At 40.4% G+C, this 72,089-nt stretch overlaps 1 protein-coding gene and 1 pseudogene across 1 annotated transcript; one reads left to right on the top strand and one right to left on the bottom strand.

Moving 5' to 3' along the window:
* The first annotated feature begins 32,244 nt into the window (after positions 1-32,244).
* LOC110699880 (probable histone H2B 4) lies at positions 32,245-34,154 on the top strand. The gene has a single exon (XM_021877390.1). It carries the CDS (start codon positions 32,695-32,697, stop codon positions 33,367-33,369), a length of 675 nt encoding a protein of 224 aa, XP_021733082.1. The 5' UTR covers positions 32,245-32,694; the 3' UTR covers positions 33,370-34,154.
* A 13,197-nt stretch (positions 34,155-47,351) lies between these two features.
* LOC110699685 lies at positions 47,352-49,767 on the bottom strand (annotated as a pseudogene).
* Between the last annotated feature and the right edge of the window lie 22,322 nt (positions 49,768-72,089).

Genomic DNA, 72,089 nt, shown 5'->3' with positions numbered 1-72,089 from the left:
ATGATTAAAGCCAATCAACCAAGTTGTCAAGTTAAATTGGGGAAACTTCTATAAAAATGAGTTTTTAAAATTGTTTACTGCTATTTAGTTGAAAATTTCTGAATAACAGACTTTGTGGTTATGTCTTCTGTAAACCCTCACGAGACCATACTTGTCCTCTAGGGGGAACTTAGGGGTTTAAAGGGCTTGTTGCACGTACTAAGGGTAACCGTGATTCCTACGACTGTGAGTTAGGTTTATTGATATTACAGATTAGTTTTATTTTGTTTGTTCGAAGGCGACCATAGACTAAGTGTGGGGGAATTTGATAAGTGTATAATATAGCATGTTTTTAGTTCCTAATATTAGTCTAATAATTGTCTTTTATTTATTATTTTAGAAATTTAACTAACTTTTATTATTTTAGTCGTATATTTATATTTTATTAATTTTATTTATAAATATGACTTAATACGTTTATTTTATTAATTAGGAATTGGAGACCTAATTTTGGCTTGCATAATCTTGCTAGTTGCTACACATGAGATGATGAAATAAGGAGAAATAAAAGAAAGAAAAAAAAGGGGGCTTAAGATAAGAAACATCAGTAAAAGAATTGTTATCCTATTTCATTTTCAGCATCATGTATGTCGTGAAAACCAAAGCCCCAAAAACAGCCATAATCCAACATTCTATCTTCAACAACCTCTGTGAATTTCAAGCAAGATACAAGAAGATGAAGTTATATCCTATTCTCCAATTTTATCCCTTCAAATCCGGAAAACCTATGTCGTTTTCAATTATAAAAATCCCCAATCACCCCTCCCAAAAACACACAAGTTTTACCACAAAAATTATACAGGAAGTTCGTGAGGCTTAGTAGAGCACGAATTGGTCCAGGGTTGATCGATTGGGTGGTATTAGAAGGAGAAGGAACGAATTTGACAACGAGTTCGAGCAGCGACTGTTTGATTCTTTGCTCAGTTCATAAGTTCTCCCTAATGTACTCTTAATCTTTTAATTTTGTGATTAATTTGTTTGCTTCTACTTGGTGAATTGAATATTTTTTGATCTTTAATTTCCCGATTTATGTTTCATCGTTTAAACGCTGAGTATACTCGTATTGTAATATTCAAGTTTGATATTTAATTGATCCACATGATTCTTTCCTTGTTTTTATATGAACGTTTAATTCATTTATACTTGTAATAGTACATGATTGCTAGTATAAAGTAATTAGACTATGCTAAATTATTACTTGATGCGGCGTTAATTGATAATCTAGAGTGAATGACTCGATATTACTAGTTTGAGCGGCTTAATTGTAGTTTTATTGAGTTTGTGGGTTGGTCTAACAAATCAAGTTTATTGGGGTAGAAAGTGTATTAGCAAGATTCTAATTTCTAGTGAGCTATATATGTTAAATTGACCGCGGCGGTAATTTGACTACCTAAGTATTAAGTTGAAAATTGAAGGAGACTATATGAATGGAAGTTGGGTAATAAGTTATGTCGTTTTAATCTATGATCGAATTGGTATCACATTGGTGGTTTACTTGTCGTCTAATGTAAATAATAGATTACTATTTTTTTTATCTTGTTTGGCTTATTTACTTGTTCGATTTAACCCCCCAATCTCATGTACATAGTGTGTACAATACTCTATTATGTATATGGTTTATTTTTTTCGAGTTAGACTTTAAGTTTTAATAGTTGATTAATTTCCTCGTAGGATCGACCCTTGCTTACCCTTTTACTAGTTGTTAATATTTTTGAAGGTTAAGTTGGAAAAATAAATATTTAATTTTACACGGTAAACGACACGTATCAACAATAAAACATGACCAAATATCACACATAAATCGTGTATAATATCATGTTATCATGAATCAAGTTCAAGAAATCCCCTAATTGATTTTCAAGAACCCCAATTTCCAACAACAATTACAGCATTAAATTAGCAATTCAACTCATAATCAACACCAATTAAACTATTAATCGAATCGCCTTTCATTATATAGCATCAAACGAAGTAAATAGGTTGTTCTTCAATTACCTTCTTTTTCACTTCAACCTTTTAATAAAATTACACATTTAATATAATTATTGAAAGGTTTGGAGAAGTTTGGGAGAATTTGGAGAATTGATTGCGGGTGAATTTGGAGTTTTGTTGAGGAGCATAGTTTATTAAAATGAAGGGGAGGAAAAAAAAATCGAAGCCAAGGGTTTTTTTCTTTTGTTTTAAGGGTGTGATTTTACAATATTGAAAAAATGGGGGTTAGTTCTAAAATGTGTGTTTTGTGGAGTGATTATTTACAAAATTTTCAAAAAATAATAATACCAGTTATGATGATCTAATAGAAAACAGAATCCCCTAAGGCCTAAGAAGCAACATCTTTAATCCCATTTCTAAAAGTCGCCTACTCGACCACCTTCTCCGCTTTATCCTCCTCCTCTGCCGCGACTTTCTCCCGTTTTCTTGGCTTTCTTCTTCACGGACGACTTATCAGAACCTCGAGCAAGATCCATCTTTTAGTGTTTTTTTTTTTTTTTTTAGTTCTGTTATTGTTCTTTTCTCCGTTTTAGTTAATATTCATTTAACTATTTCACTAAAAAACTACAACCACTTCATCTAGTTTTGTATTGAAAGTGTAGTAACTTGTTTGAGTGTCTATCTCGAGCGAGTTCTAAACGAACCATTTTAGTTACTTGAGCGTATTATTGTTCCTTATGTATACTAAAAATTAGGTATTGAAATCAAATGATAAAATCACTTTTTCCGGTTGAATTACCAGCAAAATTATTTAATCATCTTTTTGGCAAATTAACCAAGATTATTCAATAAACTTAAATTGTATTGTAATTTTTAACGCGACTGATGAAATGCTAAATGAAGCAATATTAATGGATGAAAATAAACAGAATTCTCAAGATAGTTGAACAAATTGAACTTTATGAAATCACTAAAAGATGATTAAAATTGAAAACTACGAAATATGTTAAGATTGCATTGTCTTATCAGTCTTATTACTGGCACAAACCACAGATGGTACTAAACAAAAACACGCCTAAACTTGTAGCAAAGATCATCAATTATACTAATTCAAATGTAACATTCAATATTCATACTATAACTAACTCAACTTACTTATTAACAGACTAACTATCTCAACTGACTTACTAACAGACTAACTAACTCAACCGACTTACTAACAGACTAACTAACTCAACCGACTTACTAATAGACTAACTAACTCAACTGAATTATTAACAGACTAACATTCAATCTTGATTCTGATCAGATGATTTCTAGCAAGAAAAACAGAAACCCATCAAGAGGAAAGATCTTGTTCAGGCTTCTCGACCTCTTCCGGATTGTCGTCTTCTCGACCGCCTTCTCCTTTCTCCTCCGCCGCCACATTCTTGGCCTTCTCCTTCTCCTCCAGCGCCACTTTCTTGGCCTTCTTCATCACTGATTGTTCAGAAACTTCACCGAGTTCTATCTCTTTCCTCTTGTTCTTGGCCTTGTTCATCAGTGATTGTTTAGAACCTCCACCGAGTTCTATCCCCTTCCGCCTCTTCTTCGCCTCGGGTTCACGACTTTCCTTCTTCTTCTTCTTCTTCTTCTTCTTCTTCTTCTTCTTCTTCTTTCTTCTTCTTTTCTTCTTCTTCTTCTTCTTCTTCTTCTTCTTCTTCTTCTTCTTCTTCTTCTTCTTCTTCTTCTTCTTCTTCTTCTTCTTCTTTCTTCTTCTTCTTCTTCTTCTTCTTTCTTCTTCTTCTTTCTTCTTCTTCTTCTTCTTCTTCTTCTTCTTCTTCTTCTTTCTTCTTCTTCTTCTTCTTCTTCTTCTTCTTCTTCTTCTTCTTTCTTCTTCTTCTTCTTCTTCTTCTTCTTCTTCTTCTTCTTCTTCTTCTTCTTCTTCTTCTTTTCTTCTTCTTCTTCTTCTTCTTCTTCTTCTTCTTCTTCTTCTTCTTCTTCTTCTTCTTCTTCTTCTTCTTCTTCTTCTTCTTCTTCTTCTTTCTTCTTCTTCTTCTTCTTCTTCTTCTTTTTTTTTTTTTTTTTTTTCTTCTTCTTTCTTCTTCTTCTTTTTTTTTTCTTCTTCTTCTTCTTCTTCTTCTTCTTCTTCTTCTTCTTCTTCTTCTTCTCCTTCTCCAAAGAGTGTACTTTGCAGGAAATCGAACAGTACAATGCAGGTTTGATGCAAAATCCACAAGATGCACAATCAACACTTTGTTTCCTCCAACACTCTTTACCCTTACCAGATTTATACGAAGATGATGTTATTTGATTTCTTGGTTTAATGTAATACACATAATCATAAAAACCCTCTATATCAGAGTCATCAAAAACTTGTTCCCCTAAATCTTTAATATCTTCCTTTACGTAAATTCAATCGCCAAAAGGATCCATGAATGCTTCAATTACTTTATGGCCATTATGACCTTCTTTCACCTCTGCTATCGACATCGAACCGCCGCCACAATCGGTGCAGAAATAAGCTTTAACGTGTTCGCCTAATGACTTTGTTGCGTCGAATTTGGCATTGATGAAAGGTTTTAACGAAGCTAGATTATCCATTCTAACTTTCATTTTTCTCAACTTTTTTGAGTATTTACCCATTTTTGTGTTTTTGATTTTCTAAGGAAAATGATGGAGGTTTTAGTTTTTGGTTATGTAAATGAATTGGCAATTTGATTTCTTGGAGTTAAAGTTGTATATATAGAGCATTTCTAGAAAAATCATCTGTTAAAATGGGTTAGATAATTTCCCTGAAATATCTCTGTTTTATGTAGTATCTACTCCCTCCTTATAAAAATATATGCTACTCCGTGTTTATATTTTAATTATCAATCAATAATTTGTTTCTTAATTTTTAATTTTTGTATTGACAATGAGATTAATTTAACAAATTTTAATTAAATAACATTATAATCTACTCTGTACTCCGGATATATAACTTGTAAGTTTGATAATAATGGTAAAAAAAAAAGGAAAAACAACATTACTATACTGTTAAGTTGTGGATAAATTATTTCATAATTTAATCTTCTAAACGAGGCGGGGTACCGTACAATTAAAGTTGTACAAAGGTTAAATTACCTTAAAATAATTAAGTACTTATAGATATGCTGATGGTGAATCCGTGGCGTAAACTTTTGTTGCATTATCACTTTCGGATCAATATTCAAAAGAATTAAAAGTTATTTTGATATAGATATACAGTTACTTATTTTTGGTATAAAAAGTAGCTTATAGAAATAATTTTTTCTCCTTAAGTAGTAGTTACTTGATGTTATCGGCCGCACCCACATTAGTATGATTATTATCCGTTTTAAGCCTACCCTGCATGGATTTGTTTTTGGACACTTTTTCAAAAAACTTCATACTAATTGAGTGTGCTTCTACTAATAAGAAAGTCATCCCTCTCGTAAAAATAAAAAAAGAAAGTCATCGCTCTCGTAAAAATAAAAAAAGAAAGTCATCCCTTCCTTATTCCTTCCATATGGGACTTGGGATGAATATTTCCAACGCTTACTTATTAAGATTAATCAAGAAATTTTGATAATTTTGGGCAAAATTACCAAGATCGCTAAAAAAGCTTAGAAATATAATGTAACCCCAACACAACTCGTTCAAAGAAATTCTCAAACAAGCAATAAAATATGGACGAAATTAAACATATTACTCAAGAAAGTTAAAAGAAATTGAACTCTATTGAATCACTTAAAGTGATGAAATCTACGAAATACATTATAATTGCATTGTTTTATTACCTACATAAAATCTCTGATTCACATACATTTGAAATTAATAGAAAAAACATACATTTATTGAAGTACTAAATCAGTCCTAATTAAAGATGATCAAATGTACTAATTCAACTGTAACATTCAATCGTCATACTAACTCAACTGACTTGCTAACAGGCTAACTAAACTCAACTGCCATTGCTAACTAACTCAAGATACTAAAACAGATTATTTCTACCAAGAAAAACAGAACCATACCCCCTCAAGCAGAAAGAACATGTTCAGGCTCCTCGAGCTCTTCCTGATTGTCGTCTTCTCGACCGCCTTCTCCTTCTCCTCCGGCGCCACTTTCTAGGCCTTCTCCACCAATTTTCTTGGGCTTCTTCATCACTGACTGTTCAGAAACTCCACCGAGTTCTATCTCCTTCCTCTTGGTCTTCACCTCAGGCCCGGTACTTTTCTCCTTCTTCTCCAACCAGTGTACTTTGCAGGAAATCGAACAGTACAATGCTGGTTCCCTGATGTAATGACCACAAGATGAACAAGCACCACTTTTCATCCTCGAATACTTACCCTTACCAGAAGATAAAGATGATGTTATTTGATTTCTTGGTTTTTTATAATACACATAATCATCACCTCTCTTGGCATAAAACTCTATATTAGTGTCGTCAAAACTTGTTTCTCTCGAATTTCCGTTTGTCTGTAACATTAATTGCCTAAAGGATCCTTGAATGCTCGAACTACTTTATGTTTTTTATGACGAACATCCTCCGCCTATGCTTTCGACATTGAATCGCCACCGTAGTCAGTGCATAAATAAGCTTTAATTTGTTTGCCTAATGACTTTGATATGTCGAATTCGACATTGATGAAAGATTTTAACGATGCTAGATTATCCATTCTAACTTTCATTTTTCTAAACTTTTTTGAGTATTATTGTGTCTTGGTTTTCTAAGGAAAAATGATGGAGGATTTAGTTTTTGGACATGCAAATGAAGCGGCAATTTAATTAGTTTCTTGGAGTTAAAGTTGTATATATAGATGATCTCTAGCAAAACGATCTGTTAAAATGTGTAAGAGAATTTCCCCTGTAATTTTTCTGTTTTAGTTTGCTGTAATAGTATTTACTATTTAGTATCTACTTTCTCCTTATGAAAAATATGCTATTAATATTTTTAATCGTCAATCAATAATTTTGTTTCTCAAGTTTCCTTTTTAAAAAAGAACCCCTTACATCAATTCAAAGGTCTTACATGTCAAAGCATTCATTTATGCAATCTCATTAGTAAGTAATTTAATTGATTTTAGTACTCAAGTGAACCAAATGTAAAATTTTAGTAAGAACTTTAAGAGAGGAGAAAGAAATTCAAATTTTAAAGTTTTTTTGGGTTGAAAATGAGAGATAAAAAGGTTATGTTAAGTAAACATAACTAGGTTGCGTTTAACAATGTCGATTCAGAAAAGCCCGGATGAGTTGTATAGTGAGATATTGTTATATACACCTGGGTGTACTGTACACCTAGAAGTGTCAAAACCAAACCGAACCGAACTGAACCGAAAAAAAGTCATTCATTTCGAACTGTAACCGGTCTAATTTGATCCGAGAAACTCACACCCAAACCCGATCTGTAAGCGAACTGAACTCAACCCAAATCCAAATTTGACCCGATTTGAACTTAACTCAGCACTGATTTGACCTGACTTGAACTCAACGCGAAACCGATTTAACCTGAATTAAACTCAAACCAAATCGGTTTGACCCGACCTGAACTCAATCCGAACCGAAATTGACCCGAAAAACACTTGATTCAATCCGATCCGTTTTTTATCTGAATTGATATTAACCTGACCCGATTTAACCCAACCTGATTTTGACTTGACATGATTTCAAACTAACCATAATTTTAAACCTAACTTATTATTTACCTTATTTTTTACTTAAACATATATGAATGACACGATATGGAAAAATGACACATTAATAACTTGATATCGACCCAATAACAAGATAAAAAAAAAAAAAAAAAAAAAAAAAAAAAAAAAAAAAACACAATAATTACTCTAATTTTAAAAATGCACTTATTTGAATATTAAATTTGGTCAACCTATCCAAAATTTAGCCAAACACGAAAAGTATCTAAATTAGAATTGACCGAAAACTGAATCAACTTAGTTTATCATCAAACCAAACTTAACGAAACCGAAATTAATCGAATCGAAACCAACCTGATTGAAAGTCATCCGACCCGAGATTAACCCGGTCAAACCTGTTTTGAACCTGATTCGATTATATCCGAACAGAATATGAACCGATCTGAAGTTGACCCGACCCAAACCCGATCTGGACTCGACAGATCTTGACCCGAATTAGACCCGACCCGAAAGTGATCCGATCCAACCCGAAGCGGGTTAAAAGGGTAATTTTGAACCGAATATATTCGACCCGAATAGACCCGACCCGAACTCCATTTGGTTATCCGAATTGACACCTCTACCATGACTATTTTGTTCTTATTTTGACGATTAGTTAGGTGTATGTAACAAGTTCTAGTTGTATTGGGAGACATTTCGTTCCTCCTTACAAAAAAATTCATTTCCCTTCTTTTCATGTTCTTTATACTACGGAGTAGATCTTAAAAAAAACTACTATCAAACTATATTTCAATCGTTGATCACCTAGCATGCACCATTTGTTCATACATATTATGTCTAGTATTGTTTTGAATCTCTCGAGCGAATTTTAATCGAAAAGTACATTTTTGACAATTAAGTACTCTATTCTCCTCCATACACCACTTTAGTGTAGTTACCTGAACTTATTGACAATTCAACAGTTTTTTGAACAAATTGTTCCTTAGCATGTAAACTAAAAACTGGGTATTGAAATCAAATGATCAAACGACTTTCTCCAATTGAATTACCAAACAATATTATTAACCTTTTGGGCAAAATTACCAAGATTGCTCAAGGAAATTAAATTGTAGTGTAAATTCTAACTCTGACTCAATACTTGATCAAGCAATATTTATGGATTAATTTACATAGAGTTCTTGAGAAAGTTGAACAAATTGAAATGTATGAAATCACTAAAAGCTGACGAAATCTACAAAATATCTTATTATTGCATTGTTTTTATTACTACATAAGAGTCTCTGATTCATAAACATTTGAAACTAGAAAAAACTACCAAATCAATCCTAAAGTGCTGAACTCAACTGACTAACAGACTAACTAATTCAACTGTAACAAAAATCATATTCAACTGTAACATTCAATCTTGATACTAACTCAACTGACTTGCTAACAGACTAACTAAATCAACTGACTTACTAACAGACTCAACTTAACTGTAAATCCTGATCAGTAGATGATATCTACCCCTCAATAAGAAGGATCTTGTGCAGGCTCCTCGAGCTCTTCATGAACGTTGTCTTTTTGACCGCCTTCTTTACTCAATTGTAATTCCACAGACCTAGGTCAAGGTTGACGTCTTTTTTATGGCCTTCTCCTTCTCCTCCATCCCCACGTTCTTGGCCTTCTCCTTCTCCTCCGGCGCCACGTTCTTGGCCTTCTCCTTCTCCTCCGGCGCCACTTTCTTGGCCTTCTGCAGCATTCTTCTTGGCCTTTTTCATCACTGATTGTTCAGAACCTCCACCAAGTTCGATCTCCTTCCTCTTGTTCTTCACCTCGGGCCCGGTATTTTCCTCCTTCTCCTTCTCTATCTTCTCCAAATAGTGTACTTTGCAGGAAATCGAACAGTACAATGCAGATTCAATGATTCTATATCCACAAAATAAACAAGAACCACGGTTTTTCCTAGAATAAATCTTCCTCACATCACTTTTGTATTTTGGTTTAATGTCATACACCTTTTCCTGAAATTTGGGATGCTTATAACCCGCTATACCAGAGTAGTCAAAAACTTGTTTCCCTAATTCTTGAATAGCCTTCTCTTTGTAACAATAACCGCGTGTATTTGAACCCTTGAATGCTCGAATTACTTTATGCCCTGCTGTGATTTTATGTTTAGTCTCTGCATCAACTTCCTTCATCGTACCGCCGCCACATTTAGTGCAGAAATAAGCTTTAGCGTCTTTGCCTAATGACCTTGATGTGTCGAATTCGGCATTGATGAAAGATTTTAACGAAGCTAGATCATCCATTCTAACTTCCATTTTTAGTTCTTCACTTTTTTGAGTATCCATTTTTGTGTCTTGATTTTCTAAGGAAAATGGTGGAGGTTTTCGTTTTTGGTTGTGCAAATGAAGCCGCATTTTGATTTCGTGGAGTTATAGTTGTATATATAGAGAGCATTTCTAGAAAAAAGATCTGTTATTATGCGTAAGATAATTTCCCCTGAAATTTCTGATTTCTCTGTTTTATATGCTACTCCGTGTTAATATTTTAATCAGCAATGAATAATTTTGTTTCTAAATTTTCATTTCTAATTTTTATATAGACAATTAAAGTAATTCAACACTTTTTAATAAAATAATACTACATATAATCTATTCCAAGACATATAGCTAAGTTGGATAATCGTAGTAAAAAGAAGGTAAAACAACTAATTGTTAGGAATCGGAGGAGAGACAAGGAGGAAAGAAGAGCCCACACATAAATCCAAGTGAGATTTCATTTCAAAACCATATGGCAATAGAAGGAGTAGCTCATTTAGGTTATAAATTAGTGGTTGTTTATTTATTTTTTCCATGTGAGACAACAAATCACACTTGCAACCTAACAATCTCCCCCTGAAGTGTGAGTTCGGAATACTCCCCCTTGAGCAGAAACCATGCACCCAAACCCTCATAGCACTCCCAGTAACAGATCCTACACAACAGCGTCTAAGAAATGTGACACGACAATTTTCTAGGGTATCTTCGCGGTGCTTAATTCTAGGGATCTGTGCTTCACCCCTCATATATTCTCTATATATACAAGGCTGATTTCTCAGTTTCGAGACACCAAACAATTCTCTCTTTCCCTCTTATACACCAAAACATTCTCTCTTTTGCTCTTATGCTCTAGCCTAAATACTTGTCTTCCTCATTCTCTCATCATACATCCCTTAAGCACTCCCTGGAGTCCATACAACACCCGAAGTTCCATACTTAAACCAAGGCATAAAAAGTAGAATTGACTGAGGATTTTGACCAAATCAACTCTACATTTAGTTAATTTAATTTCAATTTGATTTTATATTTTTATTGAAGTTACTAACAATTTATTCATGATGTAGCAATTTAAAAAAACACGGAACATGAGTAATTTATTCATTTAATTACTCTTATTTTTATTCTTATTGCTAGTTTCATGATTTGGGTTATTATTAAGATTTGACTTGACTAACGTTATTATGGTTGAATTGCTTCCAAAATTAATGTTTATTCTATTATTATTATTGATCACCCTATTGCATGTTTAAAGGGAATATGTAATTGAATATAACGGCTAATAAGATAATTTAGACGATCGGTTTTGGTTCCTTTTTAATCTTGTTGTTTAACCAAGTGATCACGATATTTTAGATTTATGTGTTGTATTAACATTCAACCAATTTAGCCTAATAATAGTTTAGAGCAAATTGAATCTTTGTTTGCATGTCTTTCAGATCACAGGAGTCACTTTTCACAATAAGAATCGAGTATAGGCCAATACGGGCGAATGTGACTCCATGACTCACTTCGTACCATCATCCCCGATCCTCTTTTCGTGGTTCCGAACCATGTGGAGTTAGTAATCTCATGGATTATGAATAGGGTGTAACCTTCACGGGTCAATCGTTGTTGCCTATCGTTGTCCCTTTTCGTGGTTGTCTTTTAATGATCCGTGAATGGTTTATAAGTTCCTTATAAACTTGTTGGCGGCTTCCTACTTTGTTTGTCCCTAATCGTTATCCCTAATCGTATATGTCAATTCCTACTTCCTATGAGTGCTAAGCATATTGACAACATGCTTAACGTAAGCGCTCTTCAAATGACGCCTACAATTTGGTGACTCCACTAGGGAGGATTCGTGGTTACTTATCGATTTGAGTGGTCGGTATTTAATTGAGACGAGTGGATGAGACTTGAAAGATTCTTGAATAGTATTAATGTGATTAATTTGGCTTTTTTTGTAAATGCATTATCGTTTTAACGTCGTATTTAGGTTCGCCTCGTAGGAAAAATTGAATAACAGCAGAGTTTGCCGTGGCGCGGCAGAGTTTGCCGTGACGCGGCAATTTCTGCCGTGAAGCGGCAGTCCTGAAATTTTTTTTGTGGTTTTGCTTTTTTCTCGTTGTTAGCTTTCTTTGATTTTTCTGAAAAACCGTATGTGTTCTACATACATTTTAGCCCCGGGGGATTTAAGCTCTATCAACCCGAAAAATGTTCACGACAATAAGGGTTCTTCCGAGTTATTAAATTCACCTAAACCATGGAGTCAAGTTCGATTTAATCACGAACTTGCGGAGCCTCCCGTTGGCATACACCCTCAAGGGAGGCTGGCTTGCTAACGCGTCCAAACTCTTAACCATAATACCCTTTTGACACCAAAAAAACTTGACCATAGTGGAACGTAGAACTTGACCTTAGGTTGCGAACTTAATTGCATCATTATGACTACGTGCCCCATGTGTACATATTTGATCATTTTAATCCTAACCTTAATGATCGTTCTTCGTCTATGGTGTTGGTTTACAACTAATGAATGCCAACGGACCGTAATCACTTAGTAATTAGCGCAAACTCTAAAATTGACGAAAAACTAGAAAAACCCCGCACAAACAAACCTGGAACTAACAACCGCGCCACGACAGTCAGTGTCGTGTCACGGCAACATGTACCGCACCATGGTACAATTTGTCGTGACACGACAATAGTACTGTGCCACGGTACTAAGGGTTTGAGTCCAGTCTGTCCTGATTTGGTCTTCCGTGCTATGTTAGTCCACGCGTCAGTCGTTTTGATACTGTTTTCATGTCTAGCCATGCAATCATACAACGAGTCATATAACATCACTTAATCACTCACGAGTTAAGTATAGTCCACAAACTTTTTTATTCTTGACTCGAGTCGTGCACCATGTCGTTTATGATCGTACACTAGGTTCATGCATGTGTCTTCTTTTTCCGTCTAAATAAAGAATGAGTGGAGTTTTCTTAAAAAAAAAAAAAATTCTCCTCTCTCTATTTATTTCCTATTTGGAATGTTGAGTCAAGCCATTAAGTGAATTTGTTTTATTTCACAGTGCTTGGTCAAGGAGCAGGAGTCGATTGGCACGGCTCGAGACATCTATCCAAGGAAATCTCCATCCTCTTTATCAGGTCCATCACCGTCAAATCTAGTCCACTTTCACTTCACTCCAATGGCCGGTAAGGAAGATATCGAGCAACTAAACAAGTCAATCGAGACACTCATCACCATAATAAAAGGCCTTGACACTAAGGTCACTACCCTAGAACAAAACAATGCCACTTTTGTTACAATTGACAAGCTCTACATGGCACAACCTTCCACTGCTTTTGCTGTGAAGAACAAGCGTCGCAATAACAACAACACTTGGAAAAACAAGAAGAACGTCATTCCTTCTTCTTCGTCTTCTAAGCCTAACAACACCACCAACAATATATGCCAGTGCGATCTCAATGAAGTACCAGCTTTAAACACTTCTCTCTCAAGGAAAAAGAGAATTTACACTCCTTTGTGAATGACATATGATGCTGCCTATGATTTCCTTTGCAGTCAAGGTCTGGTTACACCCATTGGACCATTTCCATAACCAAAATTTGAACAAAGGAGCCCCAAATGGTATGTTGAGGCTCACTGCAAGTTTCACCAAGAAAAAGACAACACAACCAAACAATGTTGGTATTTGAAGGCCATTATTCAAAATCTAGTAGATGCAAACAAACTTCCTGTTCCTCTAGGCAGCAAGAAGTGATAGACAACGATGAAGACAAGGCGCGAGATGAAGCCTTAGCACAAGATTTCATGATGTTTTTTGTTCTTTTTATCATTCATTTCCCTTTCCCCATTCATGTCTAGCATAGATTTTCCGTTTTGAATTTCTATATGTTTCATGTGTTTCGTTCACCTTTTCCATTAATAAAATGAGCATATTTCCTTTACATCACGATCATAGCACTTCTCATTCATTCCCAAGAAAAAAAACAAACAAACAAAAAAAAAATACCAACTTTTGCCGAACCAAACACAAGGTACACCAATGATTAGAGGCACCTTTGCAACCCATTATTCCCATTAACCATTCAATCACATATCCATTTCTTCATTAACCGCTTTAAGCATCGTCTGACGTTTGGCCTTCATTTATTCAACCCATGTACACCAAACCTTAGGATGGGAAGGTGTGTAATTTGTGTAACATTCAAAAGCAAGCTCAAAAAAATAAGAAAAAGTGAAAAAAAAAACAAAAAAAAAGAAAAAAGAAAAAGAAAAAAAGAATGATAAAAATGAAAAAATGTCTAAGGGCAAGTGTTCCAATGTCTTTGATATGAACACGTCTCAAATTGCGGTTCTCATTGAGTGCTTGTTACCGTGCCTGAGAAACATGAATGCTAAGTGAGTGATGGACCGCATGATCCGAGATTGCCCACATTAATTCAAAAGAATAAAAAAGAACAAAAATCCAAAACAAAAAATAAATATATGATAAATAAAGCTTGCAAGTTCAAATTTCAAATACACAATTACACATCTTGGGGGGTTTCTCTCGGGTCTTGAGCCTTTTATCCATTCTTCTCCAACCTGCAGCTTAACCACATTACAACCCTCGAAAGACCTCTTTGAGGTGTACATACACTTGTGCAAAGTTCGGCTAGAGCTACGTTCGACCCGATTCCTAACGGATACGTAGGCAACCTCACATCGAGGTGCGGCCACATTCATATTCATGTATGATCGAGTCAAAAAATATCTAATGCTCATCCCTATCCACCAAGAGCTAGACTTGGGGGCTTCAACCCACATCACTTAGCCTACCCAGCCTAAAAAGTAACCATCTTGACTCTTTTCACATCTCTTTCAATCACCATAACCATTGCAGTCTCACCTTAGTATCACTTTCACACACTTCATTCACATATTCATGGCCATATCCTCCTTCCCATAGGAACCCCTTATCATGAAATCTTGTTTCCACACCACGCATGCTTCACGACACCATCTAGCAAAGTCATCATCATTTAATAGCATCATCACAAATGTACTTAGCTTCTTGACCTAGGTACATTTATCAAGATTCATGCAAGATGTGCTTAGCTCCCTGACCTAAGTAACATTCACTATTTCATACATTACATTGTGCTTAGATCCTTGATCTAAGAAAGTACATCTCGCTTTTCTCATTGAGGAAGTTCTAAACTTCTTCAAAACTTCTCGCTTTGCTCATTGAGGAAGTTCAAAACTTCTTCCTTTTTTCATGTCTTTTCTTTTAGGGAAGTTCAAAAACTTTTTCAAAATTTTCTTGGCAAGAAAGTACAAAACTTCTTCTATTTTTCATCCTTTTTTTTCGGGGGAAGTTCAAAAACTTTTTCAAAATTTTTATCGAAGGAAATTCGAAAACTCTTACTCCTTTTTTCACGTCTTTTTTTTCGGGAGAAAGTCGGTACCCTCCATTCATGATAAAATCCTCCACTCGTGACAAAAAATGACGGAAATTTTTGCATTTTCATTTGTTTGTGTCTGCGCACACTCAAACTATACATATACACACACAGTCACAAGTCATACACATGTCAGGTCGTGTCAAGTCAAGCTTGGTCAAGTCAATCACAGTCCATACGAGTCCTCGAGGCAATCATAATCAAACAAATTATCATCATCTACAACCCACGTACGGGGAAAATCGAACCATTATCATTTATCAAACGTCTAGTGATCATCTCTCGAGGCAAGGACGATTCACGTTGCAAGTTTCTCAAGGCGTAGAGACTTGTAATTTCTCATTATCAGACAAGCTTTTCCCGAGGCGTGGAGAATTGTCGGTCGTTGCACACTTCTCAAGGAGTAGAAGTCAGTGATTGTGTCCCAAGGCGTGGACAATAATTTTTATTATCAAACAAGCTTTTTCCAAGGCGTGGAGAATTGTCGGTCATTGCACACTTCTCGAGGCATAGAAGTCAGCGATTGTGTTCCAAGGCGTGGACAATAATTTTTATTATCAGACAAGCTTTGCCCGAGGCATGGAGAATTGTCCGTCATTGCACACTTCTCGAGGCGTAGAAGTCGGCGATTTCGTCCCAAGACGTGGACACTTAGTGTTATTCTCGGAGTATGGAATTTCACTTGTGAGCTACTCAAGGCGTAGGAACTCACGATAGAGTTCCCGAGGCAAGGAAACTATCACACATCAATCTTCCCGAGGCGTGGAAAAATATCATCTAACAAAATTCCCGAGGCGAGGAACTATCTCATATCAATCTTCCCGAGGCGTGGAAAAACATCATCTAACATAATTCCCAAGGCGTGGAAAAACATCATCTAACAAAATTCCCGAGGCGTGGAAAAAACTATCTCATACCAATCTTTTCGAAGCGTGGAAAAACATCACCTAACTGAATTCCTGAGGCATGGAAAAATATCTTCTAACAGAATTGCCGAGGCGTGGAAAAATATCGTCTAACAAAATTCCCGAGGCGTGGAAATATATCATCTAACAAAATTCCCGAGGTGTGGAAAATCATCATCTGGTGGACTTCTCAAGGCGTAGAAGACTACCAAAATGTGTTTGTTGCATTGCACTGGTGTCAGATACGCATTCTATACCCTTAATCTTTTATCTGTGGAACTAACACTTTTCTGCAAGTATCAACGTATACAAAGTGATTTAGGATCGCAAAACGTCTTAAATCATTCTCTTTCTTAATCGACTACTTTGACTATCATTTTTGAAACTTACGTTTCTGCAAACTCAGTCAAAGTGGGGGCTTCTGTAGACACCTAAAAATGTATCCCCAAAATCAAACCTGATGATGAAGAACCTTTCACCGCCATTATTGGTCGGGTCGAGTATTTAATCTCGGGAGTGCTTAAAACCCATATTCAGTCAAACATATTCAATCCACAAATCAGTCCAAGCATTTAGTCAAACTCAGTCCAACCTCCATTTTAGCCCAAACCCTTTTTAATTCATTTCGTGTTATTTATTAATTAATCCCGATTAATAAATAATAAAACCTGAAGCCTGAAATACTTCCGGAATAGCTGAAACAGCGCCTAATTATCACGCGCTTAATGCTTAAGTAAAACATAAAAATGAATCTGGACGAAATTCTAGAAAACACAAATGTCGCGACACGGAAAAATAAACGCCCCACCAAACGATTCTCTCTTTCCCTCTTATACACCAAAACATTCTCTCTTTCTCTCTTATGCTCTAACCTAAATACTTGCCTTCCTATTCTCTTATCATACATCCCTTAAGCACTCCCCGGAGTCCATACAACACCCGAAGTTCCATACTTAAACCAAGGCGTAAAAGGTAGAATTGACTGGGGGTTTGGACCAAATCAACTCTACATTTAGTTGATTTAATTTCAATTTGATTTTATATTTTTATTGAAATTACTAACAATTTATTCATGATGTAGCAATTCAAAGAAACGCGGAACGTGAGTAATTTATTCACTTACACTACTAGAAATAGGCTGATTTCCGACGGAAAGTTTCCGACGGACTCTTATTTCTGTCGAAAAAATCAGATTTCCGACGGATTTTTTATTCCGTAGGATTTTTCCGGCAGATTTAACTTCCGTCGGAAAATATAAGCTTTTCGACGGAATATTCCGTCGGAATAGTAAATTTCTAACGGAAATAAAATCCGTCGGAAGTTTCCGACGGAATATTCCGTCGGAACATTAAATTTCCAACGGAAATAAAATCCGTCGGAAATATTACATTTTCCGATGGAAGTTAAATCCGTCGAAAAATTCCGACGAAATATTCCGTCGGAATAAATTAATATAAAAAAAAAAAAGAAACCCTAAAAATGGGCGGAATCCCCCCATCATTTCATTTTCTCTTTCTCTTTCTCTAGCCGCCCCAAATTCTCTCTCCTCCTCCCTTCTTTCTTTTTTTTCCTCTTCACTCTGTTCTTCTCCTTCTCTTGCTCTCTTCGTTCTCCTTCTCTTTCCTCTACTTCTTCTCGTTCTCCTCTTCTTCTTCTCACCTGTTCCTGTTTCTTCTTCGTCCTCTTGTATCTCCTTTTTCTCGTTATCCTCTCCGCAACAACACCACCGTTCTCCTCTCCGTAACAACACCAACGCATATAAATCAAGGTTTTCAGTTCAAATTCGACCATGAAAACTCTAGATCTAGAGTTTTCATGGTCGAATTTGACCTTGTTAACCCAATTTCGATGTTTTGTTTGGTCAAATCAAGGTATGTTTTTTTCCGTTTTTTTTTTTTATTTTAATTAAATTTCTGTTTTTCGGTTTTTTTAATTTTAATTAAAGTGGTTTTTATTCGGTTTTTTTTTTATTTTAACTATATTACTGTTTTCAGTTTTATTATTTTGAAAATTTATGTTGGTGGTGGTGGATGTTGGAGTTCGAATTGTGGTGGTTGTGGTCGGATTTTTTGATGTTTTTTTGGGTTTCGGTGTCGTGGTGGTAGAGTGGGTGGGTGGGTTTTTTGGTGGTGGTTTTGGGTGGTTTCGGTGAAGCACGTGGGTGTGGTGGTGGGTAGGGGTGGTCTGGGTGGGTGTGGTGGTGGGTAGGGGTGGTCAGGGTGGGTGTGCTGCTGGGTTTGAGTTAGTGGGTCAAGTACATGGGTGTAGTTTAGGGGGGCTGGTGGGGCTGGTGGTTGTTTTGGGTGGTGGGTCAAGTACGTGTGTTAGGGTGGTTTCGGTTTTGTTTGGGTGGGCTGTTGGTGGTGTTGGTGGTGACAAGGGTTGGGATTTGGTGGGGTATGGTGGTGGGCTAGTGGGTTTGGGTGTGGGTTGGTGGTGGTGTGTGAAGGTGGGATAGGTGTTGGTGTACGGTGGTGGGCTAGTGGGTGGATAAGGGTGGTTGGGGCTGGTAGGGGTGGTGCGTGGTTTTTTTTTTCTTTTTTTTGGAGTTTCCGACGGAATTTTCCGGCAGATTTGAATTCCGTCGGAAATTTCCGACGGACTTTCAGGTACTGAAAAATCTTTTCCGGCGAATTATTTCCGTCAGAAAAAACTGGTCCGACGGAATTGGTCGTTTTACCTACAAAGGGTGTTTCGACGGAAATTCCGTCGTGTTTTCCGACGGAATTTGGGGTGTTTCCGACGGAATTTTGCCGTCGGAAATGGCGTCTTTTCTAGTGCAGCCGCGGTAAGACAGAGGATGCAAGCGTTATCCGGAATGATTGGGCGTAAAGCGTCTGTAGGTGGGTAGTGTTAATTACTCTTATTTTTATTCTTATTGCTAGTATCATGATTAGGGTTATTATTATGATTTGATTTGACTAACGTTATAATGGTTAAATTGCTTCCAATATTAATGTTTATTCTATTGTTATTATTGATCACCATATTGCATGTTTAAAAGGAATATTTTATTGAATATAACGCCTAATAAGATAATTTGGACGGCTGGTTCAGGTTCCTTTTGATCTTGTTGTTTAATTAAGTGATCACGATATTTTAGATTTATTTGTAGTATTAACATTCAACCAATCTAGCCTAATAATAGTTTGGAGCAAATTGAGTCTTTGTTTGCATACCTTTGAGATGCAGGAATCACTTGTCACAATAAGAATCAAGTAGAGGCCAATACGGGCGAATGTGACTCCATGACTCACTTTGTACCATCATCCCCGATGCTCCTTTCATGGTCCTGAACCATATGGAGTTAGTAATCTCATGGATTATGAATGGGGTGTAACCTTCACGGGTCAATCGTTGTTGCCTATCGTTGTCCCTTTTCGTGGTTGTCTTTTAATGATCCGTGAACGATTTACATGTTCCTTATAAACTTGTTGGCGGCTCCCTACTTTGTTTGTCCCTAATCGTTGTCCCTAATCGTATATGTCAATTCCCACTTCCTATGAGTGCCAAGTATATTCACAACATGCTTAACGTAGGCGCTCTTCGAATGACACCTACACCCATTCAACTTTCTCTCTCCTCACTCCTCTTCTACCTCAACCATCACTACAACCACCATCTTCACAGCCACCACCATCATCACTTCGTTGCTTCTGAACATAATTGCACACCACCACCACTTCCGCAAAAGTATAAGCTTTCCCTAAGGGGTTGATATGGCCCTAATTTACACCATTACAACTAGGGTGTCTTTTTGTTCTCTCCGCGAAGCGGTGTTAGGGTTGTTGTGGTTAGATCGGCCGGAATGGACGCCAGAAATGATGGGGATTGGGGCTTGAAGCGGCGTTGTGGTCGTTGTTGAGGAAGGAAGATGGAAAGAAGAAGACTGAGATGATGGTGATGGTGGCGGCGGCGAGATAATGGTGATGGTTAGATAGATCTGTCGGAAATGATGGTGGTTAGGGCTTGTGTTTACAAATGAGAAATGAGGGAGGAGGAAGAAGGGGAAGAAGAAGCAATATTTACATAAAATGCCATTTGAGTAACACAATTTGTTATTCAAATTGAGTAAACTGGGCAAGCTCTTTTAAATAAAGTGGGAGTACCCTACAATAAAATTGTACATCCATATCAAGGTTAAATAATGATGTACTTATAGATATGTTGATGGTATAGATATGCTCATGGGGAATTCGTGTGGAGTAAATAAGCTTTGTTTCATTATTACCCTCGAATCAAGATCCAGAAGTATCAAAACTTACTTTGATATAGATAAACAGTTACTTAGTATTGGTATATAAAATAGCTTTCATCAAAGAATTAATATAATAAATAAACTGCTTTTTAGAAAAAATATTTTCTCCGTTCATATTTAGTTGCAAAAATTTGATCAAAAATCACTCATAGAGTCATAGTATTTGTCAAAACTATTACAACTAAAAGATAAATAGAGAAAGTATAAGTAAAAAATGTTGGGGGCCTCCAACCTAAAAAATACCCGACCCGATCAGTCCATGCTAAAACCAATCTAGCTCCTTCGGTCATGTGTTGAGCTTAGGCCTATTTTTCTTATGTGGGTATTGATTAGGGGATTTTTCTCCTCCAATCGGAATGCGCCACGTGGACCAATCAGGTCCTGCCAAGTGTCCCCCAGTTGGAACTGTCAGGGCTTGCCATGTGGCACGCGCTTATTCGTCCACCTTGGACCTGTTATGTCATGACATGTGGCATACTCCATGCCTAATGGAGAACCCGGCCACCCAGGCCCAATTTCCGAGGGAAGCCCAATCGGCCCTAGGTTAACCTAAACCTAGGATGGGCACGTTTTCCAAGGTTATAAATACCTCCCTTAATCCTCATTAAGGGAGAACAGAACGAATAAACACATTAATTACACACAGTAATAACCGGCTGATCTCGCTAACAAAGCAGATTACCTACATTAAACACTCTCACCTAGAGAGACCCAATCACTTTAATTTCCGCATTAATTACTCCTTAATCAAGTACTAACTTGACCGTTGGAGGCGGAGCTCCCAGGATTCTCCGTTATTTTGCAGGTACAGGCGTCCGGTTCCAGTCTCGGAATTGTAACTCTCCCGCAGGACATCAGAAAACCCCGAAACATTTGGCGCCGTCTGTGGGGAGAGTACTTCTGAGATGGCATCCAAGTCTGTACCGACTCCTGAAGAGAGGCGTCCCCTAGACGACCCTCAAGTTCAGTCGGACCATGATACCGAGAGTGAATTTGAATTTGAAGCTCACACAGCTTCAGACGGGACCCTAAGGGCCTGACGTACCCGTCATACCGAAAGGAGGGAACGGGAACCTCTTCAAACTGGAAGTGAGCCAGCAGGCGCACCGCCTGTTCGGCAACAGCCGACTGATGGGTCTGCTCCCATCACAAGGGACGAACTCATGACCTTCATGAGGAACTTCAAGGGAGAGATTCAAGAGTTGATCAACAAGAAGCCGCCTGCTCCAGTCAAGGAGCAGTCAACCAAGAAACCCTCCACTTCACTGAAGAGGAGGCCAGTTCAAGGGCGAGAGGCGACTCCTCATCCTAAATCTAGGAAGCGGGAGCCGCCTGCCCTTGATTTCACAAAATTCCGTTTTCCTACAGGAAATAGGAAACCTGTTCGTCATATTCAGGCGGACGGGTCGAAGCAAACATTCACAGACGCTCGACTACTGCTAGAGCAGAAGAAGAGTGACCGATTGTCAGAGTCGGCCTCTACTTCAAACTTTCAAGACAGTCTGCGAAATGCCTCGATGAGGCATACTCAGTCGTATCATGAGAGTCAGTCAGGCGGCACCTCCCGTCAGTCCGGCTTTCATAGCGACCAGGCGGTACCAAACTTACCGTTTGTGCCGCAACAACAATATTTTTTGCAGCCACCTCCGTTTGGTGGACCTGCAGCAAAAAACGTCCAACCTATGGACTGGCAGCTACGGTTGCTTAGACTTGGTGAACAGCCGTCGGCCTTCTCCAAGGAAATTACTGAAGCCGCTCAGCCGGCCAAAGTGAAAAATGTACTAGTAGGCGCCTATGACGGCACTACTAACCCAGAAGACCATCTGATGGAATTCACCAACCTGATGTACCTTCAAGGGTTGGACGATCCCACTTGGTGCAAGTGTTTCCCAGCGACTCTCAAAGGAATCGCACAGCAATGGTTCGGCAACTTGCCGACTGGTTGTGTAAATAGCTTCAGGACGCTTGCTTACTTATTCACCTCCAACTTTGCCATGAACATCCCTGCGAAGAAAACGACCCTTGATTTGGGAACAATTCAGCAAGGCGAGAAGGAGGGGCTTCGTTCTTACATCAGGCGGTTTAACCTGATGAGAATACAGATTCAAGGGTTACCAGATGAGGTAGCCTATACTGACTTTTTCAGAGGTCTCAAAGACGGGTCTACCTTCGAATTTGATTTGGTTCGAAAGAGGGTGGAGACTCTTCAAGAGGCCTTGATTGAAGCAGAAGCCTATATACAGGCGACTGATCTTTGCACGGTAAAACAGTCGGACGGGAAAAGGTTCGACAAAAGAGAGGGACGACAGAAACAGTCGTCAAACAAAGATGAGAAAAGAAAAGAGGTCTGGGCGGCTGATTCCTCTAAACAGCCGGCCCAGAAAAAGAAAAAAGAATTCAAACCATACTCCCCAAAGTATACGTTTAACAAGGATAACCAGTTTATCCTAAAAGAAATCAAGGGACGGATCTCAATTGAGAAGCCGGTTCCCATGAAGGGTTCTGCAAACAACCGGAACCAAGATAAATTCTGTGCTTATCATGATGATGTTGGTCATCACACCAATGACTGCGTCAGTCTCATGCGGTACCTGGACCGCCTGGCTGAGCAAGGTGATCTTGACACTTATGTCAAGAAATCTACGGGGAACACTTCCTCAAAAAAGCAGTCGGCCAAAAAGAATCAACAGGCCGATAGCTCCGATACAGATGATGCAGTCGTCTACACCATTGCAGGCGGCTTCTCAGGAGGCGGCCCCACTATTAGGGGCAAAAAAGACAATATCAGGCGGTTAGATGTAAATTTCGTTCACCAAGAACGGCCGTCCAAATATTCATTTCCTGAGATTGTCATCACTGAAGAAGATCTAGGAGGGGTAAGAGGGCCGCATGACGACCCTATCGTTATTGAATGAAAGTGGCCAATCAGAGAGTTGGCCGAATCCTCATAGATACCGGAAGCTCCTCAGATCTCATCAGTAGCAAATGTCTGTCGAAACTAAAATATCAGACTGATTGCATACATCCGGCCCCCCACCCTTTAGTTGGGTTTGGAGGAGGAGTCGTCCACCCACTGGGACGAGTGGATTTACCCATCCGCCTGGGCGAAAAAGGGGAAGGACGACACATGGTAGTCCGGTTCCTGGTAGTAGAAGAACTCTCGGCCTACAACATGATTCTGGGTCGACCAACCCTGAATAATTCCAAGGCTGTTATAATCCCATCTCTTATGTTGCTCAAGTTTGAGAGGGATAATGGAACAGTCGGCTCCCTAAGGGGAGATCAGAGGATGGCCCGAGAGTGCTATCTCTCGGATATCAAGCCCACTGTTATGGCCACTGGGTCAAGCGGTGAAAAAACTAAACTTCAGAAAAATCATCTGTCGGACCTCCGAGAAACTTTCGCCACACTCAGGCGGCACCATGTCATACTCAATCCCAAGAAATGTGTATTTGGAGTTGAGTCTGGGAAATTTCTCGGATTCCTTATCAATCAGAGAGGAATAGAGGCGAACCCTGAGAAGGTGCAGGCGGTCATTGACATGCAGTCGCCTCGTACCATCCGAGAGGTTCAGAAGTTAACAGGTTGTCTGGCGGCCTTGGGAAGATTTCTAAGCCGATCAGGCGACAAATGCCTATACTTTTTCCAGGCAATTAAGAAAAAGGCAAGGTTTGAATGGGGGCCGGATGCTGAGGCCGCCTTCCAGAAATTGAAAGTTCACTTGCATTCCTTGCCGAGGCTGGTCAGCCCTTTGCCCAAAGAAGTACTCTACATGTACCTGGCCGTCTCTGATCATGCGTTAAGCGCTGTTCTCCTTGCTGAAAGAGACGGTTGTCAGCTCCCGGTCTACTTTGTCAGTCACGTACTGAAAAATGTCGAGTTGAGGTATCCCCTAGTGGAGAAATTTGGTCTTGCACTCTTCATGGCTGTTAAAAAATTGAAGCCCTACTTTTTGGCACATGCAGTCGTCGTGTATACAGACCAACCTATCAAGCGGCCCCTTACCATCATGGAGTCGTCAGGCCGAATGATCAAATGGGCCATAGAAATACAGAGCCTCGAAGTTACTTTCGAGCCTAGAAAAGCAGTGAAGGGGCAAGCCTTTGCTGACTTTATTGTAGAGATAACTCGTCCTCCTGACTCTCAAGTTCCAGACCAAGTATGGAAGGTATATGTGGACGGAAGCTCTACTTCAAATGGTTGTGGAGCAGGCGTCATATGTCAGTCACCAGAAGGCGACAGGTACGAGTATGCTCTACGCTTCAGTTTTCAGGCTTCAAACAATGAGGCAGAATATGAAGCTTTACTAGCCGGGATCCGCATGTGCAAGGCGGCAGGGGCAAGAAAAATAGACGCCTGTTCCGATTCACAATTGATAGTGAGTCAGTACAATGGCGAATACGAAGCAACCCATCCGACCATGATCAAGTATTTACAGGCGGTCCGACAAGCAGGCGGCTCCCTTGAGGATTTCCATCTGATCCAAGTGCCGAGATCAGAAAACAACCAGGCAGATGCACTGTCAAAATTAGCATCATCCGCCTCCTCTGATACTCCTCGAACTGTTTTTTGGGAAGTAATGGAGAAGAGAAGCATCGAGGAAAACCCTATTGGAATCCTAGACAGAAGCTCAACCTGGATGGATTCAATCAGGGCATATCTGACAAACGGTACACTGCCGGATGATCCTCAACAGGCGGCAGCACTGAAAAAACGAGCCACCTGTTTTGAAATGATAAAGGGAGAACTTCACAAAAGGGGGTACCTTCCACCCTTCTTAAAGTGTGTTACTCCAGAAAAGGGACGAGAGATACTAGACGATCTTCACTCTGGTTATTGTGCTTCTCATATAGGCGGTAGGACGCTTGCTCAAAGAGCAAGGCGGCAGGGCTACTTTTGGCCTACTTTGGAAGCAGATGCAATGGAGATGGTGAAAAAATGTGACAAGTGCCAAAGGTTTGGCAAACTAATTCACCGTCCGGCTACTGACCTCACTACCATTCATATCCCACTACCGTTTGCTAAGTGGGGCATGGACATTCTGGGTCCATATACGCCTGCTACGGGCGGAAGGAGGTACATACTTGTTGCCGTTGACTACTTCACTAAATGGGTAGAGGCGGAGGCTGTAAAGGGAATCAAGACGAAAGATGTAATTTCATTCATTTGGAAAAATGTCATCACTCGGTTCGGGGTTCCCATGTCTATGGTTTTTGATAATGGTCCCCAATTTGAGACGCCTGTTCCCAAAAGCTGGTTGGGTGACCAAGGAATTGCAAACTACTTTGCATCTGTCGGTCGTCCACAAGCAAACGGCCAGGTAGAAGCCTTTAATAAAATCATCTCTGACGGTCTCAAGAAAAAGATTGAATGAGCAGGCGGCCTATGGGCGGATGAACTACCACATGTTCTCTGGGCCATTAGGACGACTGAAAAAGGGGCGACTGGAGAAACTCCATTCCTCCTAACTTACGGTGCGGAAGCTGTTCTTCCAATAGAACAATACGAGCCGACTCTTCGAGTAATGCTATATGACGAAGAGGCAAACTGGGAAGCTATGTGCCTGGCATTAGACTCACTTCCTGAAAAGAGGGGCAATGCTGTCTTGCGCCATGAAATCTATCGCCTGAGAATGACTAGATCATACAACAAAAAAGTACACAGGCGTCCACTCAAAGTAGGGGACTTTGTACTTAGAAAAATGGAAGCAGTTGGTAGGGCTAATGAGTCTGGCAAACTAACTCCCAACTGGGAAGGACCCTACCGAATCTATGAGGAAGTGAGGGACGGTACCTACCGTCTGGAAACACCAGACGGACAACCGTTGCCTCAAACTTGGAATGTAGATAATCTTAAGAAATATTTCTTTTGAATGATTGAAATAGTCAAGAGCTACTTAATAAAAGTTTGCACTTACTATTCAATTTTGTACTAAGAGGGGCACGCCTGCTAACAAACAGTCGGCTACTCTCCATTGAGTATTTTACTCTATTTTCAGAGGGGCATGCCGTCTGTACCTTTACAGTCGGCTACTCTCCATTGAGTATTTTTTACTCTTTTCAGAGGGGCATGTCGTCTGTACCTTTACAGTCGGCTACTCTCCATTGAGTTTTTCAGTCTATCTTCAGAGGGGCATGCCTTCTGTACCTTTACAGTCGGCTACTCTCCATTGAGTATTTTACTCACAATAGGGGCATGTCGTCTGGACATATAGTCGGCTACTCTCCATAAGAAGATGGCCGACTGGTTCCAAACACATAGCCAACCTCCCTAATACTTAGCTAAAAAGATTAGGGCCTGGCCGACCCTGTGCCTAACAGGCGGCTACCCTCCTCTTACTTAGCACCTACGTTCACCAAGAACTAACCAAGGCCACAGGCCGAATGATCAGACCAGGCGCCAAGCCAACTGATCAAATATACAAAACTAATACGACCTGTCCCAACATCATAGCAGGCGTCCGGCGGCATCCCTCCGGATGAGATTCGTCGCAGAGAGCAGCTCCCTTTTGGGTGGAACATTGTTCTATAAACTAATTACACGGCACCTATACGACTGTCCCCAAGGGCAACCACGTAGCCGTTTTTGAGACAAGGATAACTCTATCACTAACCAAACTAGTGGTTGCAGTTGACATCTGAGTCAGATGACCGCCTGTATTACTTGGGATAAATGCAGGGGGTACCTCTTGAGTTAATAGCCAACAAACATTGACGAATCAAGGGGTCTAGCCGGCCTCCGCCGCCTGGTACCTCTACTACTCAATCTAGAGTGTGACGGAGACTAAGTAACTCCTATGTTAACTTATAGTCACTCCCTCAAACTTAGTATGGAGCCTAAAAGGTATGAGTCGTCCGCCTGTTTTTAGCAAACAGGGGCTCTCAACCACTACTCCTGCTAGGTTAACAAATTATGAGTTAAAGCCAACAAACATTGGCGAATAAAGGGAAACAACCGGTACCCGCCGCTTGTTATCTCTACTACTCAGTTCCTTGGCGACTAGGTAATACTCATGTTTACTTGGTCAGACCACTTTCCTACTTGGTTAAATTTACAAATGACAGGACCGCCTGCCTAAAAAGGATCTTGTCTTTAAAATAGTTCGAATACCGATTGGATAAATGGCCGACTGATCGTCTATCCTGGAAACAGGCAACCAGTCGTCCAGGGGCATAGGCGGCGTGACTAACTATCCGTACCTGTCTGCAACTATCGGCCATGCAAAATAGTCGGTCTAGTGAACAATTGGATATTAGAATATGGAATACTTAGACAAATTTGAGGCAAAACAAAGATTCATTAAAAATAAGTCGGTCATTAAAGACCAGCAAAATATTCAAAGCCCCGGCCCCCTGGCCGGGTAAATACAAAACAAACGGCACGCAGGCCGTGGAATGAATACATAAAGCTTAAGAAGGGGGCAGATCTTCAATATTAGCAGCTGCCGCCTGGTCAGCACTCTTCTTGCTGGACTCGGCCTCAGCTGCATCCTTTTTTGATGCCTTACCCCCAAGCGGCACAAGCGCCACTACCGGTTCCTCCTCCTCCAACGCTTCTTCCAACGCCTCTTCCTCAGCAGCCGCCAGGATCTCTTGATTATAAGTATCAGAACACTGGCGGTACGTTCTTTCCCAAGAGGCAAAGTCGGCACTGGGGAAGAGGCGGCCCCAAGTCATGTGCTGGATTTGAGCGGAGTCTTCCATCATCTCCCGGACCAGCTCTTTCTTCTCTTGCTCGGCCTTTTCCGAGAGCTCCTGAGTAAGACTCTTCTCCTGGGTCACCAGGCGTTCCTTTACGTTGGCCAAGGATTTCTCCAAGGCTTCGTAAGAGTACATTTTCAGGCGAAGAGGTTTCAGCTCGGCCTTGAGATTTGTGATGGTCGCCTCCAGCTTGTCATTCTTCTTCTGGGTCGCCTCTAACTGAGCCCGAACAGCGGCGGTAGCCTGCGCCTGATAATAAAGAATATCAATGGTCAGAACTTCATTTTGGGCAATTTGAAACATTGCCTTATCACAGTCAGAGGCGGCCATAGCTTTTGCAGCCTTTACCTCTTTGTTCTTCCGATTAAGCGGCTTGCGAAGGTCGTTCACTCGGAGCAGGGCCTAAGTACAAAGAAACAGGCGTCAGTTTCCAAACAAAAAATAAAACAGGCGTCCAGAAATTTAAATACTCAAAAATATGCTAAGTATACCTCAGCAAGGACCCCTGCAATCCCGTCAAGGTCAAGGGTGCCGACACCCCTGACCGCCTCCCTTTCAGCTGGAGGAACTGCCCTGATCATAGACTTGGCCATCTCTACCAAGTCAGGCTCCTGAGGGCCGGCTGCATCAAGCATAAACAAACGGATTAGACCTAGTAAAAGAGGGAGCAAGTCTAAAATTTACAAGGATAACTTCTTACTTCTAGGCGGCCCAGTTGGAGTTTTAGAAGAAGTGGCCGGCTGTTTCTCAGCCGCCACATGTTTCCTGGCAGAACCAGGAGAGCTCCCAACAGTCGTCTTCCGGGCCTTGGGGTCCGGCTGTTGGGAAGATGAAGCTCTTGGAGCACCCGTCTAAAAAAGAAGAAAAAAAAGTCAGTATAAGCATAAACATAACCCCAAAAAGAGGGTGAAAGGTTCGGAGCTCACCAAGGGTGCCCCCTTCTTAGGGGAGTCGGTTGAAGTTTGTTGCATGATGGAGGCCCGCAACATGGCCGCCGCAGTCTTGGAGGCGGTGATTTTGCTCATGGCGTCAGCTGCAAAAACAAACAGCAAAGTTAATAAAAGATAACAACAAATGTATGGAACAACAGAGTATTCGACAGGCCGACTACCTCTTGAGCACCGACTGCTGAGGCCACAGGCGGCCAAAAAGTACTCTTCGTAGAGCCATTTGAAGCTCGGGACGCAGTGCAGGGGTACTTGCTCTCGTACCCCTGAAGTAGAGTCGACCCTTGACTCTACTTTAAAGTCCTTTATCAAGGATCTCTTTCCTAGCCTCGGGGGGAACAGGCGGCATGCTACGGCCGCCTGCAAGAAGGGGCGGATTCCTGTTCCACCTATTGAAGCGCTTGTTCAGCTCAATGTCTGAACTCTCAATGATGAGGAAGGTGCTCCGCCAGTCCTTCCACTTGTTTGCTTTACCTCTCGTCATGAGGTAGCCCCTGTGGCTTGTCAATTGATACCAGCCGGTACCGCCTGTCTTAGGGGTCCGGCTGAGATAGTTCATATGGGCGAAAGCCTCGAAGCTCGGCTCCACCCCGTGCAGTTCGCACCCGGCCACATAGCCGAGTACGTTTACCCAGGAGTTTGGGGCTAACTGCCATAACCCACACTCATACCCATCCAAAATCCGCTGAACAGCAGGATGTAATGGGAAGCGAAGCCTTGCCTTGATGGCCGCCTCGTAGCAGCCAAAGCAGGCGCTATCATAACTGGAACCAGCCGGCCAGACGACTGTGTCTTCTGGATCCGGCACAAACACTAGAAAGTCGGGGCCCATGGTGTGGTTTGCAATAAAGCTCTCCACTTTCTCTTGCATGGCTGTGATCCGGCCCCGAGGTACCGTGCAGTAATAGGGGGTATTTAGCTCTCGGTAAGAGGCGGATAGCTCCGCCCAATTGTCCCCCTTCTCAACTGCGTGAGAAAGTCTCGCCGCTTGCAGGCGGCTGTTTTTCTCTTCTGTACCCAAAGAAGCATGGCCAGAAGAGCTTGACTCGGAATCGTCCTCTGACGAGTCCGAAGAGGACGACTCCTCCCCTCTCCCGGAGGGGCCCGCCTCCTCTCTTTGAAAAGGAGCAGAATTGTTAACTGTTAAATGGGAAGGGGTCACTATGACTCCCCCCACAGAATTGCCGGCATTCAGGCCGCCTTGTTTCACTTCCACATCTGGCGCCTAGTCAGATGTTTCACTAAGCGGCACCCTGTGGGAGGAGCCGTCTGAATTTGAGATCCTAGCAGTCTTTTTCGTTCTGGCCATCCTGCTCTGCATAGACACAGATACAGTCGGACTTTGTATAAAGGGCAAAGAGGGGTCCGGAAAAGGGCAGGCGGCACTCCTAGTCCTAGATTCAGCCGTCCCCGGTGACCGGTTGATCACTAACCTAGGTCGTGTCGTGTGCTTCCGTGGTGCCATTTCAAAAAATAAAAAGAAAATTAAGAGTAAGTGAACTGACAGTTACCTGAACGAGTGACGGATGATGAAGTTCTGAAAATCCTGTGCAGTCGGCTTGTCAGAACAGGCGGTAGGCAGAAAAGGTCCGAAATGTCAGAGCAAGTTCAGGGGTCCGAATGTTCTCAAAAAGTTCTCAAAGTGTGAAAATGACTCAAGACAATCCTCCCTTATATAGGCGAAGTGAGAAGGCGAAGGGTCACTTTCAGAATTCAAAATTTGGGCGGGAAAATCTCTCGTCCTATCGCCGACTGACACCTGTAAAAGGTCGCCGCCTGTTACAGTGCGACACCTGTCACAGGTAACACGTGACCAATCACGTGCCACCTGTGAGGGGCAAATGATTAGGGGATTTTGCTCCTCCAATCGGAATGCGCCACGTGGACCAATCAGGTCCTGCCAAGTGTCCCCCAGTTGGAACTGTCAGGGCTTGCCATGTGGCACGCGCTTATTCGTCCACCTTGGACCTGTTATGTCATGACATGTGGCATACTCCATGCCTAATGGAGAACCCGGCCACCCAGGCCCAATTTTCGAGGGAAGCCCAATCGGCCCTAGGTTAACCTAAACCTAGGATGGGCACGTTTTCCAAGGTTATAAATACCTCCCTTAATCCTCATTAAGGGAGAACAGAACGAAAAAAAACATTAATTACACACAGTAATAACCGGCTGATCTCGCTAACAAAGCAGATTACCTACATTAAACACTCTCACCTAGAGAGACCCAATCACTTTAATTTCCGCATTAATTACTCCTTAATCAAGTACTAACTTGACCGTTGGAGGCGGAGCTCCCAGGAGTCTCCGTTATTTTGCAGGTACAGGCGTCCGGTTCCAGTCTCGGAATTGTAACTCTCCCGCAGGACATCAGAAAACCCCGAAACAGGTATGGCTCGACCCTCAACCTGTATTTAGGGCTCAACTGAGTCTTGTTTTAGTTTGTCGTGGTCTAGTACATCAAGCCTGCCCCAAACTCAATTAAAGCAAGACTCAATCCTTGCATTTTGTTCTTAATATTTTCTCTTTTTTTTTTTTGAGTAAATAATAGTTTCTCGTTTAAAAAATGTTTTATTATTGTTTTTAATTATATACTCCGTACTTTGTATGTCTTTTCTTTGGTCACCCGCGTACCCACTTTCATCCATTTATTTCTTTTTGTTTATTCATAGTATATGTTTCATGGTTATTTCATTTGTTTTGTTAAGATTTGTTTTGCATTTATAATTTTTAGTAAATGTATTTTTATAACTGATAAAATATTACTCCGTAGCATACATGGAATATAGATAGAACGTGTCATGAAAACATTAATGCATTTTCCTCTTTCTGTGAAACTCATGAATCAACCTTAGTCCAGCCCATGGATCGGCCCCTCGAGGACTATTGTCCTTATATTTCAAAATTTGAGCTCGGTCTATCTCAGCCCATTGGTGGTGGGTCAGGCCGAGACAACCCTGCCTGCAGGCTTGCCCATAATCTAGCCCACCCTCGTCCAAAGCCATCTTTAAATTTAAGTTCAATTTAATACAAAGTACAAAATAAGTTGAACTAATACCAGGATTAACATAATAAAATCATAACTTGAGTTAGGCCACTTATCAAAATTAACTGAATTTTAAACCTCGTTAAGTCATTTTAGTAACCCCAAAGGCATATTATCATGATATCATCAATACGTACTACAATTCTTTTGGTTTTTCTAGCAATTACTACAATCAATGACTTAATCTCAATTCTCAATGAAAGACCTAGATTTAAATTATGCTTTTGTGTTCTTCAAACAATTTCACAGTAGCACTCACCCCACTCACCCCACTCACTCCTCCAGAAATCTCCCACTCTTTTAAAGTTTTACCTCACGTAGCAACCCATTTTGACACGTGTCCTCCATGTGTCGTCCTTCTAGAACACTCTCTTCACTATACACTCCTTTAAACCACTAAAACTTCCCCTTCAATCTTCTTCATTTTCACAACATAATCAAACAAAAAAAAAACTTACAAAATTCCATCTGACAAAAAAGAAATAAAGTTAGGCAAGAAAAAATGGCTCCAAGAAAAGGAAGGAAAGTAGTTAAGACTACAACCAAAGTTGTACAAGAAACAATTGAAGTCATTTCTCATGTTAGATCACAAGAAGCCCAGACCCAAGCCCATGCCCAAGCCCAATTCCAATCTCCCCAACTCGAAGTTACCGAGCAAAGGGAGGAGGAAACCTCCGTAACAACCAAGTCCATCCCCATCGAAGATGACGACGAAGACGAGACCCAAGAAGAGGAGGCCCAGCCCAATAAGCAAGTGAAAAAGGAAAGCCCAACAACACCAAACAAAACCCAAGAGGTAAAGAAGAAGGCGGCAACGACAACGACAACGGGCCGAAAGCGGGGTAAGAAGAGGAAGGGGGAAGGAAGAGGAGAAGGGTACAAAAGGTATGTGTATAGGGTGTTAAAACAAGTGCACCCAGGGATGGCAATAACGTCAGGGGCAATGACGGTAATTAATAATTTTATGAGTGACATGTTTGAAAGACTTGCTGGAGAAGCTTCTAGACTCAATAAGTATAGTAAGAAGCAGACGATGTCGGCGAGAGAGATACAAGGTGCTGTTAAGTTGGTGTTGCCTGGTGAGCTTGGTAAGCATGCTATTGCTGAAGGGAGTAAGGCTGTTACTAATTATATAACCTATGATTCTAAGAAATTCAAGGAGTTTATTAAATCGTAATATAGGCATTTTGGGACCAAAATGTATAACCTATTTTTTTTTTTTTTTTTTTTTTTTATTTTTTGGGTAGGGTTGACGTTTTATTTTGTTGTAGGGAATGTTCTGGGATTAATTAATTGCCTGACTTGTTTATCTTGTAGGAAGGCCCCACATTTTGTTGTTGATGTACGTAGGGGGTTCGGTAGGTTTTTCTTTGGTTGTGATCTTTGAAAATTGAAATTGCGTTGTATGTACTATGTAGTGTTTAAATTATGTCATTGTGTAGATTCTTTTAGTACTTCGTATTTCTTTTAGTTATGTTGCTTAATTTTCGGTTATGGTTAGGTTATACTTAGGCTTATGGTTAAGTAATTAATTAACAGGCCATCCAACTTGCTCGATTCAATCGATTTTCCACATATCCCTTGGAATTGCATCCTCATGTAACGAGCTTTAATTGTTTATGCGCATTTTGTCAGGGAGCCATATGAGAAAGTGATGAAAATTATTAATCCGAATTAAATTAAAAATTTTAACCGGAAAAGTAGCTCTAACCAATCGAGCTACCTATTATCATGATTTAATCTGAATTTTTTTTTTTTGAAAGGTAAAATACATGGTTTCATAATCCCCTATCCCAGAAAAGGATCATTAGAATCTAAATATCCACCTATTACAAAATCGGACTAATAGATAAGGATAAAATAGCTGATTTTTTTTTTTTAATCATTTTCATGATCAAATTCATGTCATGTTAGTTTTTACCACATTTGATTGTACTCTCTTAATAATCTGCTTTTTTTTTTTTTTTTTAACATTTTCATGATCAATTCATGTCATGTTAGTTTTTACCACATTTGATCACTAAATAATTGATATACATGATTTATTTCGTTTTACTGTTTTAGTATTCAAGTTTCACTAACTTTTAGTATTTCCAAGACACAAAAAAAAAACTTTTTGCCCTCCTCAATTTGGACCCAGATAAACTTCCGAATATTGATATTACAGTGGATAAGTTCATCACTGATAATAATAATTGGGACGTCCCTCTTCTTCTTACGGTTCTTCCTAATAACATAGTTCAAACTATTAGAGGAATCCCCTCCCCCTCCCCTCCTCCCCTATTCTAGATAAACCATGTTAGGGTCTTTTTAAAGATGGTCAGTTCATGATTACTTGGCTAGCTCATTCTTATGTTCATCCTTCTTCCAAGTGGGAGTTTCGATGGATTTGGAAATTGGACATTCTACCTAAGATTCAAATTTTTCTTGGCAAATTCTCCGTAACAGCTTCCCTACTCGTCATACTTTATCTTCACCTAATATTGTTGTACCTAGTTTTTGTGTTCTTTGTTCTAATCATTCTAAATCCCAGGATCATCTTTTCCTCTCTTGTCCATTTTCTTTGAGTTTTTGGTCTTCTTCTTCTGTCCTTCAGTGGCTTGGTCACATCCCTCCTATTAATCAGATCCATAATTTATTTCGCACACTTAAGACCAATTTGCCTAGGCTCCTTCCTAAGGTTGCTATTTTATTTTGGAATATTTGGAAACATCATAACGCAGTTATTTTTAAGGACTCTTCCGCCAATATTCATAGTATATTCATCCGAGCTTTCACTATGTTTAAGGAATGGGAGTCTCGATCTCTTCTTGACGTCATACACTTGCCTAATGCGCCACCTCCACCGCCTCATCCTCCTACCCCGCCCTTTTTGTCTCGTGGTCTCCTTCCCCACTCGGTTTTGTAAACTTAATTTTGATGGTTCTGCCAATCAAATTCTGCTACTTCACACTGTTAGAAAAAGGCCATTTTCCGATGGACCTAAAATTCCGTCGGAAAATTCGAAATTTCCGATGAATTTTAATCCGTCAGAATATTTCGATGGAATTTAGCCAAACCTACGGAATATCCCTCGCAATAATTCCGACGGAATTAAATGTTGTTGGAAATTAGAGCTTCCGACGGAATATTCCGTCGGAAGGTCTGATTTCCGATTTAATTCCGTCGGAAAGTATTTAATTAAAAATTAAAAAACGAGTTCAGATCTCCTCTTTTGCGAACCAGAAAGAATAAGGGGAAGAGAGAGAACGACCGAAAGAAAGGGAAAGAGATAAAGAAAGGGAAGAGAAAGGAAAGTTTGAGGACGTTGATTCCCCGCAACCACCGGCGTCTCACCGCCGCCGTTGTGTGAAAGGGGAAGAACGAGAAAGAATAGGAGAAAGAGAGAGAGTGATGGAAGAACGAGAAAGAGAAAGGGAAAGAGAAAAGGGGGTGTCGTTTCCCCGCAACCACCGGCGTCTCACCGCCGCCGCCTTGTGACCCTTGGGCCGCCGGTTGGTAAGTTTAATAATAGGTGTATTTGTTTTTTTTCGTTAAACCCTAACCACCATCACCATTGTGCAGCCGTCGTCCTCCATCTGCATCCTCCCGCCGCTGCGACCAGACCAGCCACCCACCTCCATCCTCCCGCTGTTGTGCAGCCGGTAAGACTCACCCTTTATTTTTTTTTAAATAATTAAAACTAACCAGAACCGCCACCACCTCCATTTACAGTGAAAACTAATGCCTTTTCTACGGCGTTTTCCGGGCAGCCACCATCGAATCCTCCTCTACCCTTGGTGAGTTCTTTCTCCCATGTTTTCTAATTCAATTTAAGTTGTTTACTTAATTTCAAACCCTAATTAAGTTTCTCATTGTAATTACTTGTAGGATTTGTAGATTTAATTGGTTTAATTGTCAATAAAAAGTGCAGATCTAGAGGTTAGTGACATTATTAACCCTAAAATTCTTAGTTTAGTTTATACATGGCATGTTAGTGACTAATTGTATATAGATATATGTAAGTTTATCATTATTTTTAGTGTAGTGCGTGTATACATGTTTGTTGTATTTTATGTTTAAATATGTTGAAATATTTGAAAGGAACGTGTTGTATTATAATATGTTAGTTTAGTTTGGTTTAGTTTAATATAATAATGTATGTTAGTTTAGTTTAATATAATGTATGTTAGTTTATTTATTTTAATATAATATTTAATAATTATTTAATATATTTGTTTAGTTTAGTTTAATTATGATATATTTGTTTAGTGTAGCTTAATTATGATATATTTGTTTAGTATAATGCATGTGTCCTTACTTTATATATTTTGTCAGTGAATCATTTGCATAATCATATGCCTAGATACCCGTTCAAGGCATACACATTAGGAGTATGTCTTGAATAGTCCCCGGTTGGGACTGTCCTTGTACGCTTATTCTCTCTTAGGTGGTGAATGTATGCCTTGTTATTGATTCTAGGGAATATCCTGGCTTCTCATTTCTCTACAATGTTCTCTGGGTACATATGTAGGTGTATCTAATCGCCTACATCGTGTACTTGGAGAACTGTATGGAAATGCTGCCAGATTTTCCATAGAATTGAAAACCTGACTTACATTAACTAGTGGGATTAAACGTACAAGGATGGGTTAGGTTTGAGTGTTAAGGACCCTTGGACATCATTTCAAGACTCATTTGCACTTCCATAACACTTTTATGGATAATGAATATTAAATACGCTTTGTGACTAATGTGATTATACATATGCGTGAGTTGTGTAGAAGTTGTAATCATGAAACGAACATAACGTAGCTAGATGTATAAAAGGAAGGTTGGGCTTTCTATTAATCCAGAGTTCGTGAAAGGGGTTGATGAATTCATTCAGTACGTCAAAGATCATCCCGAGAGTGGTAACCCGAATGAAGTTAGGTGTCCATGTTTTAAAAGTAAGAACAAACGGCTTTGGGATGCGGAAACGGTTAAAATTCATTTGTATCGCAAGGGTTTTGTACCTAATTACTATGAGTGGACGTGTCATAGGGAAGGGTTTCCAGGAGTTCTTGAACGGTGGTCCGATGAATATCGTGAAATGGTTTTCGATGCTTTTGGTCATACTCAAGATCAAGGGCATTCCGAACAGTCTAGTGTTTCATCAGAGGAGGAGCCTAATGCACAAGCCAGGCATTCTCTGGATTGTTGAAGGCTTCTGAACAACCATTATACGAAGGGAGTTCATTGTCTGTGTTAGAGATGGTTGCTAGAATTACTAGTCTAAAGTGCAAGTATAATTTGCCCTACAGATGTGTTGATGGGTTTGCTTCTTTAGTCAATGAAGCGATTCCTAACAACACTATGGCTAACACATTCTATAAGGTGAAGAAGATTGTGAAGGGGTTGGAGCTGCCTCATGGAAAGCTTCATGCATGCCCGAAAGGATGTTTGTTGTTTTGGAAGGATGATGCTAAGCTATCTACATGTAGGGTGAGTGGCAGCAACCGATACAAGAAGACTTCTAAAGGTAGCTTAGTGCCTTTGAATGTTTTATTTTATTTCCCAATCACACCCAAGTTGCAAAGGCTCTTTGTAACCAAGAACATTTCGGAGGAAATGACATGGCATTCGAAAACCCTCGAGTACAAGGCACAATGGCACACCCTAGTGATAGTGAAGCTCAGAAACACCTCGATAGTTGCTTTCCAAAGTTTGCCTCCGAGCCTCGTAATGTTCGACTTGGCTTGTGTACCGATGGTTTTGCTCCTCATGGTAAGTTTGGGGGACAATATTCTTGTTGGCCTGTCATTTTTACCCCTTATTACTTGCCTCCATCAATGTGTATGAAAAGACAATTCATGTTCCTTTCGTTGCTCGTTCCTGGTCCTAAAAACCCTAAGGGCAACTTGGATGTGTACATGCAACCGTTGATAGAAGAGTTGAAACAATTATGGGAAGTTGGCGCAAATACTTACGATATTTTGAGGAAACAGAACTTTAGTCTTCGAGCAGCCATCCTATGGACCGTTAGTGACTTCCCGGCTTATGGTATGTTGTCTGGTTGGACCAGATCTGGTAAGAAGGCTTGTCCATATTTCATGGAGAAAAACAAATCATTTTGGCTCAAACATGGTGGTAAAGTTTATGGTTTGATTGCCACTGCCAATTCCTTTCGACGGATCACCCTTTTCAGAATAGTAGAACTGCATTTTGTAAAAACAAATTCGAAAAAGGTGCACCTCCACACATCATGTCAGGAGAGGAACTTTGGGAATGTGTGAAAGACCTTCCGAAGGCTACAGATGGGCTCGAGGCACTTAAATGCCTCAAAAAAGCTAAAAAGGGGTGGTTCAAGAAAAACACATTGTGGGAGCTTCCATATTGGAAGCATCTGCTCATTTGTCACAACTTAGATGTCATGCACATTGAAAAGAACTTCTTTGATCAGTTAATTCACACTATAATGGATGTGAAAAAGTATACATGTGACACGCCATCAGCTCGAAATGACATTGTCAAATATTGTTAACGGTCGCAGCTTCATCTTTAAGAGGATGATAGAGGAAAAGAGTTCATGCCAAAGGCTCCATTCGCTCTTGAAAAGGTTCAGAGAAAAGTTTTGTGTGAGTGAACAGCTGCGATTTCCTGATGGTTACGCCTCCAATTTGAGTAGATGCGTAGATTTGCAAGCATGTAAGCTACACGGAATGAAAAGTCATGACTGTCACGTGTTCATGGAGAGGTTGTTTCCCACTGCTTTGAGAGAAATTCTCCCTGGCCATATTTGGAATGCAATTACAAAGATCAGCCAATTCTTCCACGATTTGTATCGCTACACAATCACAATTAGTGACATGGAGCGATTAGAGAAAAACATAGCTGAGATCCTTTGCAAGCTTGAGAAGGTATTCCCTCCTGCATTCTTTAACTTCATGGAGCATTTACCTATTCATTTGCCATATGAGGGCAAGGTATGTGGTCCTGTTCAATATAGATGGATGTATCCCTTCGAAAGGTAAATCAAAGACCCTTTCACATCCTCTTTTTTACATCCCATTCATTTTCATGAGTTGTTTATACATTTATATAACTATAATTGCAGGTTCCTCAATCACTTGAAACGAAATATTTGGAACAAGGCTCGAATTGAAGGTTCCATATGCAATGCTTATCTCACTGAAGAGATAACAAACTTCTGCTCTAATTATTACTTTCAGGCGTCAGTTGACACAAAAACACAAGATCTCGGTCAAAATGTGAATGCCGACATGGATTCCACAGTGGATAACGCTGAAATACCAGAGTTGTTCACGGTGTATAGCGATTGTGTGTCAAATGAGGGTAAAACTTGGTTTTTAGATGAAAAAGAACTTGAGTGTGCTCATTTGTTCGTGTTACGAAACAGTGGCATTCTTGGTGAATAAGAAAGGTATAATATGTTTAGGAATGAATTGTATTCAAAGTTATGAACAATTAAAATGATTACAATGTTGATTTACCGCGTGTCTTTGACCTCGTAGGAAGTTTGAGGACTACATTCTTAGTACTCGACCTTATGTGCGTAGAGAAGAAGTCATGGAGAAATGCAAAGCTGAATTCTCTTTGGTTTCATCACAAGGTGATATAAATGGTCTAACCATGACATAATTATGATTTTTACATCTTGCACTTCATTTTATTCAATTCATGAATTGTGACGTTTATATTCAAAACGTTGATAGGTGGTTGAAGAGAAACCAAATTCGAATGTCCTGCGAGCGTTGTGCATGCGTCCTTTCAAGCGTGTTCGAACTTGGAGGCAGATCTTTGTCGGTGGATTTAATTTCCATACACATGCCCATGGCAAGCACAAATCTACAATGAATTATGGTATGTGTCTATCAAGTGAGGATGGTGGAGAGTACTTCGGCATTTTAGACGACATAATTGAACTTGTCTACACTGGTCCCGAAAAAGAGTACAAGACTATTTTGTTTAAGTGTAGTTGGATGGATTATGGTTGGGGAATGAACATACATGAACAACACAAGCTTGTCGAAGTAAATCATATTAAGAAATACCCCAAGTACGATTCCTTTGTATCATCTTACCAAGTGACTCAAGTGTACTACACATCATACCCTAGCCTGAAATGGGATCGAGTTCAATGGTGGGTTGTGTTTAATACAAGCAAGGTCAGTGATTGATGCTTCGGTGGACTTAGAGTTTTTGCAGGCACCATCCCCACAAGTAAATGCAACGCTTTTCCCACCAAATGACATTCCAGACTATGTCCTAGATGATGATGATGAAGATGATGACGATGGCTTTGTTATCTCAAGCGATGAAGATGATGAATCTATTATCGACTCTAGTGATAGTGATAAGGATGACATCGATGTATTATTAGATGATAGTAGTGATTATTACAATAGTGATAGTAGTGATGAGATTAATGAATAGGAGAATATGTTAATCTCCCTTTAGAATTTGCTTGTTATTGTAAAATCAAAATATGATTTGGTCTTATAATAAATCATTACTTTTTGTATAAAATTTTATTACGTTGCACTATTCTTGTAATTTATAATATCATGCCATGTTACTAACAACTATTTTAGGTGGTCATGGCGGGGGGTAGAGATGGAGGATCGTCGAAGAAACCAAGGGGATTGGGAAAGCTCAAATGGTGATCGTCGACGATGACGAAGAAATGGAGGAAGCGGAGGCACATGATTTGGGTGCCACTCATGAGCCCGCCTTCAACCAACCACATATAAGACACAGCAGCATTCAGAGTTGCCGGTATTAGACCCTACTACGCTCTGGTACGTGCGTACATTTAATGAATTGAACTTATATTCTTATTTTCGAAAATTAACCTATTTATTACTTCTAACAAGTTCTATATTACTTTTTGTTGATGATCATCTAACATTGTTGTTCCTCGTTTAATGTAGGTTTGATGATAACAAGGTGAGGATTGTGGTCTCCGGTATGCTAACTGGATACTATCGAGACCCTTGGAGGAATTATGGAGAGGTTGGTGAAGGAACGAAACAACACTGGTGGAACTTGTTCAGCGTATGCTATTTTTAACTTAGTTAATACATGTTTTATTAAGTGTATTGATGGAGTTGAGTTTATAACTTTTAAAGTTTATCATTCGCAGAAACAATTCACATGGGCACCTCAATTGAACGAGCATGTGAAGCAAACTTTTGAAAGGAAGTTTGGAACTCGCCTACGTGACATGTACTACACAGTCACACACAAGATGAATGGCGCCAAGCCAGGCTGGCTCAATGAGGAAGTCCACAAGAAGATGATGGATATTGTTTCCACAGATCCGACGTATAAGAAGTGGTCGGCCCAAAATAAAAAGAATAGATGGGGCGGTTCCCTGGAAAATGTGGTTGAACCAACCCACTATCAGGGTTCTATGTCAGCTATACAACATGCAAAAAGGATGGTAAGTTTGTTTAATAAGCAAGTAAAATAGAAGGCATTTGTGTATTAATATGTAATGGTGGTGTGACATTTATAACGATGATTTTCTGCATGTATAATCACAGGCGGCGAAGAATCAAGGCCTGTATATACCAACATCTCCTGAGCTTTTTCTGAAGACGCACTTCAAGGATATGCCTGGGAAAGGCACAGTGCCAGCCAACACCAAAGCGAAGCAAATTGCAGTATCAACTTCAATATAACTTAGACTCTAAACTTATTTGATTGATTTCATGAAAATGGGCAAAGTAGAAGTCACTTAGGCCATATTTGGATGAATTTGGATGAAATTGATTCTTAAAACTTACTTTATTGGTTTTTTTTGTGATTTCAAGCCCTATACACCTAAAAATACCTATGAATGACATGTTATGAGAAAGAAAGAGTTCATTTGGTAAGAAATGAAGAAAATGGGCAAAGTAGAAGTCACTTAAGCCATATTTGGATAAATTTGGATGAAAATGGTTCGTAAAACTTAGTTAATTGGTTTTTTTTTGTGATTTCAAGCCCTATACACCTAAAAAATACCTATTATTGACATGTTATGAGAAAGAAAGAATTCATTTGGTAAGAAATGAAGAAAATGGGCTAAGTAGAAGTCACTTAGGCCATATTTGGATGAATTTGGATGAAAATGGTTCTTAAATTTTAGTTAATTGGTTTTTTTTTTTTTTTTGTGATTTCAAGCCCTGTTCACTTAAAATTACCTATTATTGACATGTTATGAGAAAGAAAGAGTTCATTTTGTAAGAAATGAAGAAAATGGGCAAAGTAGAAGTCATTTAGGCCTTACTTGGTTCTATTTTGTTGAAAATGCTTCCTTAAACTTAGTAAGTTTCTCCTTTTCACATGTATATCTTGTAGGAGGCCTACCAGAAGAAGGTTGAAGAAGCAAGCACTCAAGGGATTCGGAAGAGTCCGAATGAGTTGTACTGGGAGATTGTGGGTAGTCGCGACAAGAAGGGTCGTGTAAAGGGACTTGGCCAAAGTGCAGAGCTGTACTATGGTAACCGGATGGGTCGAGTTTCCAAGTCTTCACAGCAGTACACGCCTTCCGTTGTTTCTCGGATGCAGGATCAGATGGAGCATAGGGTGCAGACTCTTTGCAGTGAAATCCGGAGTGAATTGGAAGTCGAGATGGAAGCCTGATTTCAAGCCCAAATGGCCACAATAGAGAGGAGAAACCAGGAGAAGGGGATGAGTTTATGCGTCGTTTCCCAAGCGACACATGTTCCACCATTCAACCTCAGAGTCGAAACCCCAAGGACGACCCGGGTAGTGGCGGAGCAGGGCAGGGTACCCCAACTATATTTATATATATATATATATATATATATATATATACACATATATATGTATATGTATATATATACATATACATACATACATACATACATATACATACATACATACATACATGTATACATATACATATATATATATATATATATATATATATATATATATATTTTCATAATTAAATCATTAATGGTATAGGTTTCGAATGGTGGTAATTCCAAAAAAAAATCGCTTAATTTGTTAAATTAGCAGGTGAAATTCCGACGGAAATTCTGATGTTATTATTCGTCGGAAGTTCCTTTTGTTGCGACGGAAAAAAATCCATCGGAATATGGCGACGGATTTTCAGATGCAAATTCTATCGGAAATCATATATTTTCCGAGGGAAAATAAATCCGTCGGAACTTTGCGACGGAAAAAGCATTGTAAGATTCCGACGGAAATTTAATCCCTCGACCTTACGACGGAATATTTCCGTCGGAAACGTATTTGATTACGACGGATTATTCCGTCGGAAGAGGTATATACCGACGGAATTAATTTCATTTGAATATTGCGATGGACTATCAATTTAAGTCAATCCAGGCGCCGACAGATCTATTTCCGTCGGAAATTCCGTTGAAATATGTTTTTTCGACGGAAAATTCCTCGGAAAAAGTCGAATTTCCTACAAAATGTTTCGCGACAGACTATTCTGACGGAATTCCGTCGGAAAGATGATTTCCGACGGAATTTCAAATGATTCCGGCGGATTTTATCTGTCGAAAAACGGTTGTTTTCTAGTAGTGGCAGGTGTTGTCATTTGGGATCACCTAGGAAATCATGTGGCCTACCAAACTTATAATTTAGGCTCTTGTCCGGCCTTTCTTGTCGAAGCTATTACCCTTCGAAATGGCCTCCTTCTTACTAGGGATTTTAAAATTTCAGATATTTTTATTGAAGGAGATAATCTAACTGTTATTAATATTTTGCAGGGTCATTTCAGTTGTCCATGGAAACTTCAGCTTCTTATGGCAGATGTAAATGCTATTTTGGATTCTTTTTCGAGCTTTCAGGCAAGAGACATCTATCGGGAAGGAAATCGAGCAGCAGACTATGTTGCTTCTCTCGGCTACTGGACTTCGACTCATCAAAATATAGATCCTTTTTTATATAGCAAATTTTCTTATTTTTTACACCTTGATAGTTTAGGTCACGGTCTTGCGAGAAGGGTACCTAAACACCCCAATGTATCTTACTTTCTTAAAATTAAAAATAATAAAAAAAAACTTATGTCTTTAAATTTGTGCGCTACTGAAATTTGAAAACTACACGTCAAGACGATTCATATAATTGCACATAAATCATATTTATTCATATATTCTTCGCAACCAATTACTCTTATTATCAATCATGTACTATGATTCTACTTGGTTTATCTTTAATTCGCTACCTTTATTCTATGTAATAGTTATATTTCGGTTCAACAAAATAGGATTGGAGTATTAAGATCAATGTACAATGAGCCACGCGACAACACTCAATAACTATGGGTTATAATAGTAGATGGTGCCACTATAATTAGTTGAGTGACCAGATATGCACGGAACAATAAGTCACATACACAAGGGCAGTACACTAGTAAGTAGTAACCCCAAATTCGGGGATTTAAGGACACACACAAATTTAATCTTACTATTTCCCTCCTTAAGTACTCAGTATACTATTGCTGTTACAAAATATATGGTTCACATAAATCACAATCAAAGAAAGTTAGATGACTAAAATCAAATTGGAAATTGGGACCTTAAATTAATAATATAATATTCAGCAAAATCCACAGTAATGAATAGCGGTCCATAAATTCGACCAAAATGATTGGGTCACTTTCGAGTACAACTTAAATTAAATGGATTTGTTCATATGCCAATGTTGCATTATTATCTATATATTTTAGATGCTCCTAGAAGTTTCTTATCTTTAATTTTGCTTCCTATTCTATCTAGTAGTATCGAATAAATGTTTAGCTTATTGATCGAATTGTTTAAAGGGTTAAAATAAGCAAGCGCTGATATACTCATCCAAACATGCTAGTGGGATTCTGTTTATTCATACAATTAAAAAATAACTGCATGAGCTAATCATCTCAGAATTCTAGTAATTCATATATAAGCGTCATTTTATGGCGGTAAACAATTCTAGAATTACCGAGTATTATCTTGTATAATACGAGTACACTAATAATGACTTCTACAGAAATCACATTTAGAGCTTTTTTTTTTTTTTTTTTTTTTTGGGTTGGTGAGGAGAAGGGCCCTTTCGGACCGGAACCTCTCACGGATCTTTCCGGCCTACGTTAATGGATTAGGCACTTTGGAGTGGGAAGCACTTTTATGAGGAAGTTTTCACAATTTTGATTACTATATGCTCATGATCTCACCACCATAGTGTAATATTGGGTAATATTTTGGAGCAATCCACCTACATAATCTATGAATCCTCCAAGGCTCCGATCCTCAAGCATACTCTTCAAGCATTTCTCTTACATACAATATATTTTGGCTTATAGAGATTACTTACAACGTACTTGTATTTCATCTCTATTATAAAGATTATTAATGTAAGCTTCTTTTAGGAGAATGTTGGCTCTCTGAGAAAACAGGAGTTGAAAATCCTCTTATACCCATGATTTCTAGATCAACTATTTCTTTTTGTACTACTCCTTTTCGAGTTTATTCCTTGTAATGTATAATTTAGTTCAAGTAATTCATAATAGGATAAATTGCCAAGAATAATTCCAACTTTGCTCCATCCGCTCAAAATAATCTCAACTTTGGATTATTTTTTAATAATCCCAACTTTATACTCCGTCCGCCCAAAATAGTCCCAACTGGTCATCTAACTTGCTATTACAAGTTACCGGACACATGTCATCCTACGGTTGATTAAAAAAATAAATAGAAAATAAAAAATAAAAAAACACCAGCAGCCTTCAACCCAGCCACCCCCATTGCCGAGCCCAACCCCTTGACTCCCAGGTGCCAGCCGCTGCCAAGACACCTACCCCTCCACCGGCGCCGGCGCCGCCTGGACCATTCTCCCCCTTCCCCTTAAACCAGCATCCCCTCAGCCCAAAACCCCACAAAACAACCATAAAAAAACCCTTCACAAACTCGACCACCCTTTCCACCATCCCCGCGCCGTTTGCAGATCTTGGCCATGTGCATTAAACCTTAAAAAAAAAAAATTACGTGACTGTTTTGAACGGATGAAGTATAAACTTAGGATTATTAAAAAATAATCCAAAGTTGGAATTATTTTGGACAGACGGAGCAAAGTTGGAATTATTTTTGACAATTTTTCATTCACAATATATTATACTCTCCATTTTATATAATGGATTTTCAAGTACTTGTTGTTCGTGGTTGAATCTATTCTTATTTTTGAGGATTTTAATTAACTATTTTCGAGTTTATTCCTTATAATGTAAATTTCACCCTTAATAATTCATTATTCGTTGTACTCTTCTTTTTATAATACATACTAGAATTTCTAATGCTTGTTGTTCAAAGTGGTTTTTTTTTTTTTTTTTTTAAATAAATTTGTTTATAAATATTTGAGGATGCTTCTCGCATTAAAGTGTGTGCTACTCTTTATTTCATGTCTTGTGTTTTAATTCTTTCCCTATTTATTCTTCTCAATCCCTACTTCGTTTTTCCACTATATCACAATCTTAACAGAATAAAATCTCAAATCATTGTCGAGCAATGAATAATTCAATTGTTTTGTACTTTAACACTTTCTAGTTGGGTTTGTAGTTGTAAGATTGGAAGGAAAATGTATAATCCTTACACTGCTTATAACTAGACACCTAATTGATTCTGGCTGAGCTTTAGTTCTTGGTAACATTTGATACGAATTATACAAATACACCTTATCATTCAACTCTAATGACTTTCATTCTCACATATGTATTCAACTTTAGTTTTGGCATAAGATAACCATTTGCATTTAGTCATATACCAATGATTCAATAAACCATACATATCCTTATGATATTAGACTTGAAGTAGACATTCAATAACGTGACAAACTACGTTTTTTTTTTTGTTTTTTTTTATTTATGAATTAACTAACTTATAGAATGATTTAAATTAACGTAAACATTTGATATTTTAATCCGATCACTTTTATAATGATTTTAACCGCACGATTTTAACTCTCTTTCTTCCCAAATACTCAACACTTGAAAAATAAAATTAATAGAATAATAAAGCAAGCATGACATATTATTTAAGCTTTTTTTTGTTTTTTTTTTTTTTTTTTGAGGGCTATTATCTAAGCTCTTTTACACAAGCATTTTCTAATCAAACATTCAAACTACCACGTCTAAATATATCAAAAGTTCAAAACCGTCTATGACAAAAGTGCGTAACATTCATTACCACTACCTATGTACAAATTCACATGTCTTTCAATAAAAAGAAAAAGACAAATTAATTTTAATGCAATCAACACACTCTCATTCTCATCATTCCTCTATTTTTGATAGCCATCAAAAACTCAACGATCGATGCAATCTAACTCTCTCACCAAACCACACACAACTAGTACTTCTCCTCTCATCACCTGTTGTGGACCCCACTTCCCTCCTCTCCTCGTTCCACGTGTCACCACCTGCCACCACCAATCTCACTTCACTCCCACCACTACTACCACTACTCTCCCCACCACTTCCTCCACTCTCCACCACCTCCACCGCCACCGCCGCTGCCACTCCAATTTTTATTTTTTCCTCCTCTTCCTCCACCAACAGCTTCGCCGTTCGACAAAGCGGACACGTCACGTGACTCTCTAGCCACGTGTCAATACACTCAACATGATACACGTGACCACAATAAGGTATCTCCTTCATTAATTCTTTCTCCTCAAACTCACTCAAACAAATTGCACATTCCACCTCATCAATCATCCCCTGCTTCGCCTCCCCAGGAAAATAAGCGTGCACCGGCAATGATTTTACCACCTTCGCGTCCACTCCTCTCGCCGAATCCCTCGATCTCGACAAATACGACGTCGTACTAGGAAGACTATTATCACCCTGAGAAGTACCGGAGCTCCAACGTCGTCGTGTCGGGTCAACCGAGGATTCATCGGAAAAACGACGAATGTAAATTGAAAAAAAAACCCATAAAAAAACAAAGCCGTTAAAAGGACTAATACAGTTAACGCCATTGCAGAATCAAAGGGAGGATTAAGCTTAAGATTGCTGTAATAATTACTCGTAGTGTGAAGGTTCAATGGGCACTCAAGAGGGGGGGTGAATTGAGTGTTAAGTAATCGTTAGCGATTTTTTGCTTCTTTTCGGATTATGTGTAAAGAACCAGTTGTGCTGGTTCCCTTATGCAGCGGAATAAAACAAAGCAATAAAGAACACCACAGATTTAACGAGGTTCAGCCAACTCTGGCCTACGTCCTCCTATCCTAAGTCCTTTATTAATCTACTCCGAAAAATAAAGACAAAGAACACTCTACTGTTTCCCTACTCCGGGAACCAGTAAACCCCACACTCTACTCCGAATGTGCTCTAAACTTACCCTCGTAAGTTCCTAGTGTGTTTGAACTCACAAACACTCACCAAGTCTTCAACCCCTCTGTCAAAGACTTAATACAAGATCAAGAACTCTCTAATGATCTAACTCTCAAAAGTCAAATAGAGAAAAACGTTAAAACACTATTATGCTCTTGTGTATCACTTGATAATTGAATTAGTGCTTTTAGCTCTCAAAAATAAAACTCTATTAAAAAATGCGTGAGAGCCGTATCTGATTATTCAGAATAAGATGTATTTTATAGGTTAGTTAGCTAAACCCTAGTTACCTTAAATCATGCATATAAGATATATACGATTTATGGTAAGTATTTATCTTAATTGATTTGATCACAAGATAAAATCAATTTAAGATAAAATACTTCCTAGTTTTTATCTAACCAAAAATATCATCTTTATTCTTAGCTGCTTGGATATATTTTAAATCAATATTTTTCGGAAAATATCTTTTTATAAAATCTTTGTAAAAACGGCAGCTTGAATAATCTGTTCAGTTAACCTGGTTCCCTGGCCTGGTTCCCTGAACTGAATATGTTATGAAATTTGTTCCAAACCTTGTACCAAATTTCATAACGATATTTAATATACTAAAAGCACTTTATATACTCAATTATATAAGTTATACTACGGAGCATTTACATGAAGTTCCTAAATAACTCTTTGAGTGTAGTCTTCCTTCATGCATTCGTTAAGTCTTGAAAGCTTCCATGAATGAACTCAATTATTGACCAAAGGACCTTCCTTTAAGTTGATCGAAAATTCTTTCAAGCTTCCAGTCTTAGAAATCAACTTAGATACTGCACATTCAACAAAGTTAATGTACAATACTAAATAAGTAACTGCCTTTCATAAAAGCAGTTTGAGAAAACAGTTTATACTGGTTTCCTACCAGTGCATAGCTCATTCATCATCTAACTGTTCCCTGTATAAAGATAAGTTAGTTCAACAAATATCTCATATAAGTAATAACTTATCTAGGGAAACAGTGTTCTATTTTAGCTGGTTTCCCCAACTGTATTGAACACTTTCAAAGACCTGTTTCCCTTAGCTGTTTGTCATCATTCAAAACTATCAATCAAAACCTAAGGGACTCAACATAGTGGGATTGCTTTCTCTATCGTAATTTTTCGACGGCGAATGCGTCGGAGAATAGTGTGATATTGATAATACAGAGGGGTTATGGTCTTCTTCTATTGGGAGTAATTTTCTGATTTTCAGCGTCATTGTTTTTTTTTTTTTTTTTTTTTTTTTTGGGTGTTTGTTTAACAAGTGTTGAGTAGTACGGAGAGAAGGTCTGATTGATAGTTGATGAAGTGTTGGTAGTGATAAGAATTTAGAATGGAGGAATTAAATGAGGGAGATTGAGTGAGAGAATTGAAGAGGGAAATGGGGGTTAAAGTGGGGTATGGTGTAGTCGGTAGTAGAAGGGTCCCATTTTTAAGTTGTTTTATGGGATTGGAATTTTTCACAAGTTAATTTAAATTGGGTTAGTGAGTTAGGCCGATTGAGAGTGGGAGAAAGGTAAATAATTTCAAAGTATTGAAGTTTGCTTAATGGTGCAAATTAGAACATGCACCTGGTTATATGTAGTTTTATATGGAACTAGAGACTGGAGTATATTCTAGCATTAAAAACACACATTAGATAATTTTTGATAAATGCTCAGATTGAGAAATTAATAATAAAAAAAAATATACAGAAGTTTATAGAAAAGTATAAATCCAAGTGTAATAATTATAATAATAAAAAATTAATTAACGAAGTCTTTAAGCAATTAATAATGTAGCTAAAAAATGCTAATGTTGTGTAATCTTTATGACTACAAATAAGCATTAATTATCTATTCTTATTTGGTACTCCATTCCTTTAAAAATGCATAAATCACACGCCCGCAAATTAGTGTAATAATTAGTCAACATTTAAAATAGAGTAAATGAAATGAGGAAAATTTTCTCCAAAATAAAAGTTTTTTTTTTTTTTTTTTTGACGGCTCCAAAATAAAACTCTACTTTAGTAGAGATAAATAAATACTTATTTCAATTAAGGCACATACATCCCTACCTTATAAAAAGTACCAAATTACTCTTATAAAGTTATAAATAGTGTGCTGCTAATTATACTATTCAAAATGTGCATTTACATGTTTCTCTCATTAATATGTACTCTATATTTTTATTTTAAATGCATCAGCTTGATGGGCACATTGCCAAGATGTAACCAACAATTAAAAAAAAATTCCCCGAACATAACTAGCCGTGGCACGTGCATCGTGCGCGTTAGGAACCCTAATTATTGTAAAAGTATAATACCGATATAGTAATAGTACAAATATTATTACAAAAGTACATTAATAATAAATGAAGCATATAAATATCAACAAGAAACAATCAAAAAAATTTAAAAGAATAATTATTATCGTTATAAAATCATATACGGATGTTTTGGGCAAATCTTAGAAAAGAGGTTTCTAGGAATTTGTTAAAGGTTTTAAGGGGTTTTTGTAATCAAATCTGCTAAAAGAAAATAAACACAATCCAAATGAATTGGTTAAGAGCAATAAATCATAGAATTATAATAATAATGATAAATCGAAGAACAAAGATCAAAGTAAAAGAGAGGCATATAACAAATTTTAGTATAAAAGTGTTGTAAATGTATTAGACAATGTATGGATGAATTCTAATACAAAGAGTATTGCTATTTATAATGACTTGTAAATCTAATAAAGGTAATTATTGAAGAGTCCTCATTATTTTGGTAATGTTAACAATATTGATTGGCATCTTCATCTTTTAAGAAATGTTGACTTAGTTGATTGATATTTCCTTGATTCGCTCCTTCAATCATGGGATGTAATTGTGCTTGTTGCCCAAGCATTCATCACGAGTAGTCAAATGGCCCAAGCTTTGAAGGGAAGCTATCTTTCTCACAAAGGATCAGAAAGGCGGTCGACTTACTCAGAAAGGTGTATTTAAGTCTGTACTAGCTGTCCATACTCGATTGTGACCAATGCGCGAATAATATTTCGTCAATCAAGTGATTCGTTTCCTGATTTAGCTTTACTTGATTGATTCTATGGTCTTGATTGATTTCATAATTTGATTGTTGACTTCTTGATTGGACCAATCATATCCTTGATTGATGAGCTATGATTCTATTGAATATTCTTTGATATCTTTGACCATGCATGTTTCCTTTTTCATCTCGTTTCCTTATGTGTAATTGATCTTTCCCTAATTTATAAGTTGCTAGAATCCGCTCCCAACAATGGAGTAATGTTTTTTTTTTTTTAAACGTAGTAGCCTAGTATTATTTTTGTTTTACTCGGTTGAATGTAAAACTATATACAACCGTCAACTGGTGTAGCTTCTACTAATTGGCCTGATAGAGATTAATCTTGAACATTAACGCTTTGTTTGGATAACAAAGAAGGAAGGAAAGGAAGGGGAGGGGGAGGTGAGCTTTATTTTCCCTCCAAATCTCTCCAATTTTGGAGGGATTATGACTATTAAAGAGAGAGAAAAAATAGATCCCTTCCTCTGCTTCCCTCAATCCTTTACCTAAACAAGAGAATTTATCTCCCTTCCTTTCTCTTCTTTTCTTTTTTTCTATTTCTTTTTATCCATACAAAGTGTAAATCTTGAAACGAAGCCAAATAATCGTTAACTCGTACGAGGCCAAAACACGTTATTACATGACCCATTACTATTACTCGTCTATTAGTGTGTATGTGTGAATAGTGTGCGATCGATGCTTTAAAAAAAGTCTAGATTGTACGTGAATGTTCTCAGAGGTTTCTGGGTAATATGAGTAAGAATCTTGACTGAATATAATTAAAAAAAGTGATAATAATAATTAGTACAAAAAATAGTGATGTTGAGGTGGGGGTTTTCTCAATTCTCCCCAAGTTTGTAAATTTGTCTCTTACCTAAAAAGCCAAAAACATACTGCATGCTGCAGCTATTGATGCCTGAACTCTGATTATGATGTATCCAACACCAAAGTCACACCGTTATTTCCTTCAAAAAAAAAAAAAAGTCACACCGTTATTTCCTTCAAAAAATCTAACGGCGTCCCTTTTTTCTTTTTTTTTTTTTTTTTGTTTTCTTAAATCTTTGAGGTTACTTATGTTCATATCCTTTTCTTATTATTGTACTCGCTTTGTCCTAAATTAATTGTTGAAAATATAAAATAAATTCTTTGAATAATATAGTATAAAATAAAACTATTTTATCTGTTTCAAAAAAAAATTAACACACTTCCTTAAACATGTAACTTAAGAAAATAATTGGTGTAGATAGTAAAGTAACTTGCTTAATGTGTAGTAAAATTATTGGATTTTGTTTGGTACTCCGTATTATTTAATTTAAGAAGGAGAAATTTGATAATTTAAAAATGTTATTGTGTTGTAAGTAATTAATAGTAGTGGTTCATTGACATTTATGATGGTATGTCAATTATTTTCAAATGGTATGGTCAAAATAAAAAAATAAAAAAAATGTATCAATTAATCTAAAAGAGAGCAAGTATTCACCCCTTCAAATTTATTCGATGTAATACTTTAATTTGACTTGCACAAAGAGAGGTTTGAATTGAATTTATTAAAATAATACCCCTTTATTTTTTTAAATACATCTGTTTGACCGGCATATTTAGCGAGATGTAACTTTGACCATTAATTTTTTTAATTGTCTAGTAAAATAGAAATTGTGACTAATCTAATACATTATATTATAACATTTATTTATTTAATAGTAGTAAAAAAAAATTAAGTCAACTATGAATGTGAATAATGCAGAAGTCAAAGTAGTGATGCATTTAAAATAAAACAGAGAGAATACGAAATATGTAAGTGGGACTTGTTGAACTATTCGGAAAAAAATAGAGCTTGTTAAAAAATTAAAAATTATTTTTTGAATAACAAAAATTTTAAATTGTAAAACAAGAGAAAGTAGCAAAATATTTTATTTAAAAGTAGTTCCTTCGTTTTCCTCGGTGTTACTTCCCAAATTCATCCGTTTTTCTAACTTCTACTCACTTTTATTCATTCCTTAAATTCATTTTTTATCACCTACAACCCCACTTTATTTGTAGGCTCAATTTTATTTATTAATCTATCACTCTTTATGTCTCCTTATCTCCTTAAAGCAAAGGTACCTACAAAAATGGTTCTCATTTTCACTCTTCCTTGATATGCGTTGCTACAGTAACTAATGAGAAGAATTTTGGAAAACGGTTAGTGTGTTGCCACAGTAACTAATGAGTAGGACAAAAGAAAATGGAGGGAGTAAGTAATATGAGAAAAAGATATAATTAAAAAGTAAGATTGAGGATTATTAGAGGAGAAATATATGTTCCTTCTTTATCAATCTATTTACTTAAGTGCATCACTAGGTTGAGCACAATATTTTAAGCACTTGAAATAAAGTGAATAAGTGTTTTAATGCGTTGCGTGTAAGGCCTTATTCACTTCACCTTATTTTTTGCTAAAATTAAATTATTTTTACTGAACTTAAATAATTTTTGCTAAACTTAAGTTATTTTTACTAAACTAAAATTATTTTTACTAACCTAAATTTAATTTTGCTATATAGAAATTCTTTTTACTGATTCTCTATTAAAGTTACTGATTTTTATTATATTGAAATTATTTTACTAAACTAAAATTATTTTTACTGATTAGAACTTATTTTTACTCAACTGGAATTATATTTACTGAACTGAAATTATATTTCTGAACTGAAATTATTTTTACTAAATATTTTTTGTAAGGTGAATTAAACAAGACGTAAGTGGGTGAAATTATTTTTAATGAACAAAACTTATTTTTACTAAACTTATTTTTATTGAAACTATATTTACTAAACTAATTGTACTAAACAGAACTTATTTTTATTCAATTGAAATTATTCTTACTAAACTAAAATTATTTTTTTAAAATATTTTTTTAAGGTGAAGTTGGGAAATAAATATGACGATAAAAGATGAATGAAAGGTTATTTTATTCTACAAAAAAAACTACATAAAAAATGAGAAATTCTATTATATAAGGGGGGGGGGTGTCACCTTAAAAAGACTTCATAACCCCTTATGGTTTTTTTTTTTTTTGGGAATACCCCTTCCCCGAAACCTCACCCCTAAATTTTCTCTCCCCGAAAACTGCCCCTTTCCGTTCCCCTACCCCGTAAAACAACACCCCTCCCCTTTCCCAACCCCCAAATCGTTCCTCCTTTCCCCCTACCCTAAAACCACCCCGGGGGTCGGGAAGGGAGGGGGATGTTTTTCGATGTGGGAAAGGGAAGGGAGTGGCTTCGTGGGCTAGAGAAGGGTGGCCAAACATTTTCCAGGGTGGGTAAAGGGAACAGGGTTTTTCCAGTGGGGGAAGGGGTGTAGCTGGAGTGGTCCAGTGGGGAAAGGGGAGGGACTAGGGTTTTCTTGATTTTTTTAATTTTTTGGACCAATCACGGCTTGATACGTGTCTGGTAACCTAGTATAACAGGTTGTTGACTTGTTGACCGGTTGGGATTGGTAGAAGAAAACTCACCCCAAAGTTGGAATTATTCGAAAATAAGCGAAAGTTGTGTTTAGGGTAAAAATACCCCATCACATGGTCCAATCCTATAGTGACACGTGGCCCAATAAAAGAGCAACATGTGTCCTAATAAGAAGATGACATGAGGAAAAAGAAAGGAGGACCTGAAAGAGAGAAGGCCTCCTTACATCAGGAGGCCCAAACCCCGAGAAAGGCGTCATAACGGTGCCCCCAAAGGACACGTGTCCTACTCTGATTGCGCCGCCAATCAGATCACTCATTTTTAGGGAACCAACCCTAGAGTGCACACATTCCAACCCCTATAAATACCCCAATCATTTATGATGGGAGGGGGGATTAAGACATGTCATTTATTGCATAAGAGTTGCTCTAACTTCACTCTACTTTCTCTCTCTAAATATTTTTGTTTTCCGATCACTAACTTGATTGTCGGAGGCGAATATTCCGTTAAACGGAATATTCGTTGTTTTGTAGGTGTCCGCGGCTGTTCGGATATATTTAAGACCTGTATCCCGAGGGATTCAAAAATATCCCAAAACATTTGGCGCCGTATATGGGGATACACGTCTGAAATGGCTAAAGATGGTTAGACACGCGGTCCTGATCAGGACGAACATGTAAAGAATATTGAGGTTACTATCAACAACAACGATCCTTTGACCGCCTTGTTCCATGAGGCCGAGGATCCTCCTGTGACGGTCGGCTCTTTGTAGGCCGCTTAGGCCAAGCTCCGAAAGGAGTTCGAGGGCAGGATACCCTCTTCTTCTAGGCATCCGCCCAGGAAAGAAGGAGAGGGTACCAAGAAGAAGCCTCATGCAACCAACACTGAAGATGTGAGAGTCATTCCGTTCAGGAGGTAGCCGAGGTCCCCTAGGGTGCCTCGGATGAATTGGTCGAAGCTTCTTGAGAAATCAGAGTAGGCTAGGGGGCAGATGAGGCCGCCTCTGAGGTAGCCAAACGAGCCGTCCCAGCGCTTCAAGGATGCTAGAGACTATCTTCGGCACAAGCGGCAGGAGCGGGCACAGTCCTACTACTCGGACACTGCTTCCACTCCCACCATGCTAGATGAAATGTCAAACCATACCCTCTCCAAGCATACCAACTCGGCCAGAACCACCAGAAGTCAAGCTCAATGTACTTTAACTCCAATTCCTTTATCTCAACCAACTTAGTTTCAAATGCCCCATAACTATGGTGCAATTGAGCCGCCTACTCTTCCTATGTATGGGCAGTGCGGGAAATATGGCCCGACGTACGACTAGGCAGCCTACCTAGCCGGACCGGCCGCTCAACCTCAGCCTATTGATTGGCAAATGCGTTTTTTAACTCTTGGTGACAAGTCACCTCCATTTTCTCAAGAAATTCTCAACTCTCCCTATCCAGCTAAAGTGAAAAGTGTACTTGTGGGTGCCTATGATGGTACAGGTAACCCTAAAGAGCATATCTCCTCGTACAAAAATCTAATGTACTTGCAAAATGTGGATGATGCCACTTGGTGCAAATGCTTCCCGACAACCCTCAAGGGTGTGGCTCAAGACTGGTTCAACAGTCTGCCGGCCGGATGCATCAATTGTTTTACAACTTTCAGCTTGTTGTTCGGTAGAAACTTCTCCTACAACATACCACCTCAGAAGACTAGTCTTAACCTGGAGACCATCGTCCAAGGGAAAAAAGAGGGGTTGCGTTCGTACGTTCAAAGGTTTAACATGGAGAAGGCATAAATTCAAAACATGCCGGACGAAATGGCCTACTTGGAGTTTCTTCAAGAATTAAGGCATAATGGTTTCAAGTTTGACTTGATCAGAAAAAAGATTCGGGCAGACGCAGGCGTTCTGCGGGAGGCCGAATCATATATAGAGGCAGCTGATTTTTGTTTTCTTACAAAAGCAGAAGATCCGGCCAAGGGCTCGAGAAGAAACCATCTTCTCAGAAAGACTCGGTCAGCAAAAAGAAGGAAGGAAGTAACAAAAGAAAAGAAGTCTGGGTGGCCGACTGCCAACAAGCCAAGTCCAAGAAAGCCTAGACGTACGAACCACAGTACGAATGCAATAAAGACTGTTATTCAATCTTGATAGAAATCAAGGACAATTTCGAGTTCGAGAAGCCCCAGCCTTTGAGGGGGTCGACCCAGTACAGAAAAAAGAACAAGTACTGCCATTACCACAAGGATGTGAGGCATGATACGAACGAATGCAATAACCTTAAAAGGTTGTTGGATAAGCTGGCCAAGAAGGGCATGCTCAACTCGTTTTAAAGTCTAAGTTCACTTACTCTCGGACGAACAAAAAATCCGAGAAGAAGAAGGAAAAGAAAAAAGATGATGAAGATGGAAATTACACATACTCAAGGTTTGTGGCCGTCATTACAGGTGGCTTCACTACAGGTAGCCCAACTGTTTCGGGGTTTTCTGATGTCCTGCGGGAGAGTTACAATACCGAGACTGGAACCGGACGCCTGTACCTGCAAAATAACGGAGACTCCTGAGAGCTCCTCCTCCAACGGTCAAGTTAGTACCTGATTAAGGAGTAATTAATACGGAAATTAAAGTAATGAGATCTCTCTAGGTGAGAGTGCTTAGTGTTGGTAATCTGCGTAGTTAGCGAGATTAGCCGGTTGCTGATGTTCCGTAATAACTCTGTTCTTCTCTGCTTGATTACTTGATTCTTCGATTGTTCGATTCTCAGATTACCTAACTAATGAGGATTAATTAAGTATTTATAGCCTTGAGAAGCGTGCAACTCTCTAGGTTTAAGGTAAACCTAGGGCTGATCGGGCCTCTAGACTGGATTGGGCCTTGATGGCCGGTTTTCCCATTTGGCATGGGTGGACACGTGGCGTGTCTTAATTGGTCCGTAGAGGACGTATCTGTGATTGACACGTGGCAGGCTCCTGTTGGCCTTCGTGAAGGACACGTGGCGGAACCTGGTTGGTCCACTTGTCAGACGGTGATTGGTGGATAAAAATCCCCTAATCATTTGCCCCTCACAGGTGGCACGTGACTGGTCACGTGTCGCCTGTGACAGGTGTCGCACGGTGACAGGCGACGGCCTGCTACAGGTGTCACCTTGCAAACGGCCGAGAGATTTTCCCGCCCAAATTTTGAATTTGGAAGCGACCCTTCGCCTTCTCACTTCGCCTATATAAGGAAGTGCTGACTTCGGTCATTTTCACATTTGAGAACTTTGCGAGAACATTCGGACCCCTGAACTTGCTCTGACATTTCGGACCTTTTCTGCCTACCGCCTGTTCTGACAAGCCGACTGACCCGGACTTCCAGGACTTCATCAACCGTCACTCGTTCAGGTAACTCAGTTCTCTTACTCTTAATTTTCTTTTTATTTTTTGAAATGGCACCATGGAAGCACACGACACGACCTAAGTTAGTGATCAGCCGGTCACCGGGGACGGCTGAATCTAGGACTAGGAGTGCCGCCTGCCCTTTTCTGGACCCATCTTTGCCCTTTATACAAAGTCCGACTGTATCTGTGTCTATGCAGAACGTGATGGCCAGAACGAAACAGACTGCTATGATATCAAACTCAGACGGCTCCTCCCAAAGGGTGCTCCTTAGTGAAACATCTGACCAGGCGCCAGATGTAGAATTGAAACGAGGCGACTGTCAAGCCGACAGTTCTGAGAGAGGGGCCAAGGTGTTCCCTTCCCATCTTACTGTTGACATGTCTAATTTTCCTCCTGCTCCTTCTAAGGGAGAGGAGGCGGGCCCCTCTAGGAGAGGGGAGGAGTCGTCCTCTTCGGACTCGTCAGAGGACGAGTCCGAGTCCAGCTCTTCTGGCCACAGTTCTCCAGGCTCAGAAGAAAAACATAGCCGCCTACAAGAGGCGAGACTTTCTCATGCAGTTGAGAAGGGGGACAATTGGGCGGAGCCGTCCGCCTCTTACAGAGAGGAAAACGCCCCCTACTACTGCAGGGTACCCCGGGGCCGGATTGCAACCATGCAAGACAACGTGGCGAGCTTTATTGCTAACCACAAAATGGGCCCGGAATTTTTACTGTTTGTACCGGATCCAGAAGACACTGTCGTCTGGCCGGCTGGTACCAGCTATGGTGATGGCTGCTTTGGCTGCTATGTGGCGGCCATCAAAGCTGGACTGCGCTTCCCATTACATCCGGCTGTTCAGCGGATTTTAGATGGGTATGATCTGGGGTTATGGCAGTTAGCCCCCAACTCTTGGGTAAACGTACTCGGCTATGTGGCCGGGTGCGAAATGTACGGGGTGGAGCCAAGCTTTGAGGCTTTCGCCCACATGAACTATCTCAGCCGGACCCCTAAGTCGGGAGGTACCGGCTGGTACCAACTAACAAGCCATAGGGGTTACCTCATGACGAGAGGTAAGGCGAACAAATGGAAGGATTGGCGGAACACCTTCCTTATTATTGAGGGTTCAGACACGGAGCTGAACAAACGCTTTAACAAGTGGAATAGGGATCCGCCTCTTCTCGCAGGCGGCCGCAGCATGCCGCCTGTTCCCCCAAAAGCTAAAAAAGAGATCCTAGACAAAGGACTCTTCAAAGTAGAGACTAGGGTGAACTCTACTTCAGGGGTACGAGAGCAAGTACCCCTAAACTGCGTCCCGAGCTTCAAGTGGCTCTATGACGAGTACTTTTTGGCCGCCTGTGGCCTCGGCAGTCGGTGCTCTAGAGGTAGCCGGCCTGACAAATACTCTGTTTTTTCACGCCTTGTTTACTTGGGATTTTTACTAACTTTGTTGTTTATTTCTTGCAGCTGACGCCATGAGTAAAATAACAGCATGCAAGACTGCGGCGGCCATGTTGCGGGCCTCGCTCATGAAACAGTCGTATGCCGACTCCCCCAACAAGGAGGCACCCTTGGTAAGCTTCGAAAACTCTTCCTCTTTTAGTTGTCTTATGCATATACTAACTCTTTTTGTTTTCAGTCTGGCACTCCAAGGGCTTCTTCCTCGCAACAGCCGGACCCCAAGGCCCGGAGGACGACTATTGCAAGCTCTCCTGGGTCTTCCAGGAAAACAGTGGCGGCTGAGAAGCAGCCGGCCACTTCTTCAAAAACCCAGGCGGGGCCGCCTAGATGTATGGTCACTCACTTGTAAAAACTCACCCTTACTTCCTTCTTGACTAGGTCTAACTTTTTTTTTTTTTTTTTTTTAAATGCAGCCGGCCCCCAGGGACTTGACTTGGTTGAGGTAGCCAAGTCTATGGTTAAAGTAGTTCCTCCCTCTGACAGGGAGGCGGTCAGGGGTGCCGGCACCCTTGACCTTGATGGGATTTCAGGGGTCCTTGCTGAGGTATACTTAGTATATTTTTGAGCTTTTGAGTTCCAGGACGCATGTTAACTTTTTTGTTTGGAAACTGACGCCTGTTTTTCTTTGTACTTAGGCCCTGCTCCGAGTCAACAGCCTTCGCAAGCCAATTGATTGGAAAAACAAAGAGGTAAAGGCCGCAAAGGCTATGGCCGCCTCCAGCTGTGATAAGGCAATGTTTCAAATTGCCCAAAATGAAGTACTGACCATTGATCTTCTTTATTATCAGGCGCAGGCTACCGCCGTTGTTCGGGCTCAGTTAGAGGCGGCCCAAAAGAAGGTGGACGAGCTGGAGGGGACCGTCACCAACCTTAAGGCCGAGCTGAAACCTCTTCGCCAAAAAATGCACTCTTACGAAGCCATGGAGAAATCTTTGGCCAACGTAAAAGAACGCCTGGTGAACTAGGAGAAGAGTCTTACCCAAGAGCTCTCGGATAAGGCCGAGCAAGAGAAACAAGAGCTCGTCCGGGAGATGGTGGAAGACTCCGCTCAAATCCAGCGCATGACCTGGGAACGACTGTTCCCCAGTGCCGACTTTGCCTCATGGGAAAGAACGTACCGCCAGTGTTCGGAAACATATAATCAACAGATCCTGGCGGCTGCTGAAGAAGAGGCGTTGGACGGTGCATTGGAGGAGGAAGAGCCGGTTGTGGCGCTTGTGCCACTTGGGGGTAAGGCAACAAAAGAGGGTGCAGCTAAGGCCGAGTCCAGCAAGAAGAGTGCTGACCAGGCGGCAGCTGCTGATACTGAACTGCCCCCTTCTTAAGCTTTAAGTATTATTTCTTTTTTTCACGGCCTGCGTGTCGTTTGCTTTGTAATTACCCGGCCAGGGGGCCGGGGTTTTGAATATTCTGCTGGTCTTTAATGACCGGCTCAGTTTTAATCAAATTTTTGATTTGGTTCAAATTTGTCTAAGTATTTTTAATTTGTTCACTAGACCGACTGTTGTGTATGGCCGAACGTTAAGACAGGTACAAATAGCAAGTATGCCGCTTATGCCCCTGGACGACTGGTTGTCTGTTTCCAGGATAGATGATCAGTCGGCCATTTATTCAATCGGTATTCGAACTCTTTATTCAATCGGTCTGACCAAGTAAATAGTATTACCTAGTTGCCAAGGAATTAAGTAGGAAAACAAGCGGCGGGTACCGGTTGTTTCCCTTTATTGCCAATGTTGGCTTTTAACTCGTAATTTGTTAACCTAGCAAGAGTATTGGTTGAGAGCCCTTGTTTATAAAAAACAGGTGGACGACTCATACCTTTTAGGCTCCATACTAAGTTTGAGTGACTATTAAGTTAACATAGGAGTTACTTAGTCTTCGTCACAATCAAGATTGAGTAGTAGAGGTACCAGGCGGCGTAGGCCGGCTAGACCCCTTGATTCGCCAATGTTGGTTGGCTATTAACTCAATAGGTTACTTAGTAGGAATAGGGGTTCGAGTGCCCTTGTTTGTTTAAAACAGGCAGACGACTCAAACTTTTTAGATTCCATACCAAATTTGAGGGAGTGACTATGAGTTAACGTTGGAGTTACTCAGTCGCCGTCACTTTTGTTTGAGAAGTAGAGGTACCAGGCGGCGTAGGCCGGCTAGACCCCTTGATTCGCCAATGTTTGTTGGCTATTATCTCAATAGGTACCCCCTGCATCTATCCCAAGTAATACAGGCGGTCATCTGACTCAGATGTCAACTGCTACCACTGATTTGGTTAGTGATAGAGTTATCCTTGTCTCAAAAACGGCTACGTGGTTGTCCTTGGGGACAGTCGTATAGGTGCCGTGTACTTAGTTTATAGAACAATGTTCCACCCAAAAGGGAGCTGCTCTCTGCGACGAATTTCATCCGGAGGGATGCCGTCGGACGCCTGCTATGATGTTGGGACAGGTCGAATTAGTTTTGTAGATTTGATCAGTTGGCTTGGCGCCTGGTCTGATCATTCGGCCGGTGGCCTTGGTAAGTTCTAGGTGAACGTAGGTGCTAAGTGAAAGAAGGGTAGCCGCCTGTTAGGCACAGGGTCGGCCAGGCCCTAATCTTTTTAGCTAAGTGTTTGAGTAAAATACTCAATGGAGAGTAGCCGACTGTAAAGGAACAGACGGCATGCCCCTCAGGAGATAGAGTGAAAAACTCAATGGAGAGTAGCCGACTGTAAAGGTACAGACGGCATGCCCCTCGTAATACAATTAAATAGTAAGTGCAAACTTTATTAAGTAGCTCTTTACTTTACATCTCTCAGAAGAAATATTTTTTAAGGTTATCTACATTCCAAGTTCGAGGCAACGGTTGTCCGTCTGGTGTTTCCAGACGGTAGGTACCGTCCCTGACTTCCTCATAGATTCGGTAGGGTCCTTCCCAGTTGGGAGTTAGTTTGCCAGACTCATTAGCCCTACCTACTGCTTCCATTTTTCTAAGTACAAAGTCCCCTACTTTGAGTGGACGCCTGTGTACTTTTTTGTTGTATGATCTAGTCATTCTCAGGCGATAGATCTCATGGCGCAAAACAGCATTGCCCCTCTTTTCAGGAAGTGAGTCTAATGCCAGGCGCATGGCCTCCCAGTTTGCCTCTTCGTCATATAGCATTACTCGAAGAGTCGGCTCGTAGTGTTCTATTGGAAGAACAGCTTCCGCACCATAAGTTAGGAGGAATGGAGTTTCTCCAGTCGCCCCTTTTTCAGTCGTCCTAATGGCCCAGAGAACATGTGGTAGTTCATCCGCCCATAGGCCGCCTGCTCGTTCAATCTTCTTCTTGAGACCGTCTGAGATGATTTTATTAAAGGCTTCTACCTGGCCGTTTGCTTGTGGACGACCGACAGATGCAAAGTAGTGTGCAATTCCTTGGTCTCCCAACCAGCTTTTGAGAACAGGCGTCTCAAATTGGGGACCATTATCAAAAACCATAGACATGGGAACCCCGAACCGAGTGATGACGTTTTTCCAAATGAATGAAATTACATCTTTCGTCTTGATTCCCTTTACAGCCTCCGCCTCTACCCATTTAGTGAAGTAGTCAACGGCAACAAGTATATACCTTCTGCCGCCTGTAGCAGGCGTATATGGACCCAGAATGTCCATGCCCCACTTAGAAAACGGCAGTGGGCTGTGAATGGTAGTGAGGTCAGTGGCCGGACGGTGAATTAATTTGCCAAACCTTTGGCACTTGTCGCATTTTTTCACCATCCCCATTGCATCTGCTTCCAAGGTAGGCCAAAAGTAGCCCTGGCGCCTTGCCCTTTGAGCAAGCATCCTACCACCTATATGGGAAGCACAGAAACCAGAGTGAAGATCATCTAGTATCTCTCGTCCCTTTTCAGGAGTAACACACTTTAAGAAGGGTTGAAGGTACCCCCTCTTGTGAAGTTCTCCCTGTATCATTTCAAAACAGGAGGCTCGTTTTTTTAGTGCTGCCGCCTGTTGAGGATCATCCGGCAGTGTCCCGTTTGTCAGATATGCCCTGATTGAATCCATCCAGGTTGAGCTTCTGTCTAGGATTCCAATAGGGTTTTCCTCGATGCTTCTCTTCTCCATCACTTCCCAAAAAACAGTTCGAGGAGTATCGGAGGAGGCGGATGATGCTAATTTTGACAGTGCATCTGCCTGGTTGTTTTCTGATCTCGGCACTTGGATTAGGTGGAAATCCTCAAGGGAGCCGACTGCTTGTCGAACCGCCTGTAAATACTTGATCATGGCCGGATGGGTTGCTTCGTATTCGCCATTGTACTGACTCACTATCAATTGTGAATCAGAACAGGCGTCTATTTTTCTTGCCCCTGCCGCCTTACACATGCGGATCCCGGCTAGTAAAGCTTCCTATTCTGCCTCATTGTTTGAAGCCTGAAAACTGAAGCGTAGGGCATACTCGAACCTGTCGCCCTCTGGAGATTGACACACGACGCCTGCTCCACAACCATTTGAAGTAGAGCTTCCGTCCACATATACCTTCCAGACTTGGTCTGGAACTTGAGAGTCAGGAGGACGAGTCATCTCTACAATAAAGTCAGCAAAGGCTTGCCCCTTCACTGCTTTTCTAGGCTCGAAAGTAACTTCGAGGCTCTGTATTTCTATGGCCCATTTGATCATTCGTCCTGACGACTCCATGATGGTAAGGGGCCGCTTGATTGGTTGGTCGGTATACACGACGACTGCATGTGCCAAAAAGTAGGGCTTCAATTTTTTAACAGCCATGAAGAGTGCAAGGCCAAATTTCTCCACTAGGGGATACCTCAACTCGGTATTTTTCAGTACGTGACTGACAAAGTAGACCGGGAGCTGACAGCCGTCCCTTTCAGCAAGGAGCACAACGCTTAACGCATGATCAGAGACGGCCAGGTACATGTAGAGATCTTCTTTGGGCAAAGGGCTGACCAGCCTCGGCAAGGAATGCAAGTGAACTTTTAATTTCTGGAAGGCGGCCTCAGCATCCGGCCCCCATTCAAACCTTGCCTTTTTCTTAATTGCCTGGAAAAAGTATAGGCATTTGTCGCCTGATCGGCTTAGGAATCTCCCCAAGGCCGCCAGACAACCTGTTAACTTCTGAACCTCTCGAACGGTACGAGGCGACTGCATGTCAATGACCGCCTGTACCTTCTCAGGGTTCGCCTCTATTCCTCTCTGATTGATAAGGAATCCGAGAAATTTCCCAGACTCAACTCCAAATACACATTTCTTGGGATTGAGCATGACATGGTGCCGCCTGAGTGTGGCGAAAGTTTCTCGGAGGTCCGTCAGATGATCTTTCTGAAGTTTAGTCTTGACAATCATATCATCAATATATGCCTCGACGTTTCTCCCAATCTGATCAAAGAACACTGTGTTTATCATTCGTTGGAAGGTAGCCGGGGCATTCTTAAGACCAAACGGCATGACCGTGTAACAGTATAACCCCTGATCAGTGACGAAGGCCGTCTTCTCCTGATCTTTCTTCCATAAAGGAATTTGATGGAAACCAGAATAAGCGTCCATAAAACTCATCAAGGCATGGCCGGCTGTTGAGTCGACCAGGTTATCAATTTTAGGCAGAGGGTAACTGTCTTTGGGGCACGCCTTGTTCAAGTCTGTGTAGTCTACACACATTCGCCAGGTGCCATTCGGCTTTTTAACAAGCACCACATTTGCAACCCAATCTGGGAAGTAACATTGCCGAATGAACCTTGCATCAAGTAATTTTTTGACTTCGGCGGCTGCCGCCTGACTTCTTTCTTCACCATGGTTCCGCTTCTTTTGCCGTACCGGCTTCTTTTTCGGATCCACAGCGAGTTTGTGTACTGCCAGATTAGGACTAATGCCTGGCATTTCATGGACTTCAAATGCAAAGATGTCCTTGTATTCTTTCAACAGGTTGTGAAAGTCGTCACCAAGGTTTCTCAGAGCAGTCGTACCAACTTTGACTGTTCGGTCAGGACGTGAGTCGTCTAATATCAGGTCCGCATGCTCACCAGCCGGCTGAGGGCGGAACTCATCCGGCCGGTCCTCTGCCACTGATTGCTATTTTCTTGCTTTTCTTGCGGACTCTGTCTGGGACGCCTTTCTCTTTTTGTCGCCTGTTTCTTGAACAGGCGCACTCTCCTTGACATTGTCAAGGTCTGTTTTTTCTCCACTTGACCCAGTGGCCATAACAGTGGGCTTGACATCCGAGAGATAGCACTCTCGGGCCATCCTCTGATCTCCCCTTAGGGAGCCGACTGTTCCATTATCCCTTTCAAACTTAAGCAGCATAAGTGACGGGATTATAACAGCCTTGGAATTATTCAGGGTTGGTCGACCCAGAATCATGTTTTAGGCCGAGAGTTCCTCTACTACTAGGAACCGGACTACCATGTGTCGTCCCTTCCCCTTTTTCGCCCAGGCGAATGGGTAGATCTACTCGTCCCAGTGGGTGGACGACTCCTCCTCCAAACCCTATTAAAGGGTGGGAGGCCGGATGTATGCAGTCCGTCTGATATTTCAGTTTTGACAGACATTTGCTGCTGATGAGATCTGAGGAGCTCCCGGTATCTATGAGGATTCGGCCAACTCTCTGGTTGGCCACTTTACATTCAATAACGAGAGGGTCGTCATGCGGCCCCCTTATTCCTCCTAGATCCTCTTCAGTGATGACAATCTCAGGAAATGTATATTTGGACGGCCGTTCTTGGTGAACGGAATTTACCTCTAACCGCCTTATATTATCTTTGTTGCCCCTAATAGTGGGGCCGCCTCCTGAGAAGCCGCCTGCAATGGTGTAGACGACTGCATCATCTGTATCGGAACTGTCGGCCTGTTGATTCTTTTTGGCCGACTGCTTTTTTGAGGAAGTGTTCCCCGTAGATTTCTTGACATAAGTGTCAAGATCACCTTGATCAGCCAAGCGGTCTAGGTACCGCATGAGACTAATGCAGTCATTGGTATGATGACCAACGTCATCATGATAAGCACAGATTTTGTCTTGGTTCCGGCTGCTCGCAGAACCCTTCATGGGGAGCGGCTTCTCAATTGAGAACCGTCCCTTTATTTCTTTTAGGATAAATTGGTTATCCTTGTTAAACACATACTTTGGGGAGTATGGTTTGAATTCTTTTTTCTTTTTCTGGGCCGGCTGTTTAGAGGAGTCAGCCGCCCAGACCTCTTTTCTTTTCTCATCTTTGTTGGACGACTGTTTCTGTCGTCCCTCTCTTTTGTCGAACCTCTTCCCGTCCGACTGTTTTATCGTACACAGATCAGTCGCCTGTATATAGGCTTCTGCTTCAATCAAGGCCTCTTGAAGAGTCGCCACCCTTTTTCGAACTAAATCAAATTTGAAGGTAGACCCGTCTTTGAGACCTCTAAAAAAGTCAGTATAAGCTACCTCATCCGGTAACCCTTGAATCTGTATTCTCATCAGGTTGAACCGCCTGATGTAAGAACGAAGCCCCTCCTTCTCGCCCTGCTGAATTGTTCCCAAATCAAGGGTCGTTTTCTTCGCAGGGATGTTCATAGCGAAGTTGGAGGCAAATAAGTAAGCAAGCGTCCTGAAGCTGTTTACACAACCAGTCGGCAGGTTGCCGAACCATTGCTGTGCAATTCCCTTGAGAGTCGCTGGGAAACACTTGCACCAAGTGGGATCATCCAACCCTTGAAGGTACATCAGGTTGGTGAATGCCATCAGATGGTCTTCTGGGTTAGTAGTGCCGTCATAGGCGCCTACTAGAACATTTTTTACTTTGGCCGGCTGAGCGGCTTCAGTAATTTCCTTGGAGAAGGCCGACGGCTGTTCACCAAGTCTAAGCAGCCGTAGCTGCCAGTCCATAGGTTGGACGTTTTTTGCTGCAGGTCCACCAAATGGAGGTGGCTGCATAAAATACTGTTGTTGCGGCACAAATGGTAAGTTTGGTACCGCCTGGGCACTATGAAAGCCGGACTGACGGGAGGTGCCGCCTGACTGACTCTCATGGTACGTCTGAGTATGCCTCATCGAGGCATTTCGCAAACTCTCTTGAAAATTTGAAGTAGAAGCCGACTCTGATAATCGGTCACTCTTCTTCTGCTCTAGCAGGAGCCGAGCATCTGTGAACGTTTGCTTTGACCCGTCCGCCTGAATATGACGAACCGGTTTCCTATTTCCCGTAGGATAACGGAGTTTTGTGAAATCAAGAGCAGGTGGCTCCCGCTTCTTGGATTTAGGATGGGGAGTCGCCTCTCGCCCTTGAACTGGCTTCCTCTTCAGTGAAGTGGAAGGTTTCTTGGCCGACTGCACTTTGACTGAAGCAGGCGGTTTTTTGTTGATCAACTCTTGGATCTCTCCCTTGAAGTCCCTCATGAAGGTCATGAGTTCGTTCCTTGTGATGGGAGCAGACCCATCAGTCGGCTGTTGCCGAGCAAGCAGTGCGCCTGCTGGCTCGCTTCCTGTTTGAAGATGCTCCCGTTCCCTCCTTTCGGTATGACGGGTACGTCGGGCCCTTAGGGTCCCGTCTGGAGCTGTATGAGTTTCAACTTCAAATTCACTTTCGGTATCATGGTCCGACTGAACTTGAGGGTTGTCTAGGGGACGCCTCTCTTCTGGAGTCGGTACAGACTTGGATGCCATCTCTGAAGTACTCTCCCCACAGACGGCGCCAAATGTTTCGGGGTTTTCTGATGTCCTGCGGGAGAGTTACAATTCCGAGACTGGAACCGGACGCCTGTACCTGCAAAATAACGGAGACTCCTGAGAGCTCCGCCTCCAACGGTCAAGTTAGTACCTGATTAAGGAGTAATTAATACGGAAATTAAAGTAATGAGATCTCTCTAGGTGAGAGTGCTTAGTGTTGGTAATCTGCGTAGTTAGCGAGATTAGCCGGTTGTTGATGTTCCGTAATAACTCTGTTCTTCTCTGCTTGATTACTTGATTCTTCGATTGTTCGATTCTCAGATTACCTAACTAATGAGGATTAATTAAGTATTTATAGCCTTGAGAAGCGTGCAACTCTCTAGGTTTAAGGTAAACCTAGGGCTGATCGGGCCTCTAGATTGGATTGGGCCTTGATGGCCGGTTTTCCCATTTGGCATGGGTGGACACGTGGCGTGTCTTAATTGGTCCGTAGAGGACGTATCTGTGATTGACACGTGGCAGGCTCCTGTTGGCCTTCGTGAAGGACACGTGGCGGAACCTGGTTGGTCCACTTGTCAGACGGTGATTGGTGGATAAAAATCCCCTAATCACCAACCATGAAGGGTATCAAGCAGGATGCCTGGAAATTGGGGAAGGTGATACACACGGAAGAGGTCAAGGTTGAGCCTTTCCCAGAGGTGACTATTTGCAGAGCGGACAAAGGCAAAACCAAAGCCCCCCACAATGACCCCATGGTGTATCCTCAAGGTTGCCAATCTGAAGGTTGGACGAGTGTTGATTGATACTGGAAGCTCGTTCCACATAATTAGTCTAGCTTGCCTGAAAAATTTGAAGTTTCCAAAAGATGCTTTGAAGGATATCTCTCACCCGTTTGTTGTGTTTGGTGGGAGCATTATCCACCCGTTTGGACGGGTAGAATTGCCTGTTCGATTTGGTTAAAAGGGAAAGGGAAGGGACATGGTCGTCCGCTTCCTAGTTGTTAAAGAACTCACTGGCTTTAATCTCATCATCGGCTGCCCGACTTTGATCTCAGCAAAGGCCATAATTGTCCCTCGCTTGATGTTGATGAAGTTCGAGCAGTCAGATGGAAAAATAGGTTCCATTCAGGGAAACCAAGCAATGGAAAAAGAGTGTAATCAGCTCGCCGTGAAGCGAACCTCACTCGGACAAGGTAGAGCGTCCGAGAAAAACTCAGAAGGAGGGTCACTCCAAGCAATGCGGGTCGGCAAAAAGCGCAAGCCAATCAAGAAATAGTAGGCATAGCAATTAATGATCGTCGGTCAGCCAAAGGGGCTCAGGCCGCAGCCGACCTGCGATAATACGGACATAGTGCAGGATCCAGACAAGCCTGATCGGACGGTCAAAGTAGGCACTATGGCCATAGACTTGCTTGGAGATGACTTAGAGAATTTTTTAAGATAATTCAGAGATGTGTTTGCGTTCGAAGTCCATGAGATGCCGGGTATAAGTCTAGACTTGGCTGTGAATCCGGTCGTGAAGCCTGTTCGGCAACAAAAGAGAAACCATGATGAGGAAAAGAATCAAGCGGCCGCAGCTAAAGTGAAAAAGTTAATGGGCATAGGTTTCATTCGGCAATGTTATCTTGATTGGGTGGCCAACAAAGTTTTGGTCAAAAAGCCGAACGAAACTTGGCGGATGTGTGTTGATTACACTAATCTTAACAAGGCATGTCCCAAGGATAGCTTTCCCTTGTCTAAAATCGACCGCCTGGTTTATTCAACGACCGGCCATGCCCTGATGAGTTTTATGGACGCCTATTCTAGATTTCACCAAAATCCCTTTGTAGGAAAAAGATCAAGAGAAAACAGCATTTGTGACCGAGTAGGGGTTGTATTATTACAAAGTAATGCCGTTCGGCCTGAAGAATGCCCAGCCACATTTCAGATACTTGTGAATAAGGTCTTTAAAGACCTGATCGGCCGAAACATGGAGGCTTATATTGATGATATGATTGTTAAATCAAAGAAGCCCGCCGATCATTTGAGTGACCTCCGAGAAACATTTACTGAACTCAGGCGGCATAAGATGATGTTAAACCCAAAGAAGTGTGTCTTTGGTATTGAGTCCGACAAATTTCTCGGATTCTTTATCGACCAGCGTGACATTGAAGCTAACCCTGAGAAGATCCAAGTGGTCTTAGATATGAAATCGCCCAGAACCATAAAAGAAGTCCAGAGGTTGACCGGTTGCTTAGCTACCCTCGGACGATTTCTGTCAAGATCAGGGGATAAGTGTCACTATTTTTTCAAACAATCAAGAAAAAATCAATGTTCAAGTGGATATAAGAGGCCGAGGAAGCCTTTGTTCAGCTGAAGAATCACTTGCATACACTCCCTCGGCTTGTTAAGCTGCTCAAAGATGAGAACCTATACATGTATCTTAAAATTTCTAATCACTCCTTAAGTGTCGTCCTACTTGCTGAACAGGACGCCCATCAGATCCCTGTGTATTTCATCAGCCATGTGTTGCACAATGCCGAGCTTAGGTATCCACCCACCGAGAAGTTTGGCTTGGCATTATTCATTGCATCAAAAAAGATAAGGCCTTACTTTCTTACTCATTCAATTGTGGTTTACACAGACCAACAGTTGAAGAAGTTGTTCACTACACTTGAGGCCACCGGCCAAATGCTTAAATGGGCCTTAGAATTGAGAGGATTCGAAATTACATGCAATCCCAAAAAAGCAATTTTGCAAATAATTGGGCTTAGATGACACGGCCGGACAATCACCCGGCAGGGGATCAGATATGGAAAGTGTTTGTTGATGGAAGTGCAACAGCGACCGGATGTGGCGTTGGTATCATTTGTCTATCTCTGGAAGGAGATAGATTTGAGTACGATTTGAGATTTCGGTTTCATGCCTCTAGCAACAAGGTCGACTCTGAAGCTCTCCTAGTCGGCCTTAGAATGTGTAAGGCAGTTGGGGCAACAAAAATTGATGCTTGCTCGGACTCTCAGCTGATAGTCAACTAAGTGAATGGTGACTACAAGGCTAGGGAGCCGACAATGATGAAATATCTCCAAATGGTGAAGGAAGAGGTTAAGGACCTAGAGCATTTCATGCTGCAACGAACAAGTTCCTCGGTCTGAGAACAATCAAGTGAATGCACTGTCCAAGATAGCCTCCTTGGCATCATGTGATACTCCGAGATCTGTGTTCTGGGAAGTTAAGGAGAAGCGGAGCGTTGATGCCGAGCCTGTGCAAACCATTGACTGAAGCTCCACATGGATGGACAGAATTATCTCCTATTTCAAAGATGGAATTCTTCCAAAACGACCTAAAGGATAGTTGGGTGATGAAGAAAAAGGCAGCTCGACAAATGGGAAAGGACAACCTCTGTAACATACCAGCTCGACAAAAGTTGGGAAGACCAGTTCGTCCGAGTACCCTTCCTTACATAGCTAGTCGGACGCAAAAAAAAAAAAAAAAAAGAAAAAAAAAAGAGAAAAGAAGGAAAGGAAAAGCAAGAAAGATGAAAATGAGTACCTCCTTGGCAGCCTCGTAGCTCTTCCTAAGGATCCTATACAGAAGGTTGGTTGAATTTCTGATGAAGCTCAATGATGGCTTTGAGGTTGTAAGAGGAACTATCTTAATGTTAAATCCTCTTCCAAGCAT

Source organism: Chenopodium quinoa, unplaced genomic scaffold (genome assembly GCF_001683475.1).
Source record: "Chenopodium quinoa cultivar QQ74 unplaced genomic scaffold, ASM168347v1, whole genome shotgun sequence".
In the NCBI taxonomy this organism is placed as follows: Eukaryota; Viridiplantae; Streptophyta; class Magnoliopsida; order Caryophyllales; family Amaranthaceae; genus Chenopodium; species Chenopodium quinoa.
Note: the sequence above shows the minus strand (reverse complement) of the source record. Positions and strands in the feature narration are given on the sequence as shown.

Excerpts from the sequence above, each read along its gene's own strand:
- LOC110699880 (XM_021877390.1), top strand. The coding sequence starts at position 32,695 with ATGGCTCCAAGAAAAGGAAGGAAAGTAGTTAAGACTACAACCAAAGTT.